This window comes from Nymphalis io, chromosome 7 (genome assembly GCF_905147045.1).
Source record: "Nymphalis io chromosome 7, ilAglIoxx1.1, whole genome shotgun sequence".
Classification (NCBI taxonomy): Eukaryota; Metazoa; Arthropoda; class Insecta; order Lepidoptera; family Nymphalidae; genus Nymphalis; species Nymphalis io.
This window is the reverse complement of record NC_065894.1, coordinates 4,087,126-4,159,214: the sequence shown is the minus strand read 5'-3', so window position 1 is coordinate 4,159,214 and position 72,089 is coordinate 4,087,126. Positions and strand designations below refer to the sequence as shown.

Genomic DNA, 72,089 nt, shown 5'->3' with positions numbered 1-72,089 from the left:
CTTAGTATATTATTTTAGAATATTTATAAATATAATTAATTATCCAATTTTAGCCTCATAACCTATAGCATTACAAATATAATGAAGATTTTAGTGGCTTGCAGGGACCTACTTGAATAAATAGATTTATTAATAATTTTGACTATGTGAGAGAGTTTATGTGTTTATGTATGTTTATATATCATGTTATTTTTCTTTCTCTACTAGCAAGAAGTCGCCTGGACGCAAATGCTGTCTGTACGATAAGACTTCAACATCTTTCTTGGTTCTATCTGTTTTGTAGTTGTGTAATACAGAGTATTTGTATTGTATTTTAAATGGAGAGGTGAGTCTGAAGTCCTCTTTTACCTTAAAAAGGATTTTAATGAGATTTTATATGATATTTTTGTATATAAAAAAATGTATGAAATGAAAATGTAACATAAAAAACTTTTATCAATAAATGTTTCTATTATTTTTCTTGTAAATTCATATCTTAAAGATTTTTACACTTGATTGAAGTAGGTTAGAGAGCAGAGATTATAGAGGACATTTTTTTTTCTGAAATATACTTTTTTATGGCATACAAAATAACTTACTAAGAATGCTTCATCACTACTAATTATATAATATTAAAATTAAAAAGAATACTCTGGAAAATACGTTCACGGTAGAAATGATTTAGTTTTTAGTTAATAGAACAAAAAGATATATACGCTAAAGTTTTAAACACCGTTAAGAAACTAACAAAGTAACTTAAGTTTTCTGGGTTTCTTAAAGTCTGCCACTTGTTTCGTTTGTAACAAGAAGTAAAATATATTATACACTCACGAACTGGTTATTAGAAATCTATATTAATATATAATTGTAACTTCTCTTTTTAGCATAGTAATAAATCGATTTTCAAAAAACTTTTGTGACAAAAACGTGTAATTATTAAAATTAAAGTATATTTTATAACGCTACGATGACAAGAGAACACGTAATTTCTTTTGAGTGTAACGTTTTTGATGTGACTTTTTAATTTGCGACTTATTCAGTGTAATCGTGTTTTGTAAATGTAATTTCGAAGTTTTTTAACGATCAAATATATTTGCTTGAATTTGTCAATTCATGTTTACTATATACGATCATGTATATATTCCAAAAACGAAACTTACTTATAGGTGACAGAATTCCCTACGAGGCTTCATTTGAAAGTGTATTAATAAATAATTCGTATGTTTTAAAGTCATATGTATATGTGACAGAGGAATGGCTTTAGTCATAAATTTAATACGATCGGTTGTTGATGTACAATAACGATTCGTTAAACATAGCAGAAGTTAGTGATGTTTTATTAGAAATTAGTCTACGATTGACAATAAACTTGTGGAAACTGTTAGTGTAAAAAGAACATTTATAAATGCAATGAAATTAATGAGGTATTTTGAAATTTCTGGTACGATGGTTATTTAATTCAGAATCATGGTCCTTATTGCATTATGGTCCTAAATATAAAGCAATACTTGTTCTAATTCGTGTAATATGCGTTCACGCATGGTTCATCGAGTCGAAATATTGTACAGTTGGTTTTGGCACTTGCTTTAGATTTCTGGCATTGTACCATCTCGTACAATCATCACGTACGCGAGGTGACGCGAGTGATATCGAATGATAGCTTACAAATTAATAGATGCATTGCAATACATTTCTGGCATTAGCTAGTATTTAATAATATCAATAAATTCAGGTGTGAAAATTATTTTTATTCTTGTTACTTGGTGGTAGGTCATTGTTCAAGTCCGTCTAGGTACCACCCACTGAAGACATATTCTATCACCAAACAGCAATACTTAATATTGTTGTGTTCCGGTTCTAAGAATGATTGAGCCAGTGTACAAACAAAAGGGATGTAAAAAAATATATGTTTTTGACATGAAGTATTTCGGTGATTTGTTGTGAAATTTTATAAAACATTTTTTTTTATTTACCGACATCCAAACACTTAAAAAAAGCATTCTTTTTTTTAACGCGTTTAACTACTATATAAAAAATCAAGCCATTGAGCTAATACATCGATTAAAATGCTTGTTATTTGGCCCTACTATATTTCTTCATTTAAGAAGATTATCATTAAATTCTACGTACAAAAATTAATTATTATCAAACTTCTGTATTAAACATTATATAATAGTTTCGCCTCCTACCGTTAAAATACTTCACAGCATGGTTCAATCCAAGGGAGACGTTTTATTGTAAAACTCGTAGTCTTCTAAAGCTAACTTCACAATTAATCATTGTATTTCCCGTACTTCCTTCTATATAATATTATTAAAACATTATAAACATATATCATAATTATTTTTATACATATACCCATATTCGGTAATAAATAAACAAATATTCTAAATATATAAACATAAAACAGTAGAGCCTCGGTTAATCGAAAACTTTTGCAATGGAATCCTTGTTCCCTTCCCTTCAAGTTCTAATACACTTGAAATCTGAGCCCTTGACAAGTCGAAATAATCAGTATTTCCGAACTTTCTTTCTTTATATATATATATTAATAAGCAATATAAAAAGCAATAAAGCTTAATATTTAAAGAAATAATTTAATTAATATTCTTAATAGACACGGAATCGTATTTAAAGTGCCAAATGATTTTATTCATTATGTAATACTGCACCTTTTGATATATTGACAATAGATGTCGAAGGAATGAGAGATAATTTTATCATAGACTGATTCTTTTAAATGGAATCGTCGAGTTCGGTGATCATTCGTTTTGTAACCGTTAATTGAAACTTTTTTTCCGATATTTAACCCTCAATCATTTAATCCGCTTTTAACTTTCAAGTTAGTGACAATTGGTCTGCTTTATTAAGTCTTTTCAAAAGTACCTCGATTATATCCTCATAGTTTTATTGCATTCAAAATATACTTTATTAAAGTAGACTTTTGCAAGCAAACTTGAATCGTCAATTTATAAGATTACTCCTGTTTCTGATGTAGATTGTACCGTGAAGAATAAAATCAGTAGTTAAACAATTTTGTGAATCATATATATATTTTTTTTTATAGAATAGGAAGGTGGACGAGCATATGGGCCACCTGATGGTAAGTGGTCACCAATGCTCTTAGACATTGGCATTGTAAGAAATGTCAACCATCGCTTACATATCCAATGCGCCACCAACCTTGGGAACTAAGATTTTATGTCCCTTGTGCCTGTAATTACACTCGCTCACTCACCCTTCAAACCGGAACACAACAATATCAAGTATTGCTGTTTTGCGGTAGAATATCTGATGAGTGGGTGGTACCTACCCAGACGAGCTTGCACAAAGCCCTACCACCAGTACTTGTCATAATCATATCACAATTAAATTTGACTGCCTCGTTGGTCTAGTGGCTAGATATAAGGCTGCTGATCCCGGCCCAGTGATAAAGTTATTTAGTTTACTGTCGAAGATTCTCAGTAGCAATCCCGAAGGTGGAACTGCCTCACTTCGCTTCACTCCCGTGCCTCGGAAAGCACGTAAAGCCGTTGGTCCTGTGCCTGAACTCTTTCCAGTCATGTCGTATTGCCGTATCATAGGAATATGATATTCAGGGAATAGAGTGTGCTTTATTTGCGCATGCACTTGTGCACTATTATAGATCCTGCAGTTGGCTAATCTCTCATATGATAGGCCGACATATATTAAAAAAATATTATACTCTTAACCTTTTAATTTACTTATATTAAATTAACATTTATTATTTATTTCTTGTTGAAATGCATATACTGTACATGTATAATCTGTATCAATATATATCCGTCTCTGTGTATAGACGTGTTACACAATAGCCATTCCTGACATTGCCGAGCAAGTTCTTATTCACTTTTGGAACTATTTGGAATTTCTAATCTATTTAAATTTAATGATTCAAAGGTTTTTGAATCAATAAATATTAAAGTTTTTAAATAAGTTGTGTTTATGACTTATAATGAATTGTCAAATTATGATAATCGAAGAGTTTTCAAAAGTTTAACTTATATGTAGATAATAACAGTTTTTTTACACTTTATAGGCCACCGTTTGACCGTTGACTTGCCTGATGTTCAGCATCGACACGGTCTAGGATGTAGCACGCTTGCCTATAAGAAACACCAACATTGTACCTATTAGGAAAAACGGACTCAGGAAAACTTGGTGGTACGGCTTTGTCCGGTGGGTGGTCACTAACCACGAGTGAGGCTTACCACAAGTTAGATTGTCACCTGATTTTCACTACCCAGGGACCACGTGTGGGGTTACGAGTTAAGGGTATTCTCCCACGGACGAGGGTGACTTGGTCCTCGAAATTAAAGGTTTTTTTTTTTTTTTTATAGAATAGGAAGGCGGACGAGCATATGGGCCACCTGATGGTAAGTGGTCACCAACGCTCTTAGACATTGGCATTGTAAGAAATGTCAACCATCGCTTACATATCCAATGCGCCACCAACCTTGGGAACTAAGATTTTATGTCCCTTGTGCCTGTAATTACACTGGCTCACTCACCCTTCAAACCGGAACACAACAATATCAAGTATTGCTATTTTGCGGTAGAATATCTGATGAGTGGGTGGTACCTACCCAGACGAGCTTGCACAAAGCCCTACCACCAGTAGCAAAGTATAGTAGTATTCTCCCATGGACAAGGGTGACTCGAATACAGCCCGATTAAGTCTCACTGTTGGGCAAAATACTCCTCTGTCAATAAGTAGAAGGCCAGAAGCTTATCAACTATGTTATTTCACTGCAGATTTCTGTTTTCCTTCATACCACCTATCTAACTAATATTACGAATAAAAAATAATCAAATGAATACTCAGTATAGCTTTCTGAAATTTGAACTTGAGATCTTAAGTTAAATCCAAATGTTCTGTCCACCGAGCCATCCCGGCTCTCAATATCAATATAATATAGATGTAAATATTATCACCAATTATTTGTTAACTATATCTACCCCTTGTTTGAAGTATGATTACGTCACCAGTTTATTAAAAGGGGTGAAATTCTATATGAATCAAAGTCTGAATAATCTATTATATTTTGCGTAGTACGTGTAGATGAGCAAATCTGATATCTAATAATGAGTTATTTTGTTATAAACAGTGGCTCAATTTATAAATACATTTTCAAAGACTTATTATTCCTAGAACAAAAAAAGTTTATACAAATATCCTTATCATCTGCGGATGATAAGGATAATCAACATCGTTATTAACCTGTCAATATTCCAATGATTTGAGGTCACACAGTCTGTTTCTTCTTCTATTGGTCTCATTATCTATTTAATGCTGAGTTTAGAAATGAGATTCTTATTTCATTCCTCGCACACATAAATTTCTAAACTTAAAGTCATACATACTTAACACGATAAATAATATCCACCTAATATACGTTATTTTTCCATATTTGATCTGATATGGAACATTATTTATTTATAGAATATTATATGATAGACTTAATATATGGAGATTATTCTGGACGCCTATTTGCCTGCCCTGGCCTACCTATCAACTACATTTTATGCCATTAGATACAATGTTCAGCCACTTTAAAACGAATTTAATGTAAACTTTATCAGGTGTAAATAAAGTTTTTACGCCAACGATTTACACATAATTACGCAAAAGTACTTCTAAAACACATCACATTTTAATTTTAAACACTCATTTTAAACACTCCCGTATTTAAAATTTTCCATTTTTTTGTCATATTTCCTAAAATTAGTCCCGCTATTACGACAACTTCCAAATGAGATTATATTTTCTTAAAATATATTTGATATATTTTAAGTAAATATAATTTGATATAACACTGAAAGTAAACGTCGGTAAAGTTATTTATACATCTCTTTTGTTACATACATATTCAAAATATCATTTTCTCCTAAATATGATTACAAAAATCAAATTACATACTAAAACAAATTTACTTTCCACCTTTGAATTTAAATATGATATGTTTTCATGTTTTTACAGTTAGATAATAATGGTGTACGACGAGATTTTAAGCTGCCATAAACTTACTTCTTGGCAATACCGGACTATAAACAGCTATGAAAATGGCGCGATTTACCAATAAAGAAGACGGGTGACATTTTAAATTAGACGCACTATCGCTAGCCTGCGGTTTGGCTCGCGATTTAGCGTTAATGTTTACATTGGTATACGCTAATAAACTTCACATAGTGATTATTTGGTTACATTATCGTACTCATATATCTTTATATATAAAATATCGGTGTGCGCGTGTTAGTAATTCTTCTCCTTGTAAACAGCTAAGCCGTCTTCAAATCTTTTAGTCGTAAAAAGTTGGAACGGTCATTAGTTATTTGTAAAATTGTTTCATTTAATGAAGAATTTAAGTGCATTAATTAATTGTAATTCTAATATTTTTTAATACTGGTGCTGCTGCTGCTGGTGAGTTTCTGGTACCATTCTATAGGATGGACATTTAACTATGTACACGTAGAGTATAGCAGATTTAAAGCAAATGTAATTACGTTAAGCAACACGACGAAAGTGCTTATAAAGGCTCGTGCAATACATTTTAATTAAAGCTTCATATAATACTAGGATATACGTTTCTCTTTACATAAATGAAATATTATTTCAAATAAATACAATCTACTATTAATTAAGTTCCAATCTATTTTTAAACAAATTATTTTTATAGTAAAGTAACAGCCTGTGCTTATTCCACTGTCGGGTTAAGGCTTCCCCTTCCTTCCTTTCCTTTTAAATTTCTACAATTTGTTAATCATCATGTTTTGACAATGATTTTTTCACTAAAACGTACCTTCAGTGTTATCCTAGTGACAATAAAAATATTTCCTTACCTGAATTCCGAGGAATTTAGCCGCATAGTTTTAAAATGATTGTCGTACGAAAATTTAAAAACTGATAAGTGCTTACTTTAATAGAGGTTTTCATACTAAGTTTAATTTCTAAAAATTAGGTCATATTTTAGATCAGACATGTTACAAGAAAAAAAATATCTTGACTGTAATTATGTGCGAGAATTAGTACATTACGGACCGTCTTCACACATTTAATACATAAACCTTTTTTGTATTGTGTGTTCATTGTCAGGTAACCTAGAGCGTGTTTCATTATAGCTCAAATTTTAAGGACTGTAAAGTATTATATATATAGCTTACTAAATTCGCCGAAATGAAATGATTAAAATAAAAATATATCGAGTAGTTTAAACTCGTAATAACTGTAACACACCCAATATCTCGTCAAGGAGCAGTCATGACAGCCGGTTATTGAGTTGCACTTCATATCCGTTAAGCTATCGGGGGCCTTGAATAAAATGTTAAAGATGATAAAAACTTGTTTCTCGTCTTGACTTTTAATAACGTTTTGTCAATTTTACGTTTAAGTATAATTGAATAAATTGAAATGTCACGAGTGAATAAGAACATCGCTCTGATTGGTCAATTTTATCAGCGGTCATAATTTTTACCAATCTCTGTAGTGTATTTAAGTGATATTTAAATAACGATATTGCTAACGTGTAATGGCGTACATATGTATGTTTTATAAACTAGCGCTTCAAATTCGAATTATTTTAATCGATGTGATTAAGAAACTCAGAGAAGCAGCAAAAATATAAGAAACAAACTTCACGGAAATTTTATTAAAAATAAAACCAAAACGTATAATAATGTCCTCCACCGATTTCGGCCACGGCAGCCAATCTCAGGAGATAATAGCCAACTGCGCAGAAGATATTATGATGCACAAATTGCACTCTATTCCCTAACTCTCGCGATCCGATGTGACGGGAATCCAACACGACCCGAAAGAGACACACTTTTAACTTCCAGATTCCAGGCTGCTACTGAGACTTCAAGTAGAAAAATTGAATAACTTGGCATTGGCCCGACCTGGGATTTGAACCCAGGGCCTCTGGGTTTTCAGCCTTACAAGTAGCCACTATACCAACGAGGCAGTCAAAAACGTATATGAATGTATATAGTTGACACTGTGTGTTGTAAGCAGAACGAAACTTTGAACGGGTCAAATGGATGAAGTTAAAGAAGGGGGCTGCAGCGACCCTATTAAAATTTCTTACTTAGTACGCCGTTGCATTACAAAACGAAGGTTGCGTTCAGTTTTCAAATCTTTATTATGGATAGGGCAAGTTTAAAGAGAAATCTAAATGTACTACAAACAAATTACATATATAACACTATCAATGAAATATTATCCAGTTATTTTCAAATTAGGATTAAGATACACATAAAAACAAATTTAACACATGAAAATTCAATGTTGCTTGTAGTTTGGACATCACAAGTTGTATGATATAAAAGTTATTAAGATCCCAATAATATCCACAAAATTGTTCCTTACGGTCAATATTTATCTGTCTAATCTATTTCTATATAATAATTTGTATATGTATATACATATATACAAATTACATGCATAGGTACAGTAAGTACCGATCTGTGTATGTGTGCGGATATCATACAACAACAATAACATCAGCTTATATTATAAAAATTATTCCCAAATATTCACATAATTTAAATTAATTATCGGTAGATAACGAACATTTCGATAATCCAAATTTCATCGAAACGTATGTAAAATGCAACAAGCGTTGATAATTTAACTTTTACCATGAAATCATGTAAGTACTTTCTGGCTTTACCTATGAATAGTGATTAGGGGGTGATTTGTTAAATAATGCTCTGTCTTCTTCATTTAAATGTCAAATTAATGATGACAGAAAGAGAGAAAGCAGTGTTAATTAAACACCCGTTAAATATTTATAAATAAGGTAGTTAATTAGTAATCACATATTAAGGACGTCATTGTTAGTGATACAGTAAAAACTTTGACGAAAATTTTAAATTCGAATAATTTAATTGTTCATACAAAAAAAAAACGTGTTTCACTTAAGCTCAGTTACTATTTATATTCAAAAATGGAATCTATATTTTTTTTATTGAAACAGTAGCGCCTGTTATCTATATACATTTACTACCTACTAACCGTTATTCGTAGATTTCTGATATGTTAAGAGCAAGTGAATGGTAGCTTCTGAATTACGGCTCGTACACGTTATTCTACATTTTATATAATAATTTTAGTTATCAAAAGGAACACAAGTATTGGCATCGAGTGGTTTTTGCGTAATGCTCACTTAAGAGATCAAGAGAGAAAAGCAATATTTTAACTGTCATTCGTGATAAATATGTAAAAATATTTCATACGTTTTAAGCGTTGTACTACCGTTTTACTAAATGTAGGTATAGATAGCGACATGAGCCTGTATACAATTTACCTGCTTTCGCTACCAAGGTCCCGTTACCAAATAACATAATATATTAACATTCAAATAGTTGACAGATATACGACCTCTTTATTGTGTTATACTTATTACAGATAATATATTATTATTCCTTCTCTATAGGCAAATACATTTATAAAATGTAAACAGCTGCCACGTTAACTTATATACAAACGGTATACCACAAACTGAATGATTCCTGTTTGTAGAAAGTTTTTTTTTCTATTTTTATCAAAAACTAGTCTTATCAAATATTCAATTCATAAATGGATATATTTTTTTCAGTTACAACATCAATAACTGATTGATATACGTACAAACATAAAAGCGATAATATATCATCTTTTTTTTTAAACCACATTTATTGTTTAATAAACAGTCATAAAATATCATGAAAACTTTTTTAAAATAAGATTGCTACTGGGGGAAATTCAAACTCGAGTCTTAATATCTGTTAGTTAGTTAATCTCTTGATTAAATGTAATAAGTGTATTTTAATTTTAAAAATAATATATCAATCTCTTTAATCATAGTTATATCAAAACTAGATTTCGATACCTGTTGTAATTACTTAAATACTTAATATATGGATCATTTTAATTCGTCCTGTGTATTAGGTATTTGGGTTGAAAGCTCGATGTTCAATGACCTCGTGTTCGCGCCAACCTTGCGCGGACCGAACTCGGCGCGACGCTCGAAATTCGAATGTTGAGACAATCACTCCATTTTGTTTTCCCTATTTTTTTAATAATTATATGAATGTTTTTTTAAAGTGACCAGCGGTAAAAGGACAAAAAAAAATTATGTCACAATTAATGAAGTTGATTTCGGAAAATTAATGAGTGTATTTATTACTTTACATTTATATTACTTTTAAATGTGACAATTCAATAAAAAAGCAAAGCATTGTCTTTATTGTATTTGATAAGATATCAAACATTTATTGCATACAATTCTGATTATTTCAATAATTTGCAGATATCAGTTAAACAGTTATTGAGCAAGGTTTCATGTAATTCCAAAATCTATTATGCGGTATGCCTTGATCCGAGGAAGTCGATGTGTTCCGGTTGAACGGTCTAGTAGTTTTACATTTTACGAGATCAATAAAAAACAGCTATTTTTAATGGCACTGTGATATGCAACCCAAGGAGTTCGTATCTGAGTTGAATTTTTTATTTATTATTATCATAATTGCACAGCCAACAAAATAAAATATATTAAAAAATATCACGAGAATAGATAACCTTATATAGATATTAATCATTAATATTCATTAAAAATATATTATTGAACACTAGACATAATATATAAATATATTTTATAATTTTTATATATTAAAAACCCAAGATTTAAGTTAAGTTTGTTCATACATTAACAAGATTCATAGATATGTTTTTTATCTGTGAACAGTCGACGTGACAAGCGCTACTTTACAAATTACGACTTAGGATACACATGAATGTATGTATAAGTGCACAATTTAATCATATATATAAATTAAAAGAGAGTTTGACAACTATTGATTAAATAATAATTTACAAATGGCGCTCAATGATTACGCATGTTAAAGATGCATTTTTGATAGGTACCATCGTTTCGGAATGTGTGTTATATCGGAACTGAACTGGCTCTATAAGAAGTAAAAAACACTCCCTACGCTGTCAATGCGCCATCGACCATGGGATCTAATATGTCATATCCCGTGTACCTGTAATCGCACTTCAAACCGGAACATATCAAAAGAGTATTGATGTAGGGCGGTAGAATCATTGGTAAGTGACTTGTACTTACCGACCGACCAGGCATGCACAAATCTTTACCACTGGTTTAAGAGTTTTTTACTTATTTAATAAAGACTTTTTTGGAAATAAATAAAAAATACTGTGAAAAATAATAATAACTATATTATCTTGATCCACGGTAAGCGCATCCATTGTGTTTCTAATGAAATGTAGTCATAGTAAGTATTAGTATAATTTAGAAATAAATAATTAATTAAAACAAATACAAACTATTTCTGTTGGTACTTGCCCTACTTAATTAAAAAGTAGTAATTATTGTATTGAAAACTAAAAATGTTGCTAGCTGCGCTATACATTTGGATTTTGTATACGTCTTGTCTGTTTAATAGTTTCCCATATAGGTTGCATTTCACACGGTGTAGGACTTTAGATAGGCAACAGAATTGATGATTGATCAAATATTCTACCGCCAAACAGCAATAGTTAGTATTGATGTATTCCAGTTTGTAGGCTAAGCGAGCCAGTGTAACTACAGGCACATCTTGGTTCCCAAGGTTGGTGGCGCATTGGCGATGTAAGGTGTGGTTTATATTTCTGACATCGCCAATTTCATATCGTCAGGCGGCAAAATTGTACGTTCAGCAACGCATTTTTTATAAATACAATTTATTCACAATATAATTTTGTATTTAAATTTAATTTATTTTATTCCATTTTTGGGAATGTAGTTATTTCTAGCTATGGAAATGGAGAGCTAAAATATAAATCCAAAATGTTGCAAAAAGCAGATACTACTTTGCGTCTTTCACTAATTTGCGTCACGAAAAAGATTCAATATAATTTGATGTTTATAACAACTCAGTTACTGCACTAACATGATAAGACTGGTCACGCTCGCTTAAGGCCGTTGCTTGCGGTCATTGTTGCGGTTCAAGGATCACTTAAAACTATACTCCAGTCGTAACATACGTCATGATCTCGATAACTTAGTACTGATTAGCATTAAACGGTCTTACTATAATTTATTATTTTGTTATAATATTGAAAGTCATTGCACTGATATGACAGTTGTAATGCTCGCGATCACGTAAGGGCTTCGTGCATAATCCACTTTAAATACCGTTTAATTTTATGATTGCCTGGTACTTAGAAAATTGTTAACTATTTAATCATCTAACATTGTTCGGAGTACTTGACCTTGTGCTTTATATTTAAGTCGGGTTCACTTATACATATTGACTTGGAAAAATTCTAAGCGAGAAAGATAATTTTTAACCCTTAATTTAAGTATAACAATTATATTAAGAAGTCATTGTACTGATATGACAAGACTAGTCACGCTAGTGTTAGGCCGTTGCTTGCGGTCTGTTGCGGTTCAAGGATCACTTAAAAGTATACAACGCATTACGAATTCATGATTGCCTTGTAGTATAAAAAGGTGTAATATAATTAATATTTATTTAATTGAAATAAATAATTACGAAAATAAAACATTTAATCAGTCGACATAGCATTTGTTAATATTTCTTACAATGTCATAGGAAGGTTGTTACTTTTAGCTTCAGGTAGATCAATCATCCATAACCCCACCTGAAAAAAGCATATAATGTTTTATACAAAAAAAAACAGTGATACGTAGATTTTCCCATTTATTTGTTTGTAAAAACAAATCTAACAGCACATTGGTTTCAATTAATATGGAATGTCAGACGTCAGACGGGCGCTTGTGAAAGTGTTGTAATCGCGGTCAACCGTGTACAGCCTCACGTAAGGGGCCAACCGAATATAATACACTACAATACGCATAATGTCTACGTCCTTCCGCTTTGCAATGCGTGTTAAGTCAGCTGCTTGCAAACAGCCTGTATCTAAGGACTCGATTTGAATTGCTATTATAGTTTATTGTTTTGTTAAAGAATATTTCATAACTGCATATATAATGCGACAAACAAATCGTTTTTGAATTTATAATTACAATGCATATGCTTTTTAAAAGCAATTATGCGAACGCCTTCAATTAATTTTATACTTAGAAAGTGCTTGTTAATGAAAAATTCAAAGTATGTTTTAAAAAGTAAAATGTAATAGATAAGTATATGATAGTTTCTAGTACTGTCGAGATAATTGTCCATGTGTACGTATTTAATTGTTATGCAATTAAATAAATGCTAATAAGCTATAATATTATTAAATCGCTATTAAGTATAGTTTCTTTATTTCAAAATATTACGACTCGACATTAAAAATAAAGAATCAAATATTTTAAACGTACTTTTTAATTTTTTTATTTATTTTGCGTTATTATAAGTGTTTCACGTTTAATATTAATTGATTATAATTGGCCATTGTAAGGATTATAAGTAATCACTAATCAATCCTAACTCTCACTTATTTCTGCACGGGCTATGTGACGTCATTCATCAATTGGCGTCCCATGCAAGCGCTTAAAGCAAGTAGCCGGATCAGGCGCGCTACAGTTCAGTACAGATCTGCCAACTGCCACATCACGTTCACACGGGGTTCATTCCACTACAATAACGTCACAGCGATTTCAGGCCAAGACGCTGCGCCGGCGGCGCGTCGTAACGTGCGAGAAAGAGAGAGTGCACTACATCGCTGATGCCTGATAGTGCACAGGTGTGCGCGCAGGCAGCCCATCAGCTGTTCGACTCGCTCGTGCCCGTTGCCCGAATACCGCGTGCATTGCGGACAGGCACTAGGCAGTCAGGCACAGGCAAGGCAGTCTTTGTCGATAACCGCCCGCGGGCAGACGTGTGACCCCGCCGCCCGTCTCGCTGCGTCTCGCTACCGACTCGTTTCCCGCTGTCGACCGAATCCACCCATGTGTTAGTGTGCATGTTTGTGTATCGTGTTGTCACCGACGCGGCGATCGAGCTCTTTGTCTAATTAGCAGGTAGGCAAATGCTCCAACTTTTTTGTGTTTCGGACACAATCGGACTACTTTTAAATTTGTTTAGACTGCTTTTAATAGTTTTACGTCCGGGATTGAGAGCTATTTGCCAAATGATTTACGGTGATTTATTAATTACAATAATAGGAGTCTTTTTTTTTAAACAAAGGTTATAATTTTTGACGCGACGATAAAAAGGACCGAAACAGGTTTTCTGTGGAAAGGCATCTGGCACGCACTAATTGATATAACATCAACTCAAATGACGTTTGTAATTATTATGAGTTAAAGTAGCGCAGCAACTATCATTGGAGTTTTATTTAAAATTAAATGACTTCGAATATTATTATTTTAAGTAAGTAAGTTTTATTATAATAAATATGAATAACGAACTTATTTTTTTTTGTTTAAATAATTCATAAATGACAACTCGACTTAACAAATTGACCTTGTACGTGATAATTTTTAATCTTGAACTGCCTATTTAATTTTTTTATTGTTATGCTAATAAGGGCTATTTTCGAAACGTCTCAAGATGAGAGCGTACTTATACGAAAAGAGACCTTATTGCGAACAATTAATATACATAATGTGTTTATTGTTTTACAAAAAATATTTAGTCATTACTGAAAAAAAAAAAACAAAAAATGAAATAAACCCTTTTATTAATAATCAGTTTAAATGATTGATAACAGGGCTTTGGAAGGGGCGTGGGGAGGGGAGGGGATCTTCGTGACGCCCATGACGTAACCAATTGGTATGCGATGGTGCGGACAAAGAAATTAGTGTTAGATACAGAACTTTCCCTGCGATAAATACACAAACGCGCACATGGGTTTTCTTGATTTGTGTTAATTAAAAAAAAAATCATTTTTTTAAATCAAAAATTATATAAGAAAGATCATGGAGACTAGTGTTTTGGTTAACAATATTCATTAAGACCTTTTGATAAACGCAACATTAAAAAAAATCGAATATTCTTTTTCCGAAATAATTAGTATATTAAGTTATACATAGTTTTTTTTTCTTAATTCCATTCCCTTCCGACGAACGAGGTTTGATTATTTACTGAAATTATGACAAGCAAAAATTTTCTTCAAAAAGTCTTTAGAATCTACGAAATAAGAGCTAAATTACAGCAAAAGTCTTTCACTATAAGACCTTACGACATTTACTTGCTAGTGATTTTAAATTTATTACACCGCTTTAAGTCAGAACATAGGGACTTTACTAATGATTTAAAACTTAAGTACTTATTTATATCAGTATCAATATACTTAGTACATAAAACGATAGAAGGTTACAATTTCAGTTATATTATTTGTGTTTCCAAAATTTTAACTTATTTTCTTATTCATTTAAACGAAATATTAATATCGTTTTCGGGAAACTTAATTTAAAAACAAATTAACATCACTAAAGCAGCCCATCTGTATTCATTACTTCGATAGGAATAATTACTTTCTCGCCGACTTGCTATGGCAATGGCTCATTATGCGTATCTGTGATGAGGACAAGCTTCAGAACATACGTGGGGACAATGGAACAGGTCTACTATTTATAACGGTTATGATACGTTACCAATTAAATTGCAATCCATCTCTTGACTTTTTTATTATATATATGATCGGAACCAAACCGATATGTTTGATCTTTGATTAGGTGGCCCATATGCTCGTCAACCTTCCTATTCTATAAAAAAAAAATGATGTTTCCATATAATGTCTAAACGGCAACGATTACGTTGCGATTCGATTGCGATATAGTGACAGTGTCAGTACCTATATAAATATTTATGCGATTTATAATATCTGTTTTATATTTCTTAGTAAAAAATACTAAAACTGTATAATTGATTATCTGTATAAAAAAAACAACGAAACCTAGAAAACATTTTCGTGATCATAATTACGCTGAAATTAGAAATGGCTTCGTGTTAATTCAAGTTTTAGTTCAATATATTAGATTTAAAGCAGTAACAATAGTTTCAAATTGCAATGATTTCTAGAAAAGCTTGCGGTCGATAGATTCCCACGCTGTTCGATTATTTTATTCATCATCAAATACAGTTAACTCAATAACAATATATTCCTTTAAAACTCATAATATATTATATAGTTACAGTAACAGCCTGTTAATGTCCCACTGCTGGGCTAAGGCCTCCTCTCCCTTTATAGGAGAACGTTTGGAGCTTATTCCACGCTGCTCCAATGCGGATTGGTAGAATACACATGTGTCAGAATTTCAATGAAATTGAAATATGATGACACATGCAGGTTTCCTCACGATGTTTTCCTCCGCCGTCAAGCACGAGATGAATTATAAACACAAATTCAGTGGTGCTTATCCGGGTTTGAACCCACGATAATTGGTTAAGATTCACGCGAAATAACCACTGGGCCATATATATATATATATAATAACATATATAATTAACTATATAAAATATTATTTAAAGAGTAACTCCTGAGTTTCTTGCCGGTTCTTCTCCGGTAAAATCTACATTCCGAACTTAGCTTTAGATTTAATTAAATATGTATTATGACGATTCAAAACTGCGATTATAAGCCTACTTGAATAAATAATTATTTGGTTTGATTTGATTTGAACATGGTTTTAATATTTATTTTAAAAAATATGTTCACATAGGTATAGATAACAAATAAAAAATTTAGTGTAAAATGTTCAACACTAATAAATTACTTTTATTTAGATGCGATTGTATCAGACTTGTATTAACATTACCGTTTCGATCATATTTGGCGTTATTGTAGAGTAGCGAATGAAACTCGCCTATTAATGCAAAACAATTTCAACTTTATACGTAAACGAATTCGATCGAATATTCTTTGTAGCTGTATGGGCACTCTAATAAGGGCGGGGAACGTCTCGCAAAATAGGGTGCAGCCAGATCTCGCTGAAATCCATATTACGCTTCCAAACACTACTCTATAGTTCTGTATATGTACAAAGTATATTAGTCTTTATACGATAAGCAGTAGATATTAATATCGAATAAAATACATGAATTACCAGGAACAGTTAATGAGTAAAACAAAATAAAAAATCCATTTCATTTATATGAGTGGATACGTTGCGTTTTTAAATTCTTTATAAAGCTAGAAACAAAATAAATCATCTGTACCTACTACACTCTAACGAAATGATGTATTTATAGCAAATAATGATATGTAACTGTTAACTAAACCTAATAAAAAAATACCCTTACAGATTTAAGCGGGAAAATTAGAAAGTATTATAAATCTATTACTTTTTATATGTGAGCCAACATACTGTAATACAAGAAAAAATAGTTTATTAAATTGTTTATATAACCTGTCAAATTGTTTTTTTTTTTAATTTCATAAAAACATTTTCATTTCTAGGGCAAGGTCTTGCCCTAAAAAGTACAAAATATTAAATAGAAAGTAATTATATTTTGTTTATTGTATGTAGTAATATATTAAAATGAATAATGTTTGATATAAATTTAACTTCTTTTATTTGTATCAGACAATTTTTCATATCAAACAAGATTTCCAATCATGCTTATTATCATGCTTATTATTCAACAAATTGTTTCATTAAGTTTATTATATTATTACACGTTGACTATATATACCTTTTTGAAATATAAAAATCTACGGATTTTAAAATCCGGACCGACGGGCAAATGGGCCACCTGATGTTAAGTGGTCACCACGTACACATTGACTTTGTATGAAATATTAACAATTCCTTACATCTCCAATGCGCCACCAATCTTGGGAACTAAGATATAACTCCTTTGTGCCTTTAGTTAAACTGGCTCACTCACATTTGTAAATATGCCTCTATCTGTAAATTCTTTCTATTGGTCAACAAAGACTTGGATTTCCAATTCATGGTTACATTATCAGTTATCATTTGATGATTATGAAATGTCTCTGTCGATATGCTTATGACTGTTTTCTTTCACTTACCTTATTGCATAGATTTTGCTTTGTTTATTTTATCTTTATAGGTTTAGAGACGTAATTATACATATACATATATACCTCACCAGATTTTTTATTGTCTACTGTTTTAATAACTATTATTCGCACAATGGTCGAAATGAGATCATATTATTGAAAAATTGAGAACGGAAAATAAAACGGTAATAAATTTAATTGTCTTTCTTTTTTTTAAATAGATATGACATGAAGACTTTTTATAACGATGGTATCCTTGTACCGATTTTTGTCATTCTCAACGAAATCTAGCGAGCTGCGCAACACAAATTTCTTTCACTGTGCTCTACTCTCTCTTCCCTCGCTCCCATACGGGCGGGAATCTGACACGATCGGAGAGCAATCCGACACTTGAATTTCTTGACAGAAAAATCACAATGATTTTAAATGCCTCGACCCGGGATCCAAACACAAGGCAATTTGTCAGTCAATATTATCGAACGCATATAGTAATTTTTTTAAATGTTGAATTATTTTTTTTTGTTATATATTTATTATTTGTGTGGTCTGTTAAACCATGACTATAAATATAATATTGTTAACTTATTATTTTTTACAATAATATTGTTAAAATCTACGTTTTTTCCACTGGGTCATTTCGGATGTATCAACAATGTAAAAGCGTTAATTCATCAACTTCACAAGCAGTCGGCTTAAGGTTCAGTATAACGTTTTTTAATCGAAAATTGCTTACTCAAAGAGTAATATCGTTTCTGTATAATTACATTACTCAGAGCATTTCGATCGATTTTAGCAATATGAGAACTCGTTACGTTTGTCAAATAACGTTGAGTTTAGGCTCTACATGCATATAAAACTAACTGCCTCGTTGGTCTAGCGACGCCGCATATGCTGTGGTCCTGAGTTCAACCCCAGATTGGAAAATTTACAACTTGTATGATTATTTATGTATTGAATATTTAACATCCTGGGTCTGTATCTAGCGTTATATTTATCTTGTAAAGGGATCGTGGAATATTGCTTTAAAAAGCGCTGTGGCAGCGGTGGCACAGCCACAAGACAAGCTGTCTACAATTTTGAAATCTCTTTTTACGCTTTGCAAAATTTAATGTTATTTTTCTGAAATTGTATTAAGCGATTGCATTTAATGATCTATGTATCATCACTAATGTTCGTAACAATACAAGTTACAATACACAAGATACAATAATTATCATTTAAGGAAATAGAACATAGACTAAAGAGCAACAATAGGTAAATGTAATTTATCCCTCTACATTTTTGAATATTGCACGTTTACATTTTTTTAAATATAGTTAAACTGCATAACTTATGACTCATAAGCACACAACTTCTGACACACTATATCGAAAGGTGATAATTGCATCTGCTCAGGCATGCTCAATTACCAAAAACAATGAGTCACTCTACATATTACTTAGTTGTTAGTACCGTAGCGTTGGTTTATGCAGCCTTAGGAGAAGTATTTAATTATACATATGGTATTAAAAAGAAACACGATCAGTGAGAACAGCGATATATATTATCTCTCTTTTATTACGCTCGTAATTAAATAATTTTATCTCTAGATAAAACGTCACTAATGATTATAAATGTCACAAATTAAATTTAATTATTCATACAACTTTAAACTCTATACATATACACGTTAAAGGATAAAAATTAACGTTCCTTTTAATTAACATTTTTAAACGTATATTGTAATTATAAATTTATTTTGTCTATTTCTTTCGGATTTGATTTATATTTTTTCTCTGACTTTTAAGTTGCACAGATTAAAAACATTATTGCATAATTATATAATACTTCTAAATAACATATATTTTTTGACTTTTAAACTTACAACAATTAATATACCATTCAAATGCTTTTAAGTTTTTCCTAAATTCGTTTTAATATTAACCGGTCGAGTCTTTAGCGTAGTAATTAATATGTTATTATAAAGGATGTTGTATTTGAGTTAATACCAGGCTGATAATAAAAGAATACGGTTTAGTTGTCAATGACGTGATGTTTTTAAAGTACAACAAAGTATTATTTAATTAATGGTGACCAACCCTCGCTGGAGATTACATACTAATTTTGCGATTAGTTTTTCTATAGTCTAAAAGCACGAAGGAATATTATATCAAAAGAAAGTTTGATATAATGTAGATAATAGAATTTATATAATGTAGATAATATTATTTATTTTCTGGTTGGGTTTTGTGCAATCCAATCTGGGTTAAGAAAATATTGTAATTTTGTGTTCTGGTTCGAAGGGTGAGTGAACAAGTGTAATAATTAGTAGCGTAAGGGAAATAAAATCATTCAACTTTTAATGGTTTAAGGAATGGCCAATATTTTTAACATTCCAAATATATATTGACATTTGAATTAACGCTTATTTTAAACTTATTATTTAAATTAAGAACGGTTATCTTGCCAGAGGTATACCGACGTTGCTAGCTCGGATACTTGGTGTACCTTCAATTATATCAGTTACGATGAAACAAACTCAAAAATAATTAAATAGATTTTAAATTTAATGCCTGTTTTATAAATCGAGAAATAAATAATTGCTTCGAATAAATACCGCGATACATTATACATGCACTATTAGAGAAATCGTTTACAAATACTAATTACAAGGTTCAATTACTTAAAGGCAATGTCGACTTGATAATGATTATGTAAGAGATAAAACGTAGGACATTACAAAAGGAAGATCATTCGTATTCATAAAATCAATGTCAAAGAGCACATTTCCTCAATCTAACTCGAAGGAGCATGACAACTTGTATGATTAGATGACGCAATTTTTCTCAACTCAAATGTTAACTAGTAATTTCTACTTTGTTAGTTTTTGCTCAGTTACAACTGTTGCTTACTCGTATTGCAGCTTGGTGGAATAAACTAAAAACCTTCTCCACAAAACGAGAGACCTTAGATTAGCTAAAGGATATATACAGACTTTTCTATTATTTTACTTGCTTGCTATTTATGTATCATAATCGCATACATAGCCATCGATTTACCAAAGGCAAATCGAAACAGGTCACATTTGATTTTTCAGGTGCTACAAAACCCCTTTTATTTTGAGCTTACTTTATAGTTTTAAAAGTCATAACCATTTTAAAATAAGTATTATTGATCGAATTTTGACTGTTGACAATTGTCTTTGTTCTTTTATTTCTCTAATTAGATATGATCATCGTAATTTAATAATTAAATAAATATTTTCGTACCTATAACATATACTAAAAATAGCCCTGAACTTATTAGAGCACATTAAAGCGGTTTCAATGTTCAGCTTTTACGCTAAATACGTAGAAGCCTTAAGCATTATTTTTTGTCTATTTTGAAACGCTCTTCAACAAATGTCTGTCTATATATAACTAAGGATCTTTTGATAGCAAAAAATGGTCCCCACGCTGAATCACACGCGCCACTCCTCCGAACAGTTTTGGTTTAACCACAGTTTTTATTTAAAGAATGTTAAATGAGACAATAAATCGACATCAGAAATATGTAACCTAAAAAAATATAGCGAGGCTTAATAAGTTTCAATTAACAATAAAAGGTTAATAGGATTATAATGAGCGTAGTTACAACACTTAAACAGATATGAAGAATAATTGACAGGAATCTGAACAAATAATTAAACTTCAAGATACAAAAGAGTAACTTAATGACGCCCTGTCTCTTTGCGCTCACAATAATATAATTTTATTTCCCCAAACCGTACTCCGACACTGTTATAAAGCGGAAACTTCTACAAAGTATCCAACAACTTGTAGGACAACCGGTCGCCGGATTTTTATACGTGCCGGCAATGAGAACTTACACGATCACCAGCTAGAGGGCGTTACCGGTCGAAATAAGACAATTTAGGCCGACTAGTCCTTTGATGGATCTCGTATTCGTTACATTATTAATTACTTTATCATATCGTCTTGTTTCTGTTAATTAAAGCATTGCTTAAACCCAAAGGTCCAATTATAATTGGAAAAACACCATTACGATCTTTAATGCTTTTGTTTTTAATATTCATTTAAATGGCGAAATTTAAGGGAACAGCAAGAACTTCTTTTAGATCCCATTAAATTCTTTTTTACAAAATCAATTTATATGTAACACATGGGTATATGTGATGTTCATTGACACAATATCGTAGTAGTTATTTCCCAGAGTTAGACCAATCAGCTTCAAATGAGATTACGCGTGGGTAAGCGATACGTAACTTCATAATATTGAAGGCGAAACACCGTGCTCCATTTGTTCTATATTTTGAATTGCTGCAGAATTATTTTATTGTGTAAAGTATGGTTGTATTTTTTTTTCTATTTAATATACGACATTTCAATTTTCCTCTACAATTTCTAATCCAGATCAAAATTAATGCGAATTTGATAAAAATTAAAACGAAACACAAGTTTTGTGAAAGTATTTAATATATAGCATTTAAAAATTGTCATAAAGATGCGCCATTGTATTGTAAATATACAGTTTTATTAATAGAATAAACATTATACATCTAAGTAGATAGATACCTCACGATTTCATTGAGCCAATGCAGCCGAAGTTGACAATCGCAGAGCTGTGACGACATCGCTAAAACGATTTCTATTCCACTCGGAGCCCTACGTAACAATACCGTGATTTATTCCATCAAAATAACACTTCTCTTTTTACTGACAACATTGCTGATTGGATAACACCGACCTAAAATTCCTTTAATTCAACCCGCGCAATGGATAATGTTACGACTTTCATGCCGTTTCGTGTTTCCTCTCGACGACCTTGCTTGATTCAAACCGCGTAATAACAAAAACTTTGTTTTGTTTCGTGAATTGTTTTTTTAAAAGGTAATTGCTGAAGTAGTTGGCGATTCGGTTTTAACAGTTTCAACAAAGGATGTAGCTTTATGTTCAATGAGGATAGTAAACAGTTTATATCGTGCTCAAGAAGATATTGTCTCGGAAAGAACACCATGATATCGTTTTCCGTTTTATTAATACCACTTCAAATACTCAATATTGACGCTTTAGTAAATATGTAATATTACATGTTCAAAAATATTATTATTCATTATATTTTGTATAATTTTCATTTAATTTTCAATGTAGCCGGATTATAATTTAGCTAGTCGAAATATAGACCGGTAAGGTACCGCAGTGCAAATCTTCCAGCTAAATGAAAACCATCTGACATCAATATTCATCCGTTCCATATCAATTAATAAAACAAAAAATTGTGCATTGCGGTTTTTATATCCGACTGAACGAAATCAAATTAGTGCAGGTCGAAATAATATTTCTGCAATCTATGAAATTTAAACTTCGTATAATAATTAATAAATGAATGTAAATGAATCGGCAGAAGTTTTCTTATATTGAATTTTGAGATTGTAACGAATCGGTAACAGTTATCTATTAACCGTTATGTTATCTAAACTGTCCTACCTCCCCCCCCCCCCCATCCCACAAAGCGTCTGAAATTTAATTTAACTTTTTCCCGGTAAGGTACCGGTAACGTTTTATTATTAAATGTTTATGTCGCAAAAATTTCCAGCGAAATACTATGAGATTGATCCAGAAGGATAATATAAAAATAAATTTTAAATTTCGAACACGAATAATGGAGGCTTTTGTGATATAAATGTTTAATACAGTTATGTTAATTAAAACGGTTTTACGAGAATTCTGGGGAGAAAATTGTTTTTATCTGTGTAAGAATTATTTAAGTTTTAATTTCGTTTATATAAGTGTCGGTGGTTACTTGTTTATTTAAAATGAACGACTTAATATTTAAATATCGAACATTTTACTTTAAAAAAAGGAAGTCGAGATGGCCCAGTGGCTAGAACGCGTGAATCTTAACCGATGAACGTGGGTTCAAACCCTGGCAAGCACCTCTGAATTTACATGTGCTTAATTTCTGTTTATAATTCATCTCGTGCTTTTCGGTGAAGGAAAACATCGTGAGGAAACCTGCATGTGTCTAATTTCATCGAAATCCTGCTACATGTGTATTCCACCAACCCGCACTGGAGCAGCGTGGTGGAATAAGCTCCAAACCTTCTCCTCAAAAAGGGAGAGGAGGCCCTTAGCCCAGCAGTGGGACATTTACAGGCTGTTACTGTTACATTTAAAGTAACACATAAATAAAGCAATACGCATAAATTACATTTTTAAACACTTTAAAAGTTTAAAAGGCTTACAGGTTAAATAACTAATATTTTATTCCATATGATCGTTATTTATTAAATTTATTTATTTTGAGATCAAATAAACTAAAATGATCTTAAGTTACTTTGTTTTCCCCATATAAAGTAACTATTATCATTAAAATCGTGCGTATGAGTGCGTAACCTTGGCGGCACAACTAGTATTTAAAATATTGTATTACCGCTGTCTTGAGAGTCCACAGATAAGCAACACTATTTTAATCGTTCTAAAGGTTATTTTTTTATATCGGTGGTGCCGCTATTTGGTTGTAGGAAGCGTCGCGACCTCAGTGACGTCACGAGGCCGCGCCGCTCGCTCTGGCTATGAACTACGTAGCTGCTTATTTATTTATTAAATTTGACTTCGCCCTCCACTTCGCCCCAGTTTTTCGGCTTTTCCACGGCATTATGAAAGTCATAGATCATAATTCATACTCATTCTTTATATATAATACGTTAATAAGTAAAGATTTTGTAGATATAAGATATATCAATAGCAAATATTTAAAAAACAAAAATAAAGTATTCCAAGGAAACGGGCAATTGGATTGAATTGGCTAGCGTAACATATTTAAATGGACTTTATCAAAATTCGAACCAAATGTAGAAGTTAAAACGCGACCATGAATCTGCGTGACATTTAGATCACGTTTTTAATTACTTTCTGATATGAAGATTGATACGATGACATTAATTTTTATAAGATATTTATAAAAGAGGTCTATTATTACTTAAACTTTTCTAGATTTTCTCTTTACAGTACTTAATGACACACGACACGATACAATAAATACAAAAACTAGTATTAAAGTATTGAGTCTTGTGTTGTTAAATCAAATATATAATTTATTTTGTACAAAACCCACAACCTTAAAATAAATTCAAATTATTATACAGATCAGCAAAATATGCACAGAGGTTGATGTTTACACAACTTACTCAATTACATAACAGCTTATGTCAAACATTAAAAAAAAAATTACGCAGCACCGAAACCAACCCTGACCTTTGGTCCTTGGATCTATAAGTTACACCAAGTTATATTGGTATATATTATAAAAAATTGGATAAGTAAATGTCAGTTTTATTTGTATAATAAGCGTTACCGTTTTCAATTAGCAATTTTTATTATACATAGTAAGTAATTCTTAATACTTAAAGTTAATCTCCAATAACTGTATTGTTTACGGTAGTAATCGCTTCATCGCGACACTGCTACTTGTATGACCAGCTATAGATCTTTATTGCAAAATAGGCTTTATATGTAAAGCGACAAGGTTTAAATATTTACACGTGCGAGTTTAGTTGCTTGTATAGTAGAGGTGGTTGCGAGCGACGACTCAAATATCATTATTTATTCAAGATAAGACTCCGAACATGCGCTTCTATTGGTTCGGTTTCGTGCCTTCAAAACACGTAATCCACGGAGGTTGTCTTAATAAATATTTGTTAGGACAGTGAAATTGATCAGATAAACTAACGTTTCGAATTTCAAAATTGTTTTATACTAAGATTTTAATATTTTTTTTTCTATATTTGGACATAGATTTTTGTTACATGGAATGCGGAAAATTTTAAGTGATTTAAAGAATGTAATCTCTTTAATTATTTCAAATGTAATTTTTATATCGACGGCCATTGTTTTTTTAAAGAAGCCATAATATGCTAGAAGAAGCATACAAAGTCAATAATGTTTCTGAATTTATAATATGCATTATATTGTTATATCTTGTTAAAATTAGAAGCAATCAATATCTTACGCATACGACTAATAAATAAATAAATTTTTATTACTCTAAGTATCTATTACATCAGACGCTCGTGTCTTAATTCAAAGTCTTTAAATTATTAATCCAAAATTCTAAATATGTATAAAATAATAAACAAAACAAACAAATTTCTCATAATTAATATAAGTAAAGAAAATTAAAAATATTGACAAAACGCTTTCTTGAAATTTTGTCTGTATTACGATTGACTTTTTTAGACATTGGATGTAACAAAAACAAAGAAATCCCTTTGTTTAGACTCTTTGCTTAAGATTATCCTTACATTAAAATAATTGGAGAAATCAATTTATTTATATATCTTATGGCGAGCGATATAAATTTCGTATTATATTTTTGTGTGTTTGTATATGTTACAAATTATAAAACAACGTCCCCTCGCCGCGTCTGTCTGCCTCTCAAAAACTACCGAACAGATTTTCAGTTTCACCAGTTTTCAGATTTACGGTTTCACCAGTGGCCGGAGTGATTCATGAGGAAGGTTTAGGTGTATAATGCATGAAGGTTTTATATAAATTGGCTGAAATATAACTAACGCTGACTGAGATCTCTATGGGTATTCGCCGCTTAAACCAATATAATTATGTGTTACGGTTAAAACATTTTATGCATATCTTTATTCTACCCGTGCGAAGCTGAGACGCTCTTTTTGTATATTATATATGACCTATATTGTCTCACGCATCATAATATATATGTTTATTTAAATCATTTATATAATCGTTATTTTAGTCCAAAATTAAAAATCGATACATAAATATTATATTTATTCAATAATTATTTCATTTACAGACCCCTCATTATAATTAAACTTTATATATCTAGATAACTAATTGACTTTTCATGTATTTCGTATTGTCAATTTAATGCGAATTGATTAAATAATGCGTAAATACATTTGTGGTATTTGCTTTTTTTCGTCGGTTTCATTTTCATTCAACAGTATTTATTTGTCCCATTAAAAATTAACACTAAAATATATTAATGTTTAACGATTATTTTAAGCGTGAATATTATTTATGTTTTAACAAAATATTAAATAAAAAATAAAGAATTTAAAAGTTTGCTCATTATTAGACGAAATATCATTGCTTTATTTAATACTGATTTTCCTATACAGAAAAAAAAATAACATAAATTTATTTTAAAATAAAGTTACTCATAAGTTTTAGCAAAAATAATAAAAATATTAGTTAAGAGGGAACAACAACAATAGAGAAAACTCTTTAAATGTAGCTATGCATACTGAGTTATCGTAGCGCCGGCCTTGTCCGTGTTTATCTGTAAGTCAATTACAGAATGCAATATACAAATGGAACGCGCCATAGATTAATAATAATTACTGGTCACAACTTTTATTTACTTTGAATTTCGAACGCCGAATCAATCACTATCGAAACGAATTAAAAAGTAACGAACATTTTAAATTGACTTTTTGTAATTAGAACATTTTATATATTTTTAATTAATGTATTACAAGAGTCCCTGTATTATTTACTTATTTTTTTATATGTTTTGTGCTGTATGTATATTAAAAAAAACTTTTCTGCTTTGCAGGTAAATCAGCTTTCCTTGACATCATTACATTAGAACACGTAAGTTGTCCTTGAACTCATTTGTTATTTAAACACAAAAAATAAAAACAATTAAAATGTATTTACAACGCGAATTCAATAAGCAGCTGATTTCATGTCGTCATTATAGAGATTTACGTCCATCATAGAAAAGTAGACTATAATACGATATTTAAACAGTCCTAATTCGTTTGTATTGACTTGGCCTCAGCTGCTATCTAATAAACGAACGCATTTACGTGAACTATTCGTGTATTAGGTATCAACAAATTCTTCAATGTACATATTTCAACTACTGATTTTGTTACAATTTATTTATAATTACTCTTTATAACTTATATGACAGCCTTTCATATAGTTATTTGTTCTTTAAAGTAAAAATTAATAAAAAAATATTGAAAATCGAAAGTTTTTGTTATAATACAAATACTTTTAGGTAAATAATTGTGTTGAATTCGCTGTCTTAATGTTTATTTTTTGGTCAACTTAAGAATTTCGACGGTATAATATATACATAATAATGTAATGTATATTAAGACAATTTATTAGAATATACATGACAACTATATAAAATCATTTTATCTGAGATTGTTTTAAAAACTGGAAATGAAATGGTCCATATACGTACAAATAAGTATTTTAATTACCTTGGATGAATTCTGTTTCAATTAATGGATATCCGAGTGATATTTTTAATTTTTAAATTTACAAGATAATTCAGGTTAGTTAACTGACAAAATTAAAGAAACTATAATATATCTACTTATCTATTATAAACAACAGACCCGTTTTTAATAAAGCGATTACCATTTGATCTCTACAAGACAAGGTTAAGCTAATACAACAATACAAATAATTAAAATTAGGGTTTCTATGTACTATATATAACTATATAGAGATTATAAAAGTGTATATTTATTAACATTGACACTATTCGGCAGTAATTAAGAGTATTTTGTACGTAAACGTTATTTCTCAACGATTCGGCCTTGACTCGTGTCGGTAACAGCGCGCGAAACGCACTACCCACAACAAACCAGTTATGTCGATAATATATCTGTATAATATAGCTTGCGCTGCATTCATTAGTGTTTGAACAATAATAGCTTATTTACGGTGAAATGTATGACAATTGTTAGGTATTTGAAATGTTGCTTTCGGCCTGTTAGACAGCGGTGCGTGAATCGCTGGTACCAGGGGAATGACTGCGATAAACGACCTACAAAATGTTCGTGTTAAAGTGGGTCGACCTCCAACCGTAGTTGGCATCAATATTCGTAATTAAAGAATTTCACTGTTCCGTTGTCCTGACGAATATAGCAGTATAAAGCTACAAAATCCTTTATGATATTAATTAATAATTAGCTCAGCTCATTTGTCATCCACTTTCTGTGCATCCAGTTATTTAATACTCAATTACGTATAAACTAAATCGATATCATTTTTAAAATTATTATGTAATCGATAAAAACTCCTTAAATATTTTTTTATAGTTAGGAATTTACGTTACGATCCTTGACATGTTTAACATCGACGAATATTAAAAGTTTATAAAAAGAAAATCTCAAATTCACCTCATTAGTAGCTAACTCAATGTTTGTAGTTGTTAATAAAATTATTCCTGCGTGAGGCATTTTTCTTAATTACTTACAATACATTTTATCACAACTGATTCCATATTTTATTTAAAATGGAAATAATACGGCCAAATAGACAGTCTTAAAATTACAATAAACTTTAAAACCGTGTGTTGTATTGAACTTTACTTATATCAATTATTCGTTTACATTTTTTGCAGTTATCCGTTGTTACGAAACATATTTCAATCAAATGAACAAACGAAACACTGGCCGTTGAATAAATAGTTTACAAAACACGTAATTTAAATATATATATATTCGGATAGGCATTGTTTGTCATTTCATCTATAAAACGATTTATAACATGGATAACTGCTGAAGGAACGAAACTCGATCTCTAAATCTAAATTATTAGTCTGCATCACTGCACCAATCGTTAAACGCCAGGAAAGTAAAATGAAGAGTCGAAACGAGTTGATTGTAAGAATACGTAAAATTAAAATGAATGTGGTATCTTTGGATATTCCATTTTGAATACTCACTAATTAAAAAAAACATATTATTTTTTTAGTTAATATTGTATTATAACAATGCTTATAATACAACAATGCTTATAATATAATAATATAAAGCAATGTATGATAATATGTACGTAAATTACGAATGACGTTTTGCTGCTGTATAATTATGACGCTTTATAAGTACTATATTTAGATTTCGAACACATACATAAATGTAGACGTAATTTATACTGACGCGAGAAATACATGGAACTATTTAACCTTTTCTATTTGAAATATAAACTTATTTCGTAAAATAGAATTCTAAAACTTTACAGTAACAGCCTGTTAATGTCCCACTGCTGGGCTAAGGCCTCCTCTCCCTTTTGAGGAGAAGGTTAACTGAAACTTTGAAAAGATTAAAATAAAGAATTAATTTAACTGTCGTGGCGTTTTTCATCACTCTTTTTAACGTATACATTATTTTATCCTAATTTTTAACATATAATAAGATAAGACATAAATATAAAATATTATCTTCAATAGTTAATAATCTGTACGACACGTGTTGGTACGCATACATGTATATTGCCGTCCTTTGTTTTCAAATGGAGAGAAAGGGAAAAGATAAAACATTTATTATGCAATACGCAAGTTATACTTTTTGCGTGGTTATGACGGTATGTGGCGAAATAATGAGTTGTGTAGGAACGTGGAAGATAGGAAAATAAGGGCGGAGCGGTGGTAAATAAGGTGACGATGATAGAGGGTTGTTCCGCCCAGTAATAAATAACAAAATCAAAGACAAATTAGATACCTTTAAAAGGAACTATCGTGTTCAACTATTTGACATTTCTTGTTAAATATTTTTTTAAATTGTTTGGATTATAAAAGTTACCTAATATGTAGAGCCGAGTTGATATGGCCCTAATGGCCAAAGAGCTGAGATGGCCCTGTTGTTAATTTATACTGTACAGCGTGGTGGAATAAACTCCAAACTTCCCAACAGTGGGACGTTACTTTAAATTAAAATTTATAGATAGCACTTAACATAAATGATAACTAACATTCTAGATTTAAAATGCCATGGTAAATACATCGATGCATTTCGTCCTAAAGAGTCCTCAACATCTCTTGAAAAATCCCGTCATTCCTCTCTGGGAACGGAGGGGTCTGAGAGGGGATTTCGCGTAACGCCTATAGAACACATTTTCATTTTCATCTATCTTTAGATCACTAAGAACTTCAAAAAGGGTGCATGTTAACTGTCAGACGGTATTATTTCGTCCATTATGTAGTTTAAATCATTTATTAATGCACTTTATTAACTTTCTCTTCATTTTTTTGTTGTTATAATTTTCGCATGTTTTGTTTTTATAAATAGTTCCTCTTTTTTTTGCTTATGTAATTTTAATTTTTTTATAAGTTTACTAACAAAAAATATATATATGCCTATGAGTGATGTATGCACGTTTATATTTAAGTTATTTAAGACTACTCTAGAATAAAAAAAAAAACAAAAATAATTATTACTTATAAATTAATTTATAAAAATAAATAGAAACTAATTACTTATATATTTGTTAGTAATCTTATACATAGTATACTTATATTATAGCTGAAGAGTTTGATTGTTTAATCGCTCATGATTCGTATATTTAAATCTTGTTGCGTTAGATAACCACTTATCGATAAATGCTTTACACATCACATATAAACATCACATCGTTTATCGCGGGTGAAACCGCGCTATTGCATGGCATGCAATTTTTTTATTTTAATAACTGTTAATTTTGCTATTATATGTGTTAAGCTTCTCGATAGTCACCAGTTACGCAGTATTAACACGTACACTTTCACATTTATATATTTCTTTATGTGTTATTGAGTTAAATTCAACATAACGATAAAATCATTATATATATTTGAATTATTAAATGTATTATAAAATTAATACGAAACAATAATAGTTTGAATAATATACATGCTGATCATATGCAGGTTGGTCAATACGAATTTGGCAGAATTGCATACAACACATTACTCGTAATTAACTACATGTGAGCATTGTTGTGTGCAAATTCTTGAACCCACGATCTTCGGCTAATATTCACGTGTTCTAGTCACTGGGTCATTCGACACTTGTTGGGTACAAGAGTCGAATACCGGAACGATATGTAAAATATATACCTAGCAAATACGACATATATACAAATGTAAATGCTAATAAGAAAATGAACTTTTTACGGACCACGCCAAGTGATTCATATTTAGGACTTTAAACGTTGTTTAGTTAAATCTATACTAATAAATTCAAAAACTTTTTTTTTTCGGATATCCAAATGAAAAAAAATATAAAGCCAATATCTATAAAATTGATGGCAGAAGATGCAGCGTGTTTTCTGGAAGGTTTAAGTGTAATATAATCTACACGTGGCTGCGCTTTGAATTTAGAGCATTAATGTGACAACCGTGAATTTCATGTTCTTGTCAATAAAACATGCATAGTAAAGAAATTCAGTTTTATAATTAAATAAAAATTATCAAAAGAAAGCGCATGCATTTTTAGTGCGTCAAAAACATTTCACACATACGTTACACAAATCCTACCAAAGTTTTATTTCAAAAACTTAAATAAATTTAGAACGTCTAACGTTTTCTAGGTATCCGACTTCGTACTCGTGCAATAAAAAAATTATTTCATTTTTATACACACAAACAATCATCAAATTCGGACACACGTAAAGAAGAATTATATACACACACATATATAATATATTATATATATATTAGTAAATTAATATAAGAATGTTTTTATGCGAATAGCTTTTGTGCAAATAATGTTGACGTAACTCTACTCGGCGTGTTCTTCGCTACAGAAAGCTATAATTTACATCTTAATAACAGTCTACAGTTCTATTTTGTTTTAAGTTGAATTCTGTTATGGATTTATTGTTGAGCTTAACTAGTTATGACTTGTAATATCTTGTTACGGTGTTTTTTTTAACTATAAATAAGTTTATTACAAGCTTAGGTCTATACGCTTCGTATAGCGAATTTATTTTTAATTCGGCATCAATCATCCGGATGATTAAATATATCTAACATATTGGCTAACGATTTGTCAATTGATGATTGAGTCAAAGAGTTGTTGGCCGTTTTAATTCAATTAGCAATTGCAATCTCAGTTTATAATCGAAATCATTTAAGTAAACAACCCTATTCTGTAATTTCAACTCGCATTTGATATTCGAAAGGGGCGAAAGACGTAATTAATCGAGCAACTTCTGTCACTAGCCCGGTGCCTCTCCCCTGCCGAGCAAACTTCGGACGGACTGGGGCCAGTGAAATTTACCCCTAATTTTACCGAAATTATTTATAATTATTTTCGACTTGGAACTGTATTTAAAAGTAATAAAGTTCATTTTCATTTCATCGTCTCAGAGTTTGCAAGCAAAGGGCACTTTTTAAAATATATAATTGCAGGGGATTGTGGTTATTAACCACTGACAATCATATCACTGGGTACTGTATTGATTTCAAACAATTATTTGAATTGGTTCATTGCGATTCCAAACAAACAAGATTTCGTGTATCGCGCGCTTTATTTTACAAGTGTACTTACTCATCGTACCTCATTGCATCTCATGATAATTGTTTATTGATTTAAAAGGCAAAAAACTTAACAGATCGCTTTGGGTAAGCGTTTATCACTCGTAAGATAGACATACTGTATATTGGCAATGTACTAACAACAATGTCTCATCCATAATTGCATAGTAGAATTCGAAGCATTGCTGCTTAGTAGAACATACCCAGACTGGTATAAACGAAGCTCAACCCATGAAATTCGAATGTTACTTTAATATATCGTATCGTAGGTAATCGTGTGATTTTTAACTACCTTTTAGAAATAATTTATTTAAAGATTTTTTGTCAGATCTATGCCTTGGACGTGACACCGATTCGTTTGCCTTGACGACAAACGGCATAACGCTCTCTCATGTTCTCGTCTCTCTACTTTGAGTACTCGTGACAAATACTTATATATACTTCGTTGATACGTAGTATGTTTTTTTTTTAATATAGAATAGGAAGGTGGACGAGCATATGGGCCACCTGATGGTAAGTGGTCACCAAACGCCCTTAGACATTGGCATTGTAAGAAATGTCAACCATCGCTTATAGCCAATGCGCCACCAACCTTGGGAATTAAGATTTTATGTCCCTTGTGCCTGTAATTACACTGGCTCACTCTCCCTTCAAACCGGAACACAACAATATCAAGTATTGCTGTTTTGCGGTAGAATATCTGATGAGTGGGTGGGTGATGAGTTTAAAATATAATTAATAATTAACAAACCTCTATGTTTTTATTTATTTTAATCTATATTTATTGACTGGTTTTCTTGAACTATAAATCTTTACAATTATAAACCTAATTGTACTGTTTTATCATTGAAACAATGATCAATTTAATTAGGTAAAGAGCTAATTATTAACAACTGCTAATATTAGACGTTGAAACTTACTTTTATTATATTTTACAATTTTATATTTGTATTATATACAATTATACAAAAAAATATCGCAAAACAGCATACAGAATAATCATTATATATATCTGCTGATAGCTTTTTTTTTAAGTCCCGCAATCGAAGTGATAAGATAAAAAAGTCAACGGTCGCTTAAATAAACCATGATACACTACATGGCAATAGTCCAATATATCTGTTTAATCCGCACTGCATAACAAGTTACTTGAGACAATCCGACCGCCATTTTCAAGGATTCCCTTGACTTGATTTAGGCGCGGTTAAATGTAAAACTAAATAGTCTATATTAAACTCCATGAAATCCTAAGATTTTACTAAAGTTTCTAATGATTTCCTATTTTAAATTTTGTTTGTTTGTATGTTTTTATTACGTCGTTTGGACAGAGGCTATTATGTTATTGAATACTGTAGATATTTATTTAGCAATTAAATTTAAATATTAAGAATTATAAATTCCACAATATTAATTTAAATATAATGTTTATACATACATACTTAATATCAAACATTAATTCATTCTGAATTTAAATTTGGTTCTAATTATTATTTTTAAATCCTCTAGAATCCTGCAGTGAGCTCTTGTATTGTAGCAGTAAGTCATTAAACTCGATATGGCCGCATAACGGTCCAGCGCGGGGCGGCCTGCACCGCGCTTTAGCTCAGAATGTTTCTGTTACTTTTCGAACTTCGAACGCGACCAACGCGTTGGGTAAGACTATTCCCACACTAGTAGGACAAATATCACGTGGAATGAATAATCGTTTTGATTTATAATAGTATAATTTTATTAATGTAATATAAACAAGCATACTGTATTATACATATACAAAAAAAAATTTTTTCCCGTATTCACTCGAAAACTAATTGATTTGATTCACATTAAACTATTACATAACGATATATCAACTATGATAAGTTTAAGAGCGACAATGATATAGTAAAAACATACGATTATTTGTTACTCATTTTAAAACGGCCCTTATTTAATTTTATTATTTACCGGTTATTACACCATTATAATAGTTAATTTATAATTTAATTAAAGCAAGAATTTTCAGATATATTAAAAAATGTTTGAAAGAGCGAAAAAGAAAATGGCGTGGCACACGACCAGTGTGCCGCTGCTCCGCGTGATTATAATTTTATAATTTTATTTATTTATTAGGAAAATAAAATAGATACCTAGGTTACAATCTTGTGAAATATTTAACAAATATTCTGACCTAATAGAGACGTGTGATATCATTGGTCGAGATCTTGAATAATCTATGATATTCATTATGGATTCGTCAAAATAATAATAATAATAATATCCTGTGACATTTTTCACACACGGCCATCTGATCCTAAATTAAGCTTGTACGGAGCTTGTACTATGGAAACCAGACAACTGATATACTACATATACTATTTTTCTTTTGTAAATACATATTTGTATAGATAATTACACCCAGACTCAGGACAAATAGACATGTTCATGCACACAAATATCTGTCCTGTGTGGGAATCGAACCCACAACCTTCGGCGTGAAAGGCAAGCGTCCACTAACCACGCCAACCGGCTCGTCGAGTTGTAAAAAAAAAATTGCGTTTGTAAACTTTGGAATTAAAATTAAAGTGAATAAAAAAGTTAAGTGGAATAATAATGTATAATAAATAGAAATATATTAATCAAGAACTGTTTGTAGTGTTTAATATAACTATTATCATTATATTAATCGCATGGAATACAAAATATATATCTAAGGTTTGTTTAACGTTATTAGACTAGATTATACTAGTTAAGAAATTATCAAATACTTTCGATCAGCTTATTTATTATAATTGAACTATAAATAGAATTAAATGCATTTTTTTCAGAAAAACAGAGATTAAATAATTCAATTTACGTGCTACATGATGCATTAAATTTAGATATACTGAGATTATATTATAAAAAAGATGATAAAACAAAAATGAAATAAAAAAATAAGATTGTCCATTTATCGATTTCTTTTATATTTTTTTTTTTTTTTACTTTGGCAAGTGTTAATGATTTTAATTAAAATCTAAAATATTAATTAAAATTTACAAATACCATAATAAAGTTAAGTTTCTTTCCGGCCGTGTCGTATTTGTCGTCCCATCGGATTATAAGGATAAAGGAATACAGAGTGCACTTGTGTATGCAAATTATATTGCACACACTTGTAAACTATAAGCCGTCCGCAGTTGGCTGGTCATCCTGCAGAAAAGCCACCGTGGCCGAAAACAGCCAGGATTACGTCATCATCATCAACATATCCTTATATTTATAAAAAATATTTGTTCTCTATCTCATTACCCGTACACGTCGGGACAGTACATAAATAAATACTATATTTGTTGGTAGTATGTATAAACGGTCGTAACAATAACAGACTTGTTATTTAATTTGTATGCAATTACGTTTCTATATGGACTAGGCTTGCGCTTGAACACACATCTGTATTTCTCTATGGTTCAAGCTATTTTGATATTTATTAGCATCATAATATTGTCCATTATTATTTGGTAGTATATTATCGTATTAGTTATTTTGAAAGTGTATGTAAGCATGATGCTTGGAATTCTGTAATCTATCATAACACTTAATAATCTTCTATATTCTTTGCTTAAGTAATTAATATCAAATGTTATATTCAGAAATGTATACATTGTCGTAACTTTATATTATTAGACGATAAAGACAGTTATGTTTACAAAATGAGAAATATTTGTTTATTTTTGTTCATGATTAGTAACGTACAGAAAACTTTATTATATTATACGGATAAGTATAATAAAATCGTGTTATATACCTGCGTAAAAACTACGGAAAGAGAAAACAATAGAGTTACAGAAATTGTAAGCAAGCTAAAAGATTACCCACGCTTCAACGCACTGCACGCGGAGAAAGCGTTCGGTTTCAATAATACAGGTAAATTTAACTGTACGCATGAAGGGCGCTTTTACTTCGCACTCACTGGCAGACAGCCATCTTTTTAAAAGCAAACTCTTCGATTAGTATTCATCGCTATTTTGCAACTCAATCAAATAAATTTTAATCGAAATATTGTGTAAGTATTTAAATGTATTCTATTTGCATTTTAGCGAACATTTAATAGAATCACGCCTTAAAATCGTGATAACTGCTCCATAATTTTTAAAGATATACACATGCCCCACTTCGGTCACCGCATCGATTTTAAAAATAGAATGTCGGTGCGTTTCCGAAGCGCGCCTCTACCGCGATAAAATACACTCATTACATTTACCGCCTTATTAATAAACCTGCATAAGAGTGATCTTTTGTCCTTTTCTAGTCTAATCAGTTAGTGTATGTTTTAGAGCTACGAACTGTATTTTGGTAATTGTCATTTCGTGCCGATATGGAACTTTGTAGTTTTAAACGATTTCTTTATGTAATAGCATTCATTATCGCACATATGTATGGGTAGAAGATACAAAGCACGTTACGCGCTTGTTAAATATAAGAATGGAATGAGAATGTATTTTCTTCGTTTGAATTTAGATAAGTAATGCGAGTTAAAAATAAAAATACGGTAGGTAATTGATTAGTTTTAATCAAAACAAAAAAAAAATGTTACAACTGTAACTGTAACAGAATTTTCATAATGTCATTAAAAGCAAAAAGGTTTTATTGTGAATTTTATTTAGCTTTGTATTTTAAGTTGTAATACGTTTATTAGTAATATTATATTACGTTAATATAAAAAATATCTTGTATCTTGTAGTTCAATTTACTTGTGAAAGAAGATTTTAGCTAACAAAACCAGTTCTGTGGGGCGGGGCGCAGTGGCTCCGAATGCCGCATTAATAATAAATCACTAGTGATGTAGTCTTAATCCAATACCCTAAACTTTCAAAACATTTTCACTAAATCATGTTCTAATTGAACTCTAAGCATGGATTATAAAAAGATTATAATATGTTAGAACAAGTAAAACACCTTTCTAGACGCGGTCTAGATGTTACATAATTAATCTATCTCCGACGTAAAGCAGATATTGTAAGTTGCAATTATGTCTCCGTCTTCATCAGACTATATATTTTGAGGGAATATATATTTCTTAGATAATATTTAACTCTTAGTTTGTTCATGTAGTAAATGATTATTTTTATAATTTTACTGTAATTATAAAAGATAAATAATAGATAGAAAAAATAAATATATTTTTCATTATTTGATTTCGCTTTGTTTGTTATGGGAAGGACGCCCATAACATCAATCGACAGCAAAAGGAAAGAACTAATAGACAAACATACATAATATTTATATTTTGAATATTGAATTTAAAGACTTATTTAAAGTAATATACGCTTAAAATATAAAATAATAATCTTATTAAAATCATTTACCGTTCAAACTTAATATTATTGTAACGTTAATATAAGCTCGCGATAAATTAAATATCACTAAGATGCATACAGATTATAAAACAAAAATGGTGAAGCACAAAAGCGAGGCGTACCTTTTGAAGCTCTGACTTCGCTAGAGTAAATATGTGTACAGCATTAGAGGCATAAAATGTTTACTTCGGTACTTTTTTAATTTGTACTTTGTGGTTGATGTACTAAATGAGCTACGGTATTCAGCCAATACATTATTCGAAAACGGAATGAGGTAATATATGTGTGTACATATGCAGTTAAGGACACAATACTTGTAATTGATACAAAAGATAATTAAAATAGTGAAGGCCCCATTTATATAAAACTTAAATTGTAAAACATAAAAAAAACATACAAATGCATTTGAAAATTCATTTCCAAATTTTAAAGAAAGTCGACCGTGAAAGTGGAACAACGATTTCGGACAAAATCTTAATGTATATGTTTAATGTTAATAAAATCAAAAGTGATCTAACAGTAACGGTTATTGTGTCTCGCTCACACTGTTTGAGTTTATAGAATAAGAATATTTATTCTTTCCATATTACGCCTCCATGTAAACCTTTTAACGTATATTCCAGGCCGTGTTTACTTCACTCCTCTTTAATTTGTTATCTGTTCTAGAAGTGATCTTTTACGCTCAGGGTTTATGTCTACATGATCGTAACCTTTTTTACATTAAATCTTAAGTAGATACGAAATGCCATTTTATCATATAATAAAATGTTCACATAATTTTAGTGAGTAAAAATCTAAGTGTATTTAAGCAGTGCTCCGCGTTTTAACTTGCGTTTCAAGATCATACATACTGTTTCCTTCACATGATAAATAATTAAGGAAATATATCTTATTAAATGATACCAGTACAGTTTACAAGGTAGAGTTTATGAGCACGGGTCCGCTTAAGGTCGTAGCGTGAAGTTATATAACCTTACTAAACGGCGTTCAAACGCAAACATATTTTTCATTTGTATCGGACTCCTAATTATTAGCGTGTTCAAACAAAATATTCTAAACTAAAAAATTATGTATTTGTATATATTTAAACCAATTGTATATTATTATAATAACAGGCATTATTTTGTAAATAATTATCACATACGAATTGTGCAACTGTTGGTAACAAAGTTTCAAATGAATCAGTCGCATAGAATCATATAAATAAACAGTCATCGGAATTGAACCTATATACTAAATTTCAATTCCGTGAGACCAGAAAAAACGGTTCTAATTCATCTAAGATTTGACTCAAATAAAATAAAAAAATTTGCAGTAAGGTAAAAAAAAGCACAAATTTGTCGTATAAATTTTCAAAATTATAATCTATGTCAAATTTATTTATGTTAAAATTTTCAATATTATAATTTATGTCGTGAATAATAAATGCAATTGCCAAGTTAAACATATCGCGTTCCGATTCACAAGTGTGAGAGTACGAGGACGTATCGCATGCGATTTTGATGTAATCGCTAAGTTACGTTCGAAAAAACGCGCCCGAGCGGGGAAAGTGACGCGTCAAGATCGTAAAAGGTACTTACTTAGACGATAACCAGGCTAAGTTGATCCGTTACGACGCCCCCTACATTATACAACTTTTAATCAACATCAGCGTATTACAGACTCAGTCGTATTTTTGATATTTATAAACATTTTATTCATAAAATTAATTATTTAAAGAAAAATGTGATATTAATTTAATACTGATAGAGTAATATTAAAACACGTTCATTTCAACAAAGCCATAGTCCTATTGTCGACTTTGTTATTAAATTAAGTTTTCTCGTCATACACAACTTTCAATAATATATTTTTATTGCTATAAGGATCGCGTGATATCAAAACTTAAGTGTGTGACAATTCTATTTTATTATTAGGACATAGAATGAAGATTGACTTTCATTTGGTTTTCATTTCATATTTCTTAGATTTCATACTAGAATTGTAGATATAATATTATTTTGGCTGAGATACTTTGTCACGGAACTCTCGAATTGATGTAGTGCAACCAATTTGCGAGAGCTCTTAGTAGTTTGGTGGAAGTAACTTACGACACTAGTGCCCGGAATTCGAACTACTTTCGCGTAATCTGTTCGAACAAAGATCTGAGCGTTATAGTTCATCACAGTTTTTTTTTTAATATTTGTATTAATTCATAAGCAATGCTGACATAACTGACATAGCAGAAAATATTTAATAATCTCTTATTCTTGTAACTTCGTATTTAAAATTTTGTGTTAAATTTGAAAAAAAAAACAAACTTTTAAGGAAATCAAAGAATTAATTACAGTTACTTCGACTCTTAAATTTTTTGTTTGAAAGTTTGCTTGACCTTTACGAAACTTTTTTTATAAGCAAAAACAAACACAGCTTTCGTTTTCTGAATTGCGGTAACAAAATTATGTTACAATTTTATGTAATAAATATTATGTCATTGTTATAAAATTAAAGTAATAAAAGTAAAACATTTTTAAATGGATTTAGGTTGAATACCGCAATATTTAACGCTACGATAAAACGTAAGGTTCAATCGTACCTGCTTGCATTTACCTACGGACTATGTTACTTTGTAAAATCTCTTTTGCATCTCAATATCAAATAATCATCTAACACAAATAATTGACAGTTCAATAACAATCATACTCATTTTATGATTAAAGAGTTTTTACACAAGAGAAACGACAAATTCGATTAACATAAAACTTTCACATTATTATAGGTTTATTATTGTTATTATACGATAGACAAAGACTAAGATACAGCCGATATAGGTAACTATGTCATCAAAGCAGTAGATAAAATCAAATATAAAGTCGATAAAGTTAGCTGAAAAAAATAAACATATACCGTACATAAAATATAACATCTAATTATTCATGATTCACACATATTTTTCTTCTTATATAGCGAAGCAATGTCTTATAAGTCAATATAAATGTGGACAATTTTCTCTGAATGTTTCTATTTGGAATTTTTTATAATTAGGACATCTTTACTTGGTTTTGAGAAGTCTAATATGTGCATGATATTTAATTAAAAGATACCTAGGTGAGAGCAATTTTAAGGAACATTGTGAAATCGGTAATGTAAGATCTTTTAATTTTACATAATTAAAATATTTGTAGAATTCCCAGCTCCTTAACAACATAAAAATAGAAGTATGAATATCATTTATAATATTACATTAGATTCGCATAACAATCGGCTTAACCGACAAACATATTGGTACATATTACAGATACTAAAAACGTGGTAAATATTCTGAGCGAGTTTGATTTGCACACATTTATAATTTAAGTGTTCGTTGCATGGAAATGTTTATGAAATATAACTCGAAACGATTAGTAATACCAATGTATGTGGAAATATATTATTACTATTCAATTTTTGTCATTTTAAATGTATCATAATAATTTGTATATTTCAATTCTTAATATAATTTAAAAAAGTTTTTATCGTTGATAAATGATAATTAACAAATAAAGAATTAGTCGTCACAGAAAATTTAAATTTAAAACTCTTTTTAAATATTATATCAGGCTTTTGTGCCAAAAATAACTGTAAGCACATCACATTTTACGAACTGAACCAGTTAAAACAAACGAAATAAGTAAACATACAATTTTGTGAACTTAAAAATCTTATATATTAAAATGAAATAAATTGGAGTTACCTCACAGTCATGTTGAGAACCCGCTATGCAGTTCGTTATTTTGAGGAATGAGCTGTGAATGGAACTATCTTCAAACTTCAGGCTTTATATTTCGTGGAAGCCATATTATTATTTTTTGGACATTCCTCATTTCCATAATTACACCAATTCTTTTTCACACCATAAAAACTGGATCCTGTTGCTGACTTCACTTGTTTTCTTGTTATCAGAGATTTTCATGTGCTATCATGACTCCTTATAAGATATTTTTATGTGATAATAACTATAAATTACAAATTTATAACATCCTTAACATATGGAAGCGATACAAAAAGCATGAAAGGAAACGTTCTAATTGACTACTCTTGAATAAAACAAGTGACTGCTGTAATTAAAAAGCTAAAGCAATTTGATACATAGTCGTAGAATACGCTAGGCGAAGTACGATGGCCTATTACATTCCAACTGCCGCACAAAAGCCTACTTTTATAATGGGAGGGTTTGCAGCACAAACAACGGTGTTCTAATGCGGCATAAAGATAAACACATGTACACAACCATGCTTTTTACTTAAAATATATCATGTGGTAAAGTTTTGATATTATAACGAAACGTTTTGTCTACACCGTAGAGGTAACTCGTGTAAATTGAATAAAGAAGTTTCGAGTTAAAATTACCATAATTCTAGCCGTCTCACTTTCTACGATTAAACTGAGACAAGTCATAAATAACTTTCGGCAACGCGCCGTAAAAATTCCAATGTAGTTACTTCGAGTTTATACGTGTGTTAATATTAAACTAACTGTCTCCGGGGCGAATTAATATATGAGATCTTCAATTGAATCCCTTTTCTCCTCAAATGAACGCACCTGCCCCGCTCCCCTTTATCCCGAGCATCTTTGAAGCATCGTTATATAGTAGTCTTCGCGAAGGCCCGAGCGAACCTATCCACAGATGTCATCGCCGCTGCGTCCAACTTGTCACGCGATCGATCCGCGTTCTAAGCTTCGGACAAAGAAATCAGATTGAAATTTGCGCACTCGTCTGCGAACTGATCCACCAACTCCTTCGTAATCCACTGCGTTACGCAACTAGTTCACGGATTCGTCTGGCTATCGTGTATACTTACGTAGCTGCTTAATTTACGGTGTTGAAGATAATAGGCACCGTTAAATTTGCTGTAATGGTGCCCTTTCGGCGATTTTTTTTTATCTGTACATCTCTATCATCAATTATTATAATGTTATATTTAGTTAGTATAATTAATGAAATTTATAAATCATTGTAATTAATTAAATATTTTGAAGACGAAGTAGTAGCATTTAAAGTGAAGGACGGACTCCAAATAATGTTTTTCCCTTAACGCTTTATATATGAAGCAGCAAGCGTGCTCTTAAAATATATTATAGGTCACAGGATATCAAGTGTTCGCATAGTTTCAAAACCAATCAGAGGTCCTTAATCACGAACATCATATGCGGTGCGATGAAAACATGAGGAATTACGCTACGCTCGTCATGCTCCGCTATGTTTTGCTTCGGTTACATATATTAAACTATATTAGTCTGTTATGAGTTCTATCTCGTTAAATATAAGAGCGAAAATATTTTCAGTCCAATCGTTGCCAGTAATGTTTGCTCTTGCTGTTAAAAAGGGACTTTTCCGATATATTTTTTTAATATCCCAGATTTTTAATTGATTGCAGATGTATGTGTCAATACGTTATGTAATAAAAAAATTTTACTTTTGTAGAAAACTTTATTTGGGTAATCTATTACAAGCACTTAATCTTCTAATTTTAGAAGTCATATAAACTCAGAGCTTTAACCGTTAACGGTTCGGAATATGAACTATACTGAAAAGAAGCAACAAGAACACAGAGTTACTCTTTCAACATATTACAAGATATTTATAACATGCTTAAGTGATAAAGTTAAAAAAGCTGTAATAAGTAATGCCTGTAAATGACAAAGACTTCTTTAGGGGAAACTTTGGAGTTTTATTCCCCCACTCTGCTTCAGTGCAGATTGGTGGATACGTGTACCGGATTTTCATATTATCCTTTGAGATGAATATGAGATGAACGTGGTGATTGCCCAAGTTTAAACCAATAATGGGTTATGGCGATAGCTTACAATAATTTTAATTTATTTCAATTTTCCAAAACCCTTGACGTTAAATCCTGAATCATAGAATCAAAAATTAAAAAAAATATTGTATTGTTTTAATTAAATCAATTAAGTGAAAATAATTCTATGAGTTAATAGATTGAAGTACAAGACTAGAGCCGCCTCAGTTAATAGTTTAGGTCTAACGTAGCATTGCGGTTTAAGATTATCTCTGGACCACTTTGATATTCTAACCTGACTAAAGTAGGATTAAATCAACAATTGAATTACAATCGTACCTATTATAATATAAACGATAGTATAATATATATTGTTCTTTTTACAAAAATAAATAATGTATACAATTATATTTAATACATTCAATTTTAAACATATGTAAATATAACATTTTAGCTGTATTAGCTATCTGAGTAATGTTTATTAATAGCAGACCTCAATAATAAGATATCTTTTAATATGAAACGATCTTTTTTCATATAATAAAAAATGTGATAATAATACAAATGTAAATATATATGTAAATTAACATAGAAAGAACTAATTAGTGATGTTTTTTTATATCGGATTTTGTATAAAATTACACTTAAATTAATTTGGAAAGATCTGATAAATAGAGATATTTATTGAGTGTCTCTTTAATATTATTTATCTTAGAAGCGTTCTTTCTGCATATTGGTCATGTATTTGGTTAGGGCACATCGAGCAGTCAGTGAACCTTCGCGCCAGACTGCCGTCAGGTCTAGACTAGTTCTAGACTAAAGATTGTTCTAAGTCACCCACATTTTTATCATTGTGATTACGTTTTAGTTTTAAAATGAAGCTATTTATGTAATTTACTTTTAACGAAAATTTAAATTGTATTCAGGTATAGTATAGTAAGCCTCTTATCCACATAAAAATGTTTACAATTCGAATGTTTCTCAATCGTGTTAGTATATATTTTAACTTATTAATCTAGTGTTAGTTTGGTTTGTTATTTTCTTGTAATGGCCTCCTCTTTCTCCTTCCAGAATCCTCTATCTCTGGCGAGAATCATCCAGTCTTGCCCTGCTTTATTAACAATCAGCACACCGTTTTGTTGGTCTGCCGATGCTTCTTTTTCCGTAATAGACCCTTCCAGCGTGTCACTTTTGTTGTCAATCCATTGTCTTTAAGCCTTAAAATATGACCGGCACATGGCCATTTTAATTTTAAAGCATCCGTTACTTTAATTATTTTATGTATTTTTCTAATGTTTAGTGTACTTCTCTCTATTGTTCTCTGTGTTGTCCTTATTTTTTCTTTCACTTTATGTGTGTAAACCCTTGTCTGACAGCCATACAATAAGCTAGGCAGAAGGCAGGTATCAATTACAATTGTATGCAGGTAATAAGTTGAATTTATACAAAAAGTAAGTATATATATTTTTATTTAATTTTCGGTTTTCATTTTTAATTAAATAATTAAGTGTTTTAAACAAAACAGTTATTTAATAAACACTATTTAATTTAAGCTGATGAAAGCAGGCTATTGTTATGTTACTATTTTTTTTATTGATAAGCTTTAGTTAAATCCATAAACTATTGTCACCAACACGTGGTACCATGAATGTTGACAATTTAATGTTCATCCAGCTTTAAATTTAGAGAATCTCAATAAATAATTATTGTATTCTTGTTTCCCATTTCTCATTAGTTTTTAAAATTTTCTCCTTCAAAATGCTGTATTGAATAGCGATATTATAATAATTACATACATCTGAACATCACCTTTGTTATTTAATTTTATATTGAAAACCATTTATTTACTGTTACATAGAATATACGATAATTTAGTTTTCAAATGTATTTTCTTTATTTTACCACTAATATAATTAGTATTAAATAGAAGCGTACATATATGTTATGGCCTCATAGATGAGTTCATTTCATAAATTTCATTACACTTTTTTAAAGCACAAACTATAAAACATATTTTACTAATACATATTTAGTATGTATTTTTCAACTAAAATTGCTTTTTTTTTTAAATATTCTAAAAAGTCTAAGAGTATAAGATAAAAAGTTATTTAGGCAACACTTTCGACGCGGTGTAGCGTTGTCGCACTTCTTTCAAGCGGTGAGCTAGGTCAACAGCCTTCAATTTCGTCCTGTAAACGAAATACCGAAATGAAGCCCTTTGAAACTACGAAAAAATTCGGTTTGAAATTAAATTCAAGATAGTCTCTGCATTTCAGTATTCATTTTTTTTTCAAATTCTAGTTCTAGTCACATTTTCTTATTTTCGTTGGCATTAATTTTTAGGTTACTGAGAAAAGTGCATATCAGATCATAGGTCAAGGCCTTTCATAATATACCATATATTGATAATTTGAGGAAGTAACCGGTTTAAAGGCTTTTGTTTCTTTTTGACCATTTTATTTATTGTAACTCTAATTAAAAGCAAAGCTTAGATCGAAATAAAACACGAATTATTATGCAGACTTTTTTCATACGTATCGTTATCGATAAGGCGATTAGTGTCAAGTATATTGACAGAGCATACTGCGTGCCGTGGCCTTATCTTCAACTTTACTTTGTCGCTTGTCAAAATACTTGCGTGCATAATTAAGTCGTAATTAGTTTTGATAGAGAGCGTCAATAATAATTATTTAATATTGCTTTGTTAAAGCTACTGTTTACGTTTTAGATGCTTCAGTGTTGCCAGAGACGATGACTGTTAAACTTTTATAATTAAAAAAGGTTTTATTTAAACTGTACAATTTAATTGTAGAACTAAAGAATGTTAAATAATATTATATATAAAGCCGTGATAGCCGTGAAATAAATATTATGACTTAGAACAAAATTATTTAATGAAAATAAATATAATTAAGGGTTAATAGCTGGAATTTTTAAGCTCCACTCGTTGTCATTCAATACTTGAAATCCCCATCCGCTCCTCCGGGAGCGATAATACACTGGGGTGTTGGGTTTAGTTTGTTGGTTCAGCTATCGCAAATATTGAGTTTCTTTTGTAATTTAATTGTAGAAGAATTAATACATTACAAATTTTAGATGCTTATTGCTAATTATTTTTTAAGCGAAATTGATTATACCTTAAGGGTTAAAACCGGTTTTTTTTTACATGTCTTTGTATTCTTACAATAAACTGTAATGTGAAACTATGGTTAATAAATTTACAAAAAAGATGACAAGTTCTTAGATGTGGACGTATATAAAAATGTTTAATATTAAATTTTCATTTTCGTCTGAACAGCTTCGTACCCCAGCGATTCATAGTATTCTCGTGTTCGGTTGGAAGGGTGAGCGAGTCAGTGTAACTACAGGCACAAGAGACATAACATCTTAGTTTCCAAGGTTGGTGGCGCATTGGCGATGTAAGAGATTTTTAATATTTCTTCCAATAACAACTTTACATAAACATTGTTTTGTACACAATATGAGCATCATAAAATTAAGTACTTTTCGTAAATTATTAATATTCTAATGGCGGTGATATTCGGATTGCGTCCTAACTATTTAAAGAGCAATCTATTACTACATAAAAGCGAGATACCCCAGTGGCTAGAACACGTTAATAGTTTCAAACCCTGGGAGCTAGAGTCCTCAAAACGAAAGGAGTCCGTAGCCCAGCGGTTTACAGGACATTTACTACAGAATAACCTGTAAATCACTCGTTACTTCATTCGATGAATTTGTCTTGCTATTATCAAATTAAATATTCAAACATTAAAACAACGGCCTGGCTCTGATGAAATTTTACTATCCGGTTGTAAATCATAGCATATTAACATGAAGTAAGTCCCCAACTTTATGCGCCGTCATTATTTAAATACTTTGTTGTTACGAATCATAAGCACGTCAACGTGTATCGGATTACATCTTAACTACCATATAAGTATTTATTAATAAAGCGTATCTCCAAAATTAACTTCTGTACTAATTTGTTTATTGTGTTATCAAAAAAGTTTCAAACTACTTAATTTTTATTTCTGTACAGACATTTTAATAAAATACAAAATTAAAATAAAAAGAACAAAATACACATTACAAATTTAAAGCAAAAACACCCCGTCTAAAAGATTGTCCTGTGGCATTGTAACCATGACGCTGGTACTATTGCCTCTGCACCGCTAGACTCAGCCTTTGGGCTAAATAAGCGCCAGTTCTTGGGTCACCAGAAGTGTGGACAAGTCTCTTGGAAATATCTTTTACCTCCAAAATATTTGATTAAAGATTTCAGAAACACTACAATAATCGGATTTCATATAAAAATTTTTTTGATAGTATATTAAATGTAAATAAAACGAATTACTGTAGTACTACAGCACTAACTTTTTTCATACCGATCTTTATCAATAAGACAGATAATATATCAGATATCCTTATATACTCTGAGATTCAGCGAAAAATAAAAAGTACTAATATTATAAATACGATAGTAACTCTGTCTGTTAAGTTGTTGTTGTTACGTTTTCACAGTTAGAAGATTGAGCTGATTTTGATGAAACTAGGCAAACATAGGCTTCTTTGTTATAACTTTTTTTTCTTCCCCCCAACACTAACATCTCCCGGTCCCTTACCTAACATGCGGGGGAAGCCGCGGGCGAACACTGGTGTATAATAAATAAGATATTTTTTCAATTCATTCGGTTTTATTATTTTATACAAGTACTTTGTAATAACATAAATAATAAGGAAATTGAACTTCGAGTCAAGTCAATGTATAAAAATTGCCAGTATGAATTGCACCCTTAACCTAGTAGTAACATTCCAAATACAAATATTGTTGATCTGTTTGAGTTCTACCTCTCCAACTATACGAAAACATGCTCCTTAAGGGTAACTCTATTACGTGTTAATTATAGTAATGTAATTGTTCTTAGAAATTCTGTAATTTATTAATTTGTTTATTAAAAGCCTAATTAATATTGTAATGCGAAAGTGAGTTTGTTTTTTTACATTTTATGTATCACTTACTCAGACCATCATCGTGAAATTTTGAATACACGTTGTCATGTACACCTGCCGCGGTACACCCCGCCCCTCTCACGTGTGCGAATTCGCGGACAAAAACTGGTACTACATTTAAAAATGTAACCTATTGGTTAAAAATAAATATTTTGCCGACGAATCTTATGCTATCCTTCTCGGTCATACTATGTTTACTATGTAGTCTGTTTGATTTCTTCACACGTCTAAAAAGAAAATTAAATTAAAAAATTATTTCTATTTATATCTTATTTCTTTATTTGAATTTCACGGATAAAATAAATAGCCGATTACAATTTGAGAGTAAATACTATCAAAGAATTCTTACCTTTTGAATACTATATGCTTTTACTACATATTTTTTATAATTGTTCCGTTTATAATACTTCAAAAACATATATACTATGCAAATGAAAGCAAAGTGGTGAATTAGAAGTCACATCGATACTCTTGTAAAATGTGTCGTTAATTTTTTGTCATCTTGTATGGCTTGTACATCGATTTCTTACAAGCAGGTGTTGAATACGTTATTGAGTCGTTGACACTTAATGTAATGTGACATTGACAACTAAAAATAATATTTTCAGCGCTTTCGTGACGTCACAACTAATATTTTTGTCTGTGACTTAATGTACTATTACATTTCATTATTGGCAATGTTCAAAAATAATCTTATTATTCAAAGACTTATCAATACACACGAATCTCGATGTTACCAGAATAATTGTTCTCTCATCTCGGGAATGCATAGATGCTGTAATCACGATTTCGTTTGAAGTTTATTTTTGTTAATTATCATCATGACGAACATTGCTATTTTTTGCAACGCATGCAGTTTTTAAGCATTTACATTAGTAATACTTCTCTATATTTCGCACGAAATAAAAATTAACTCACAAAAAAATATCATCAAGACGATAGCTAATATGTTTTTAGATTAATTTCATAAATTACATACCGTAAAACCGACTCAGGTTTTTGTTATATTCATTAAAATTCTGATTGTAAGTAACATAAACCTATTAAATAAATAAAAATAATTCTTCAATATTTTTATAAAATAACCTTATCTGTAATTTTTAATACCAGTATAAAATAATGAAATGTATGTTGTGTCTATGTATCCAACTGAATGACTTTTAAAGTTGCTCCTAAGAGGCAATGATTACGTAATTTGTATATATTTCACATTTACCCGATAAGATTCGTTTTTTATGATATTTTGAAACGAATCCCTACATTTTCATACATAATTTTATTAATATTTATATTTTATAATATGCGTAGGAATTAATATGTCTATTGTGACTCCTTTGTATTTGGTCATCGACCTTACAACGTTAAATCATTCATTCATTTTATTTAAACTTTAAACCTTGTCATCAATAAAATCAAACTGATTTATTTACGGGGATTACCTTTTTTGAGCCTGTCGAATAAAAAACATGATAGTGTTGTTACTCGCTTTGAATATAAATTACAGTGTGATTAGTAATAGATGCTTGATTTAAAACTTTGAACTACGCTATTATTGAATTGGATAATAATTATAACCTAATTGTTTTCTGTGTATTTGGTTCTTGTATCAGCTTGTAGCAGAATAAGCAACTGTTTTATAGGCTTGTAGTAGAACTTTGTGCAACCCGTCTGGGTGGGTATAACCAACATCAATTAGGTATTCTATCGCTAAGATCAATACTGTATTGCTGTGATCCGGTTTGAATGGTAAGTGAGCTAGTGTAATTTAAGGAAGGAAATACATCTTAAAATTCGCAGTACAATGACGTTAAAAGTTCTTAAACAAATATTTCTTAGAGTGCCAATGTCTATGGCCGAGGTCTTGTTATTAATTACTTAAGAAAGTTATACTACGATGACCGTAAAAAGTTAATGGGACTGTAATGTTACTAAAATTTTTCAATAATCAAGGACTGGCCTGTCACCGTGCGGATGTACATTGCGCGACACAAAATATTACACCTACTTTACTCTTATTACAGAGAGTTAAAGTATAAATTAGCCTAATTCAACGGTTTTATTGCGCTCGACGTGTATCGGTGCCACAGCTGTTCGTGCGATTTCGGCAATCCTCGGCCGTCTTCGGCCAACGCTAGCGTCTTTGTTCCCGTTGGATCGTAAATGCTGCTCCGTTTCTTTTCCGACGCAAAAGTAAACAAACTAGGTATTTTGTAATCAACTTGACTTGGCGTGATTGCGGCGGTAATAAATTCGTACGTTATTAGTCTTAAACTCATTGCTTTTTAATGGATTTAGTTTTGTTATAAAGAAAATATTAAACGTTTAATAATAACGGTAATAAAACAAGAATATTAAATTAACGATCCAACATGTAAAGTAGAACTATAAATCATGTTCGACTAACAGGACAACGACAAGTAAGCAACATAAAATATGTAATACCTACTTAAAAAAAGAGTAATATTAAAATTTAAAAGAATTATAAAGTTTAAAGGAACAGCACATAAATGTTCCATTGGTTGAAAAACTCTTCTAAGGAGGTTTCCGAATAATTCTAACATAATTTTACAGCAATATAATTATGAATTTTAATTTATTTATCAAGAATAATGTCTAACACAATACACGATTGTATTTCACAAGCTGTTTGATCATAATTACTTAACAGCCTCTTCACACAATGATTAATTATTACAACAACATTGCAGTCCTATCGATTTTGACGCCGTGCATACATTCATAATATGCCATTACCTGATTATTATTTATAACAACTATAAATGCCCATCGGTCATTGCTTTTGACTGTATTTTCTACCGTTTATAATATTGAAAATAAACCGATGAGCTTTAAAAAGTATTTGCAATAAATCATTGAAGATTATATGTATGAAAATAATAATTATGTAGTACTTACTTCTTTTTTACTTAAATATAAACAAATTTTAAATTTAAACGTTCAATGCAATTTAATAATAGTAACTTTTGCTATGATATGTAATCCAATTAATCTATTGGAATCTGTTGGAATGTAAATAGTTATCGATTAATGTATTTTTATTTATAATGTAACATTTTTCAACTAAACTACTAATAAACACTATAACTTTAACTCCAAAGTTTCGATAACAACGTCGCCGACGCTAAAAACGAATCGACTAATTTTTTTACGAATCTATAATGAATACCACAGATTATTCAAGATCTCGACCAATATTACATTAACTGTCAAAGTTGCTTATTTGTCTTTACTTCTACTGTGATTGGATGTTTTAATAAATCCCTCCTAAATTCTTCAGAGTTATAAAATAGCAATAGGTAATTTACATTATTTAAACCTTAATAATAGGTCTTATTTTTAGCTTCAAACTATTCAATGGGCAATTGTGTTGATACCTGTCCTAGTGTTGTATGCTTGAGATGTTGAAAAACATTACAAGATCAGCTGCGTACTGTTTGTCTTGGAAATTTCCAAACAAAACATTTCACATCAAGACATTACAATATACAAAAAGTAAATACTGTTAAATGTTTTGTGGTAACAAGAACTTAATATCTAATTATTTTTACATTTATACAAAAAGCACTCCATGAATTAAGTTTAACTTGATATAATTCTACTATTCTAGATAAATTATTTCCATTTTATGCTTAAAGTTCACAATTTCAGTGAAATTATTTTAAATTCGTTAGGAAAAATATCGCAGTTATAAGATTTGGTCTCTATTTCAATAAGAAATCATGGATAAATATAGTTTTTGAAAAATGTTTATGGAAAATTATAATTTTCACGTGTTATTCGCCGTAAAGATAAACGTGTAATCGAACGTAATTGTTATCTTTGAACGTCATAGCGACTATTTTGCGATAAGAGATAATATAAGAAAAATAATGTTAAATTAGCTTTGTTTCGGCTTTAAAATTTATCGGTCATTGTCGTCACGTATGCTCAAGTTTTTAAATGTAAAACCTTTAAAGATTATTAAAGTGATTAAGTATTGTGATTTTTCGATAGCTGACATTTAATGATATCATAAGATACATTTCAAATCGAATTATTTAACAAATGTTTTTGATTCCTTTTACGATTTTAATATATTTTTTAATTAAAAAATAATCCTCGTATTGTTAATCAGGAATATTGTTAGAATGCGGTATTGTGAATGTCAGGTTAACATTTCGCACGTGCCTGCGCTCCGGTTTATTTAAATATAATGGAGTCTTGAGTCTTGAGCCATCATCTCTATTAAAAGCATCGATTTAACGAGCGGAATGAGATCGTACTACTGTAGTCTTTAAATATGGGTCGGCTGGTGTGTAAACTTGTTCAGAATGCTTCGTCCCTAAGCAGGTAATGAATAACAATAGACATAATAAACAACAGACTGAGTGTTCTTTGATTCGAAAAAAAAATTACATTCAAATACTTTAAATTTCGATAAAACTGTTGGTAAAAGGTGTTTTATCTTACGTATCGTTTAACAAACTATTGCAATAGAGCAAATGAATATGATGATAATATGTCAAACAATCTAATTTTGTTTTTGAGCTACTTGTCGCATAATTAAAATTACGTAATCAAAAAATGAGATCGCAATGCTAGCCGAAACTCGGATTGCAAAAACGGTCTCGGAGTTGTGTCGCCGGTCGCGTGGCGCGAAGCGCAAGGCGCGAGGCGCGGAAGTACGGCGAACGGTGCGGCCTTGCGCGGTCGCGCGCCGAAGGTGAAAGTCTTGGCGAGCGATTATTGAGCCTCGGACCAACATCCTCCTGCTTTCGGGCTTAATGGTGTCATGGATTACACTATAAATTCTTAACGTAACCTGTTTGAGGTCAAATTGTATTCAAATATAACATTGATATTTGTTTATTTTTTAAATAAACTTTGTATGTAATACAAAACCCGTTTTATCATATTTAAAATTATTTACGATTCCAATAACCAAATTTATCGAATTCTTCGTACATAACATATCTAATAGTACTAAGCCTTCCCTAAATATTCTTAGAATCGTAGAGTTGTTGCAACATGAACAATGTTTTCGTTAGTCGATTCACTTCTTTGCGGTATCACAAATAATCGGACAACCTTCATAAAACAAGTAATTGTAAATAATAGCAGTAATATGAAGTTTATTATAGCCCACAACGCAGTGCACCTTCACGCATGATTGGATAAGGCGATTTGAGGGTCGGGCAGCTGCTTGTCACCATTTGGCTCTTATTCAAATCTATTGTAATGCACAGGATGCATTAAAAATGAAGATATAACGATGGGACATCTTAATAGAAATTTAAATTACGGCTAAGACTTGCAAACATGTTGGAATACTTTTTATAAGTCATATCAAACTTCCTATTTTGAAGACAAAATATTAAAAAAATAGGATTGCTCACTCAATGTACAATACAAATAACTCATACCTCGGTCAGAAACAAGAAACAAAGGAATACGTAACGCTAAAATGAAGCGAACACGATAGCAAAACTCGTATAACCTAAATTTCACTCTTTGCATTATTAGTTAGCTTGAAAGATAAATTTTATCAAAAAATGTCTTAAAAACTTGAATTTTCTTTAATGTTTATTTCAATTAAATTAATAAATTAAATATAATGTAAATAATTATATCATTTAAATTAGTAAAAGTATATTCAAAATTTTGCAACTTACTGAGTTTCTGGTATACGAATATACCTTTTTACTTCTAAAGTAAATGGTAATTTTAATATAATCAATTCTCGCAATTTAATTTTGTTTAGTTTTAATAGCTGTTTGATTTTTACACATAAATTGATTAATCTACTACAATTAACTAACTAGTGATGTAGCTACAGCCTTGAATATCAATCGAGTAATTTTGAAGATATATTATTCTTACCTAGAAGTTTCATTATTAAGCTTAAAACTTTCTACTTATATTCCGACTACCTTTCAAAGATTTTCAAATTATTCTAATTAAACTCAGAAATGTTAATTAATAATATTATTTCAGTATTATTTATGTTTTGAAAGGTGCCACAAATTTTGTTCAGTCAACTAAACATCTTATAAAACTAAACGCCTCATTAGTAACCGAAAGGTGGTATTCAAAAAAGGTCATAGCCAGAGCTATAAATAAAAATGATTAAAGGCGATGGATTACAGTAAATATAATGAGGTATCCTTAAAGGGTCGTATAGCTTTAGCCCGTAGGACTGGGGTGTTTCCCAGCGCGCCCTCTGCCATCGGAGAAGTTTCTGAACGAACGCCAGCACCGCCATTACGCCACGCGCGGCAGCGGTCGCTGGCGTTGTCAGTTTCATCAGTTTGGCGCGCGAAGCCGTACCATGCACACGTAGTCATTACTTTCTCAATCCAGTTATGTAGTGTTCGCCTGTTTGGACAAGTGTGAAGTTGATTGTTTCATGTGATACAGCTTGTTGAAATTGGCATTATGTTTGAATTAAGCGCTTTTTTAAATAGTTAAGTGGACTTTTGAACTTTACAATTGGTGTATAATATTTTTGGAGTTTTCTTTGTAATTTAAAAGGTAAAGATTATTTAAAATTTAAGTACCTCTTAATATTTTTTTTAATTTGTATTATTTTTTTAATTAAAGATTTTTTAATAGATTTATTATTTTTTACCTATTAGATGTTGTTTTATCGCATATTTTAGATTTTTTTATATAATACTGTAAGATGATTTACTTATTTTCTCTTATGGCTTAGTCTGGGACCTATACTAAACGCCTACTGTTGACCTAAGCCCTTTAAATATTAGTTTTAATATCCAGCGCAAATGGATTGAATGGATCAAATTAGGTCATTAAATACTTGTAAAGTCATTACAAGGTTTTTTTATCAACTCAACACTCAATATTTTAATAATAACAATAAAGCTTTTTCTAGTCATTGATAATGTTTTTTAAACTGCCACGTTTGTCATTTCTACCTGACCAACTGCTCGTAACAGAATAGCGATCTCTTTCTCTCACAGGAGTACAACGGCATGACGACCTATTCTGGGATCTTCGGAATGGGAATTTTAAATGCAAAACGGTTGAAATAATTTTGATTGTATTAAACTATTTAGTGATTATTTATATTCATTTTACTACTGATGATGCGGTATTACAATGAATAACTTTATTAATATTTTTGTCCTTTAATAATTGTTCTCTTTCTTTAATGGTTGTTTTATTTTTTATTTTAGTACAATTTTCAGACACGCTATTACGTGAATTGTCTAGTCGCTTTAAATGCGAGATTTATTAAGTAAGGATTTTATATATGATATATTTTATTCGTTTTACAGTTTGACATTATTTCATAGTAGGTATATAAAGTTAAATGTTTTAGATTAAACTTTTACATTTTAACCAGGAAATTGGTTTGCCACGAGTTTTTCCTTTGAAATCGCGTAACGACTATTCTTTGATGTGATGGGAATAGGTAGGAGATTTGTGATTCCGTACTATAATTATTGAACTCGCTTCTGCGAAATTCCTCCCCACTTATTATATATTATTATCTGATTCGTTATCTGTGGTAATGTGCTGACATTCATTATCAATGAATAGTCGTCTCAAATTTATTTACGCTAAGTACGTAGGTATCAAATATTTGTATTTTTTTTTTTATTTTACATTGGGCTATGTCGGTATTTATTATTTTTTTATTATACTTACGGATTGTTCTATAATTGACCACGCCTATTCGCCACTAAAAAAGGAAAATTTTCTATAATATCTAAATTTTATTATCTGTATTATGCATTGCGTTTTGATAACATCTTATATATACAAAGTGAACGTTGAAAAACTTAAGATAGATCGATTAACGCTTACGCTAAACTCTGTTACAATTATTCTTTGTTTAAACGAATGCAATTTTATTTAATGTTGATATTCCACTATAAATTAAGTAATATACGCAGTCAATAACTCTTGAACGCGTCGACTGCGATGCCATTACTCGTGATTTATTCCCGTTGTATCGCGTCCATTGTCTACTGTGGCCTATTAACTTTATGCGTGCCTCGTGCAAAACGGGCAAGGTATAGCGCTTATTATATGGAAATTCTGATTAGCCCTCGAAATAAATTACATGCTATTAACGATATAGTCATTATAAACTGTTATATTTTAACGGTAATAGTGTCCTGCATAAGGAAAAGACTACAATCGAAGTCATTATAAGACTTATCGCGCAGAAAGCAATAGTGGTACAGATAGAAAAAAGAAAGCTAATAAATAATTTGATGTTGTCGGGTACAAAAAGAACGTTATTCAAACTATTATTTCGTTACAAATCACATTAACAAGTAGTGTTTGCTAGTTAATGTATGTTTAAGATGTATTGTCTATGAAATTGTAGACAAGAATAATAAATATTATTATCATAATGTAAATATTAAAATGGTCGTTTATACATTTTTTAACCATAGACCCTAGTCTATTATTTATTATCTCTATGTTTATTATTGTTTAATTATACTCACGGATTGTTCTACAATTGACCACGCCTATTCGCCGCAAAACAAGGCTGTTTTAACTAATCTATTTCTATTATAACTAAACTTTATTATATGTAACGCGTTTTATTTGTTAAAAAAAATGTACCATAATGCAATAGTGAATGTAGAAATTTAATGTGAACCAATGAAATGTTTCATTTAATTATAACTATACAATAAAAACAATTTTTTATCGTGGTACTCGTTTTCAAAGTAATGTAAAAACATTTACTAATATTTAAGCAACAGAAAAACGTTCTATTAAGTTTAAACTTGGTGAATGAAGATCAATAAAGCTTTTATCATATCTTTTTTTTATTAACAGTAGCTAGGCAGACTGGCAAATGAATGATGATGGTAAGTGGTCACCAACGCTCATAGACATAGGCGCTGTAAGAAATAGGTATTAACCGCCAATACGCCAACCTTATGAGGTAAGATGTTATGTCCTTTGTGTTTTTAGTTGTACTAGCTTACTCACCCTTCAAACCGGAACTACCGCAAAACAGCAATTATACTTAAGTAGTATAATATGAGTGATTATGAGTGGTACCTACCCAGAATGGCTTGCATAAAACCCAATAAGTATTTTTCAAGGACTACCAATCCTAATTATCATATTAATGTTTATTAAAATAGACGATTTTAACTTCAGTTCGCCATATTAATATCAATTGTATAAAATCTGCCAACGATACGAAATGCTATCACTCTTTGTTTATTGCGTAACTTGTGTTATCAGAACATTTGATAAACTGTTTAAAATAGCCTTGTGCGTTCTTTTGTCTATAAATGCTTAATGATAATTTCCTAGAAATTTTTCTATTATAATTAGTTCGTATGAAATATTATTGAAACAGTAACAGCCTGTTAATGTCCCACTGCTGGGCTAAGACCTCCTCTCCCTTTTGAGGAGAAGGTTTAGAGCTTATTCCACCACGCTGCTCCAATGCGGGTTGGTAGAATTCACATGTGGCAGAATTTCAATGAAATTAGACACATGCAGGTTTCCTCACGATGTTTTCCTTCACCGTTAAGCACGAGATGAATTATAAACACAAATTAAGCCCATGAAAATTCAGTGGTGCTTGCCCGGGTTTGAACCCACGATCATCGGTTAAGATTCACGCGTTCTTACCACTAGGCCATCTCGGCTGAAATATTATTACAATGCAGCAAATTACTAGAAACGTAAGATACTTAATGAGTGCGATGTTTTATAGTTTTTTAATCTTATCTATGCGAAAAACTTAATCATATATCAAAATTCTACGTTAGTGTTAGATAACCACAAACAATAAATTAAAAGGAGGAAGAAATAACCTATTCTAAATGTAAAAAATTCAATTTAAAAAAGTTTCGTTTCATGTATTAAAAACTTAAGTTGTATGATTACACTTAAATAAATTGTTTCTAAAAAAAAGGACCCCACAACGGTTATTTTATTTAATATATTATATTCTATATTTATATTGACATTACATTTCTATGTAGTTTTAAACACGAGAAGCATGTGGGAGTTAGCTTTGCCCTTTTCATGACTGACAATGCGTTATATTTGCAACTTTTTCTTTGTAATCGATGACAGTATCACTCGATATGGCTATTTTATATGAAAATATGCTTTAAATTATTTACTATATGAATCGCAATCACACCTTTAATGACAAAACCGTTAAAATTTTTAAATCTATAAAGAGATTATTGTTTTAGGTGGAAATGTTTATTAAAAGAATGTTTAAAAATCATATATCATAACTATGACCTTAAAGAAAAACTCAAAGTAGTTTATGGTGAAAATGTGGTGCATTTTTTATGCATTTTCATGTATTTCTATGTAATATTTAATATATTCGATTAATAACGGTTTAATTTTAAACACATGATTGTTTGTCGGCAGTTCCTCAAATTCGACCATTTTAAATTTGCTCGCGTGACATTTAAAGTAAACTTGGGCAATCGTCTTACAATGGTAACTTTATTTCAAAATTGCGCTGTTTTATCATAAGATATTACTGTTCGTTATGCCCATAGTACCGTTTCACGCCTACATTCCACGATCAATCACATGTGAGACCTCTTTCAAGAATGCGCTACTAACTACATCATGAGGCCTTGGGGGTTAAAATGCTGAGCCACGCTTTAATTCAAAAATTAGATTTATTAACACAAAGGTACCCAATAAAGATGGATGTAGTTAATTAATTACATAAAAATCAATCTCGTGTATAGTAATAACTGTAATTATATAAATTACTTGAAATGGTAATTAAAGATTTTAAACAAATCATAGATTACTTCTTGTTAATAGTTAAGTTTTTCTCTCTCTAATGATTGGTTTCGGAAGCCGTCGTCGTCGAATGAAAGCCGATAACTGAGTGAGATACGCCATTTCTATTCGACAAAATTCGGACGCGAGGGTCGCTCGGTCGTTGTACTGCCGAAAACCAGAACAATCCAAACGAATAACGCTCCTGCCTTAATACATTTAATACTAGCAGAGTAACTTGTCTTTTAGATATTCCGTAATATTTATCGCAAGAAATCATACAAATTATAACCTAAGCCAAATGAAATCTTAGTATACCGGGATATATTTTGTAATAATGTTGTTATCATCGTTTCATTACACATTTATCTTCTGAATTGTTAGTAATTAATTTAAAATATTTTATCGATCATAATAGTATAAATATTTAGATATTCTAAATATACTTATTAACATTATTTCATAGAATGCTACACTCAATTCTCTAATTTTGTTGTCGTTTATTGCTCTATGATCTTTCGATAGAATGTCATTTGGTTTCGTGCTAGCACGCGTGTGAGACAGAAAAGAAAGTGCAGGTAGTATGTAACCTCGAGGCGAGTGGAGTTAGATTTATTAGATCGTAACTGTGGGGGTCGGCAACACACGGTCGACTGTCGCGCTTTCGTCTCAAAAAGGAAAAAAAAACAGTTTGACTACGTTCAGAATACAATATAATTCAATCCAGTGTGTCTTCATTCATTGCCTTAATAACTGGGTCCAAGTTAGACAAGATATTATAATCCGTTGCTAAGGAAATATGGTACGTCAGTATGATATGTATTACATTAAAATTACAATATTTTAGTTTTCCTATATCACATCTTCGAACGATTATACTACTAATAATAATATCTAAGGATTACTCATTTAATATTTTATGTATATATAATTACAAGCAAGTAATACTAACTTGCTTTTTTAACTTTATCTGTATTGGTGTTATAAACATTTCTTTAGAAGTAATTATATTAGAATCGAGCGAAGCTGGTCGCCCATATTATGTACATAAGAAAAGTTTTGAAAACAGTCATATCGTCCAGAGATTTGTTTTATTTTTTGCCATTATATTTTAGTATTTGATATTCCGCTTACATGCAAGTAAAGATACAATAAACATCGTATTTTTTTAAATTCAAAACTTCATAATGAAAGTGCGATAAATTTGATGTTACTTTGTTTAAAATATTGTACAATTTCTATCTAAAATGAACTTAACCAACAACTTTCACTCTTTGATTGAATTTTGTTACTAGTAACTAAAAAAATATTCTTATAACAAATGATTACCAAAAATAAGTTATTATTATACAACTTTTAGCGATATATAATGTTGCCATAAATAAGTTTAAATAGTCTATTCGAGTAGTTACTTTTTAATAACATAACAAAGTTGTAAGTCAGTTGATTCTGTGTAACTTTAGAAGGACGTCTACAAATATTACATAAAGAGTTGAATTTCGGCTGAGCACTTGTGTAGGCAAATGTCTTAGAACTTTGTCAAACCTTGAGTGGGCCCAATATGTTTTACGAGATGCAAAGAGCACTCGTCATTCTTAAAAGATTTTTTTATTCTATTGTTTTGGATAAAATTCCAACCAATAAATGATCAGAAACTTGTTGGGTTTTCATAATTAATTCCTAGTTAGTGCATTCAACGCCAAAATCTCCAAACTAAAGGTAATTTTATTTCGCAATAGCTTTTTCATCGTTTTAAAAATATCGTCTTATTATATATAATCTAATGATTTCTAATTTTGAATATGAATCGTTTATTCATTCCTTCAAGTAAGGCACATTGTATATCGGTTTTCCTTGATTACTTTTCTTTAACGATAATAATAACAACTGGTAGAGTCATTACGAGATTTGATTTCTTTATAACCTTTGATTCGCGCTAGTAAAGGCCGTTAATACATGAGATCCGGTTTGTCTTCTCAGTTCTGCTAAATGTAGTTTGTTTAATTAGACAATTTGGTCATGCTCCTCTACAATCAGGTGCCATCGATGGGTTTAACTGATTAGTTCGTCGTTTAAAGCTTTTGTGTCGTAAACAAATAGAACGAGTCATTACAGTCAATAGCGTCTAAATGACGGTTTATAGTCTACGTCACCCGCTTCCTCTCTGCACGTACGTAGCCGTACACGGGTGACGCAATTGGCTTTTTTCAATGTCTTATCTACAGTGAGGTATACTGTCATTCGTCGAGTGATCGTTGAGCTGCGCGCGCGCGCCTCTCGCGCAGTTTAATTCTGTTTCACTTGTTTGCGTTGCGTTTATACTTGCTCACCGTCGAGGTCGAGTGACGAATAGAGCTCTTTTAGTGCTTGTGTTTTGAACTTATTGTGATATTAAAAGTGTTATTTGTTTAAAATTATTTAATCGTTCGAAAATGTACATGTCAGGATTTTTTATTATCTCCTCCGAATTGTCAACGAGGTAGGTGTAAAAATATTTATAGATCCCTTATTATAGTTAAAGTATATTTACTTAGTTTCTTGATCGTTTTATATTATGATACGATTACGATTGCGGATGGATTATATCAAGTGCGAATCTTATTGGCCCGTTTAGGCATCGAGGCATTGTTCTTTGACCTAGTACTTGCGTCGGCTCAGTTTATTATTAAATTCGTTCCGCGATACGTTAATAAACATTTATGGATACGACAACTTTTACATTTTTGACGCCTTCATTTCAAGTTCGGTTAATGACATTTTAAATAAATCTTTGGGTACAAATTATTATACAGCCGTATATTTTTTACTTTATTTTAATGTGCCAAATGCCGAATGTTAAATAATTATTTAAATAAATGCTTATATTTAATTATGATTGTTACAGAATGACACCGCAAGAGGAACGGGAGAGCTCGCGAGGAGCGGAGATTGCAGACGCTTTTGATGACGACATGTTCGGTCCGTCGCGAACCGAGCCCGCCACCAGACCCAAACTTTCCATGATCTCCGCACGTCTCCGAGCCAACGAGGAGCGCAAGCGAGTTATCGAAATTTGCTCACAGAAATTGGAAAATATCGAGGATCCTGCGCGTGATCTCCGACGCTCTGTGTGTATAAATAACACATACTGTCGTCTTAGCGAAGAAGCTCGTAAAGAAAAGGAAGCTAGAAGACGAAGGGCGAGAGAAGAATGTGATGATTCATGGATAGGGAAAAAGGCTCGACGTGCCGTCGAGGATGAATGTCTTGCGCTTCTAGACGCCATACCTGAACTAGGCGATGCGAACCTTGGCTGCGCACAGTTAGCGCGGCAGATGCAAGATGGTTCGCGACAGGACGCCCTTTTGCCGCCTGGACTTCTAACAGTGCTCGATTCATGACCGCGCCGCACTGCGCACGTACACTCGTCGCTGTGATGCCAGCGTCCCGAGTGAAGTACTCACGCGAGCCGTAGGCGCTCGAGTCGCTGACCGAGTTTCCGGACGCGCTTTGAACAAACTCGCCCAAATGTGCCCGATGCGTTCCGGATCGCGGTCGAGCGCAACTCGCAACCTGACCGCTGGACATCTCATTGATAGAATTCTCGTTACCCCGAAACGGACAGTTAACGTTTAGCCAATTCTTTGTTATTTAAGAGAAGTACTTACTTTGTTAACATGTTTTTATTATTTAGTGAAAGTTGCTCAGGTGCTGCCGACGGGCACGGTCCAATTAGTGTTCGACGATCACTTCTTTTATCGGACCCGCACTGTGTTTTATTCACGAACACGTCGAGTTGCAATTCAGACCAGGAGATAATATAGTGAGGACGTTCAACGGTTAACATTGGAGTTGTAGATTTTAAGCCATAATTATTATTAATGCATTATTGTACTATAAATAATTAAATGAATTCGTGATTAAGGTATAGTGCAAAATAAGTGGGAACGGTTGCGCAGATTTTGTAGATATCTTTTTTATATGATTTGGATAGTTTAATTTCAAACTAAGTAACTTACAAAGAATATACGTTCACGAGCTCTTTTATAATAAATATAATCTTAAAATACAAATAATCTTAAAATACAACAGTATTTCTCATTCGATAAAATTTGAAAGTAAAAGCAAAGTGTGCTTCGTTGTGATGAGTGAGACGGCACGCTTATTAAGAAATACTTGGTGTATAGTGGGCAATCGAATATTACGTATTAACGTCGTATCATGTGCCCGTAACAAAAGAAAAAACCTTATAAGTGATGACGTGTGGTCGTCGTCGACACTCGACAACAGATGAGCATATGTGACCTTACTCGTGTAGATTTGCAAGGCCAAACGTTGGGCCGAACACCCAACGTTTGATCAAACGTGCATTTTAATAAGTCTGATTTTATATTCGACTGTTATAAAGCGATATCAGTATGTTTTAATTTATATACTTTTTTATGTTACCTTATCTCACAATTTACGCTTTGTTACCATTATGATTTATAATTGGTTGGATATGCGATCATTACGTACTTATCGTTACTTAGCGAATACATTTTAAATGTGTTGTCATTGTTGATTTGTTTTAGACGATTGATTTAGTTTAAAATATATCGAAATGGTAAACTAGATTGTGCAATTTTCACGTTTCGGTCGGTATATTGTGCAATGGAATGAGGGTTAAATATTTTATTAAAATTTTAATTGTCGCAAAATATATTGGTTGTAGCCCGTCGTTTCGCCCCCTCTGAATAGTAAATACCTGGAGAAGGGCAGGGAGTGCGGTAGAGGGAGTGGGGGGTGAAAAGGGTGGCGGAGTGGGACGCACCGTTCCCAGTACCTCCTGTGATATTAGCCTAGCCTGTATGTCGTATTTGTATTCTGTGCTAGTTTCCCCATCCAATTTTTATGGAATTAACGCTATGTAAAAATAATGTGCTTATTAAAATTGATTCCTTTTCTATATCGGCCATTTTATACGGATTAACCGGTTTTTCGAGTCACGTACCCGACGGTAATGCGTTTAGATATTTTCTTCACTATTGTAATGAAATGTAGTTGTTTCTTTTTTTTGTATGAATTTGTATGTTGATAAGAATTGTATATTGTAAAATTAAGTGCTTGTATCACTTTGCCGCCGGGTAGCTTCTGGCATTTCATTAACAAATTACGTTGGACGAACTTTTCAAAACTACCTTATTCAAAAAAACATAACTTGGTAGCGATTTCAAAACGCAATAACATCATCCCTTTCACTCAACAACGCTGTCCTTTTGAAAGAGTAGGACGGATATAAAGCCAAAGTTGCTATCAAGTTGCCTTCTTGAATACGTGTCCCAGATCATGTTCACTAGTTGTTAAATCAGAAACCAAATGTACTTTTAAAAACATATTGTAAAACGCACATAATTATGTATTATGAGTAGGATTTTTATTATTTCACAATTTACAAAACAAAGGTTATCGTTTCATGTATTTTATACTTATGTTTTATAGTTCAATTATCGCCTCTTTTAGAACAAGCCGTTGCAATTTGTACGAGTAATTTTATTGTAAAATATCATTGTTTTTATTTTTAGTAGAACAATATAACATGTTTTTCAATGTATGAGGGGAGTCTATTTGTTTGTATGAATGTAATAAACAAATTAATAAAAAAGTCTTAAGTCACACCATTTTAGTTTTAGTTAGTCATGACCTATAATAATAATCGTGTAACAATATATTTTTAAAGAAATTACTAAGCATATGACGAAGCATGAAGCATATTCATTCAAATGTATTAAGTGTCCTGTAAAGGACAAGAAAAAAAAATATTAATGAGTTTGTTCTTTACCAATACGCTTTAATTCTTATCAGTTGTCTATATTTCAACACACAATAACGTGTTTTTAGTAATTGCTATCCTTACCTAATTTATTCGGGTAAACGATATTGTCGATGACTAAGGAGTGCTTTACGAAGAACTTTAATACTAAAAATGTTAGTCACGCATTGAAGAATAACAATAACTGCAAATTATACGTCTATTCCGAGTGTCCGAATAAAGTGCGACGTCTTTTGTCTTTTATTAACATTAATGTTTGATTATTTAGTTAAAAACTATTTTTAATTTAAATAAAGGGGAACTATATTATTCATATAAATAAAAAATACGCATTTAATTGAAAAAGTCTCTACTTGTAACTTTTTTTTCTTTAAATTAGAACTTCAAGCATTGCTAATCTGTATCAAAGTTGTATATAATCTGTAACATTCCCGCGCGTCATTACAGTGCCACATCTACCGTATTATCGGAGGTTAATGAGCCAGCTTTAAGCCGAGTGAAGAAATTAAACGCATTTTAAAGTCGTTAGCAAACAAATACATTGCCAAGCTGTACCGTTGGTCTATTTTAGAAACATGTTATCGCGTTTTGTTGTGAACATAAAATACATGTTATTCTGTAGTAAAAAATAGTATATCAATAGCAATAAAGTAATTTAAAAAAACATAATTCGGCTATTTAAATGTCCACTTTGAATCTCAATATTTTTCTAAATTTAAATTAGTTTATCGTTCTTAAAACAAAATTAGAATCTGAACGCAACCATATTGTTTAAGGTACAAAGAGTGAATCCTGTTTCGGATAACGGCGCTTGGATATAAAGAGGCGATGTAAACATTTTAAAACAATAAACATAAGAGTTTTGTAAATGTTATGATTATATTATTGTGATTAGCTGCTATTTTATAAATGTTTCCTGTCTTAGATTAAGAGATGATAATTAAATAAATATTAATTAAATAATTACACTTTGTTTAATTTGAAACTTCAAACAAGTCAACAAAAATATGTTTATTATAACACAAAATAGATAGTAAAATAAATAATATGAAAAGTTATACATATATATATATATTACTTATTTTATCAAATAAAAAAGACAAGTAATTATTTTATAAATTATATATTAGGTAAGAATATATAGACAATTTATATAATATTAGGCATAAATAGAAAATATTTGTGTAATCGATAAATTTTGAAAGCCCGTCTGGGTAGGTACCACTCACTGATCAGATATTCTACCGCCAAACAGCAGTACAGTGAATTATAAACACAAATTAAGCACATGAAAATTCAGTGGTGCTTGCCCGGGTTTGAACCTACAATCGTCGGTTAAGATTCACGCGTTCTAACCACTAGGCCATCTCGGTACTTTGTACTTGCTAGTAATAAGTAGCAAGTTACAATTTAGCGTGCAATTGAACAAGCAGATTAGAAATATTTCTTTTTTAAGTTTGGTGGGCGCGGTTAATTCTTGACACGATAGGACAACTAAGATTTAGGTAAATGCAAGTCTTAATGCTATTTTTAATGAACTGAAGAGTTTAACTATTTATTAAATAAGTATGGACGCTTACTTACAATTAAGTCATTTAAAATAAACAAGTATTTAATTACTACTTAATACCTATAAAACAGCCATAAGAGCTCTTATTAAGAAGGTTATATTTTATTTTCGTAATTATTTGATTTCAACTTAAAACAATGGTATTTCTAAAGCATAAACTGAACGCAAACGACCACGCTTAGGCAAACGTAGTGTACGACGCCCTGTGGCAAGGTGGCCCAAAGATTTAAAAAATTTGGCAGGTACGGGATGGATGCGGACAGCCCATGATCGGTATGGTGAGCGTTTTATGGGGGAGGCTTTCCTCCAGCAGCAGACGGCAAAAGGGTAGAAAAAAGAAAACTGAATGTGGACGAAGCCGTAGGCTTAGCTAGTAATTTATAAAACTTAATACCTATATAAATTTGCGAAGCACCATTAAGCAAAGCAACGCTAAGATAGAATTACATAACCATACAATATGACAGCACATTTTAGTTAAAATTAATACAAAAATATTATATTTTGAACCATTCAGTAGCTTGTTACATAAAGAACAAGTTGAGATAGTTGCAACTGCTGAGTATTCTTCAGTGTAGCAACACTAGCAACGTAATGTGTTATACAAACAAATGCAAAATGTTACATTTTAAAACTATGACATCACTGACATCGTTTGAGTACTAGTCTCGGTTTAACCCATTCATTAAATCCGAACATAATATTTGTTCCTATATACCTAGTATTACATTGATTATTACTAAATGAATACATAATATGAATCAACGATTCAATAGTACATATTATTTCTAATATCCACGCAAAAAAATATATTTGAGAATGCACTTCCTTTAAAACATTAGTCATGCAATGATTATACTTTTGCAATAGTTCGTAGAGTTCGTAGTTCGTTATTAATTGATAATTATAAAATACAGATAAAAGTGAAAAAAGGTCACGTTAATCTTATATATGTACCCGGGAAAATATGTTTTTTCCTGTCAGATTATATTATTGTCCCATCAAGTTTTGGACGGATTTTTTTTATATTGTGACTACTAACTTTAATATAATTATGTCTGTTAACAGTGTGATTTTCAGTAATAGTTACAATTCTTTGTAAACTTAAAAATAAACGTTAAAGAATATTCCTGAAAGTTTGAACAATAAACTATTGTTCTCTGTTGTCTATAGTAAGATAAACTGATAGAATCTATTCAGTTCTAAATTTAATATTATAATTAAAGTTTATTAAATTTAAAAATTAGAATATCATTTTGTTAGTTTTTTCCTCTGCTGACGTAATACGTATTTTTTAAACATTATGCAATTTATAGAGAGATGAATAATTTAGGTACGGGAATTGTGATACTTATATTCCTTGATAAAGCATAGATAACAAAAGGTAAAAACTTGTAAATTGCGAAAAACAAAAGATTTCTCATAATCCAAAGAGAGCGTAGGCGACTTGAGATGTTAGCTGAAGATTCTTCTTAAACTACTCGCATATAAAAAATAAAGCTATTCAAAATTTTATATTATTATCTTCATACATAGTATTTGAATGTATATAAGTATGTAAATTTAAGATTTTTTTTATAGAATAGGAAGGCATATATAGGCACATATATATAAAAAAATTTATATATTAAATAGCATTAATATGCATACTATATATAAGTTTAATGAATCTTGTGTAAATAAGTTTTATTTTCCGAAAATTTTATTCATTTGGGCTTCAATTACATCTTTGTTACTCTTTCACGTCTTATCTGCTCAACCGATCATTATGATGTTTAGCATACACGATGTCAGGTACAAAAAAGGAAAAAGATTACTAATAGCTGACCCGCCCCCATGCGGACAAAGCCACGGGTGGAAACTAGTTATGTTATAATTATGAAGCTAAATGTTTGTTAAATTTATACAAACATACTAATGCTGTTCAAATTATGATAACGTTATTTTTTTGTAAGTGTTGTTGGACTCGCAAATGGGCCAACTGTTGGAGACTGGTCAACACCACATACAGACATTGGGCCTTTAAGAACTAATTACCATTCCTTACATCGTCAATGTGCCAACCATGGAAACTAAGTTATGTCGCTTGTGCCTGTAGATACATTGGCTCATTTGCCCTTCAAAACGGGACACAACATAAGTATTGCAGCTTGGCAGAAAAATTGGTGACGAGTGGGTGGTATCAACCCACCTGGGCTTGCACAAAGCCGAACCACCGAGTTAACAAACAAATAAAGCTTCGTTTACATAGTAGGTATGCTCTAAACAGAAATAAATCATATGACTTAATCTGCTCACACTATCAACTTCCATTTTGAAGTTCTTAGAGTCAATAATTCCTTATTATTGTACAAATACTTAAATTGATCCAAATTTTATAAATAAATAACTTTAAATTTTTATTTTTTATTTAATTAACTTTAAACTATTAAAATATTTTGAATGTCATTTTGAACGCCATCTTGATTTTGCGTCACTGAGTTAAATTTGAACGTGTCACCACTCAGCGTTGACACTAATTCTCTATTGGTAACTAATAACGAAGCGATTGACACGTTTCCTTTAAATTTATTAACACTTACCCACATACTAAAAATCTTATTTATGGTTATGCAATTACTATGCGATTTTTTTTTAGAAAGTACCTTTATACCTTTGCTAATAGATACTGGCACCGAAATAATATGGACCACATTTTACGCCGAAAATGCGTCTAACAACGCATCTATAAAGTTGGTCGTATGTCCCAGTACTGGTTATTTGGATTGGCCAACTATTTTATGCACTCACACACGCAACAAACACAAAATAATTGATGAAAATTGAAATTTAAAAATCGAATCTATTAGCTTTCATAAATTATTGAAAGTAATAGGGAAAAAATCTTTATATAAAAATAAATCAAAGTGTAATCCTACTAAATAATAATATAACTATAAATTTTAAAGAAATAATTATAATTTATTAGTTATAGAGGTTATGTTTAATAAGATGATTATATATTTCACACGGTTGTAAAATTCCAAACTGTTGTAATTACGTACCCGCTGATACTCGTAGCTTATAAATCATAATGATTCTAATTCTTACACAAAACACAATAGCCTTATGAGAATTATTTTTAGTAAACAGCTTCAAAGAAAAAATCTACATAAAAGTTAAACCAATGTCGTGATTATGAAAAAAATACTATTTTAATCCTAACTACTTTCGCCCTTACTTATTAACATTGTTCACCCGGTGTTTAGTTAAAATTTGTTTTCTTTCTTTCTATCATAACTGATTTGACATTTTAAAGAAGAAGGCAGCATTGTTTAACTTATAACCCCATAAACAAGACCCGCGGCCCTTGTGCTTCGCCGGTGTGATCAGGTGTTCAGGTGTTAGGCTGGTGAGTTGCAAAAGCTTAATTTTTAAGGACTAGCTTATACGACTGCCAGGACATATTCCAGGTCAGGCCAATCAAAATTTATTAGCTTCTTCTATCAAGCAGTTCTCAGTAGCTCGACGAAGATTAGAGGTTGGGAATCTTGCATTAAAATCAATCATTTTATAGATACGATAATATTCTTCAAATTATGATAATGATTTATATACATTGCGTAAAACATTATCAAATATATAATGTATGTAATTCCTCAATTGTACTAATGTAATTTATGTGCAGAATTTACCTTGCCAGTGACTCATACATTGTCCTACAAGGATTGGTTTCATCGTTAAATCAATTTACTATGAATGATTTGGTTAATTACGTCATTAAAGTTATAGTTATATTTGTTTTTATTTGGGAGCTGAGATAGAACAGTTTATAGAACACGTTAAGCCTTTATTAACCGTTGCAGGTCAAATTCGTAAAATGATCACCGATTTTTCATTGCTTATTTTAGTACTTCTTGCTTCGAGTGTCGACATTAAGGCTATTTCCGTACTCTTTTATTTATACTGGAAATACTCTTTCAATCCTAGCGGCCTTCCAAGAAGTCCAGGTATTTTATTTTTTGGGGCCACTTAGGCATTTTCTGCTCCTCAGTTGTTCATAAGATTTATAGCTCTATGGACTTATGAGAGATTATCCGATAGCTCAACTCGCAGATCTTAGTGATGTTCATATCGAGAGTGGTGTACTCTTTGGTCTTCCTAGAGGTTAGGAGGATATCATAATCAGTATCGTAGACAATATATTGAATTTGATTTATGTTACCTACATATACCTATATTTAAAAATTAAAAGCCGATTAAAAAATTTAAAGGCCGATTGATAATATTCTTTTTGTTACATATTAAAAGTTCCCTTTTTGTTCTTCATTGGATACAGCCAATTATGTCAAGGTAATGAGAGAAAAATGCCAGATCGGACAAGACCCAAACTGTCTTGGCGAACGCTAACAAAACTATATATATATATATATATATAATATACATACCTACCCAAAGTTATATATGTATAAAAAAATCTTTTTGTACCTTATAGCTGCTGATTCGAAATTTAAAATTTGAATATTAATTAATTTGTAAAGGTGCACTCAGCAAGGTGCAGTCGAAAAATTGCACTTATAAGGGCAATTTTTCGACTAATATTTGCTCGGTAACTGACGCCAGTAGTAGAGCAATTAATGGGACAATCAGGATCAATACTTAAAAAATACTAAATTTCATCAATATTATTTCT

At 30.9% G+C, this 72,089-nt stretch overlaps 1 protein-coding gene across 3 annotated transcripts; it reads left to right on the top strand.

Annotated features, from left to right (window-relative positions):
- Positions 1-13,565: 13,565 nt before the first annotated feature.
- Positions 13,566-66,813, top strand: LOC126769635 (uncharacterized). 3 transcript variants are annotated; one of them, XM_050488521.1, is made up of 2 exons: positions 13,566-13,970; positions 62,941-66,813. In XM_050488521.1, exon 2 carries the CDS (start codon positions 62,942-62,944, stop codon positions 63,434-63,436), a length of 495 nt encoding a protein of 164 aa, XP_050344478.1. In that variant the 5' UTR covers positions 13,566-13,970; position 62,941; the 3' UTR covers positions 63,437-66,813. The 3 variants fall into 3 exon arrangements, with proteins under 3 accessions (XP_050344478.1, XP_050344476.1, XP_050344475.1); XM_050488519.1 differs by lacking the exon at positions 13,566-13,970 and adding an exon at positions 55,610-55,820; XM_050488518.1 differs by lacking the exon at positions 13,566-13,970 and adding an exon at positions 62,298-62,535.
- Positions 66,814-72,089: the final 5,276 nt, after the last annotated feature.

Excerpts from the sequence above, each read along its gene's own strand:
- LOC126769635 (XM_050488518.1), top strand. The coding sequence starts at position 62,489 with ATGTACATGTCAGGATTTTTTATTATCTCCTCCGAATTGTCAACGAG. Across the intron at positions 62,536-62,940 it reads TCCTCCGAATTGTCAACGAG|AATGACACCGCAAGAGGAAC; the intron begins GTAGGTGTAAAA and ends TGATTGTTACAG.